General features: G+C 37.3%; 2 protein-coding genes across 11 annotated transcripts; both read right to left on the bottom strand.

The window, feature by feature from the left end:
• Positions 1-24,869: 24,869 nt before the first annotated feature.
• Positions 24,870-33,541, bottom strand: LOC112710723 (protein SEMI-ROLLED LEAF 2). Its single transcript, XM_025763112.3, has 20 exons — positions 32,905-33,541; positions 32,173-32,311; positions 31,853-31,927; positions 31,611-31,732; positions 31,322-31,436; positions 30,950-31,078; positions 30,772-30,819; positions 29,792-29,994; positions 29,481-29,677; positions 29,011-29,297; positions 28,758-28,904; positions 28,061-28,468; positions 27,819-27,968; positions 27,340-27,424; positions 27,115-27,239; positions 26,461-26,652; positions 26,239-26,373; positions 25,915-26,052; positions 25,528-25,737; positions 24,870-25,344 (listed from the first exon to the last, which is right to left on the bottom strand). The coding sequence occupies exons 2-20, from the start codon at positions 32,305-32,307 to the stop codon at positions 25,225-25,227; spliced, it is 3,021 nt and encodes a 1,006-aa protein (XP_025618897.1). The 5' UTR covers positions 32,308-32,311; positions 32,905-33,541; the 3' UTR covers positions 24,870-25,224.
• Positions 33,542-52,860: 19,319 nt separating this feature from the next.
• LOC112710721 (uncharacterized) lies at positions 52,861-59,729 on the bottom strand. 10 transcript variants are annotated; one of them, XR_011865572.1, is made up of 9 exons: positions 59,322-59,694; positions 58,603-58,780; positions 56,145-56,921; positions 55,830-56,062; positions 55,328-55,453; positions 54,961-55,146; positions 54,607-54,744; positions 54,133-54,521; positions 52,861-53,084 (listed from the first exon to the last, which is right to left on the bottom strand). XR_011865572.1 is itself a non-coding variant. In XM_025763110.3 (8 exons), exons 3-8 carry the CDS (start codon positions 56,836-56,838, stop codon positions 54,198-54,200), a joined length of 1,701 nt encoding a protein of 566 aa, XP_025618895.1. In that variant the 5' UTR covers positions 56,839-56,921; positions 58,603-58,780; positions 59,322-59,705; the 3' UTR covers positions 53,411-54,197. The 10 variants fall into 10 exon arrangements, 4 of the variants coding, with proteins under 4 accessions (XP_025618895.1, XP_072058871.1, XP_025618894.1 ...); XR_011865573.1 differs by lacking the exon at positions 52,861-53,084 and adding an exon at positions 53,411-54,053 and having other exon boundaries at positions 59,322-59,697; XR_003156972.3 differs by lacking the exon at positions 58,603-58,780 and having other exon boundaries at positions 59,322-59,701.
• Positions 59,730-72,089: the final 12,360 nt, after the last annotated feature.

Genomic DNA, 72,089 nt, shown 5'->3' with positions numbered 1-72,089 from the left:
GTTGGCTTTCTTTTTCAATATGTCCTTATACAAATCGATCTGAATTAGAATAATTGTGTAAATTCACAGTAAATTATTTTAAACAAGAACGATTGACGACTAAAACTGCATACATATATTAATATGGTTCTAAACCGTTGATTTATTAGGACTGCATACATATATATAATATGATTTAGGCTAAATCGTTTTACTAGAAAAAAGAAAATGCTATATAAATCGAATTTTCTCAAGATAATTTACCTTTCTTGTATAAGATTATGATAAACTGGTTTTAACTAAACCGATTTAGTTCGAATATCTGAGCACTCTTTCTAGTGTTCTTACATTTACATATGCAAGACTGTATTTAATTTTGAGAACACAATATAACAAAATTTTGAAAATAAGACTCAAAAAATAAAAATATAAAAATTAGTATTTTTATATTTTGTTTGATAATAACTTTTTTTTATTCAAAAGATTTAAAAAAATATAATTATAAAAAATTAATAAAAAAATAAAAAAATAAAAAATAAATTATATTTTGATAATATTTTAATATTTTTTATGTCAAAATAAACACAAAATATATTAATTTAATATTTTTAAATATAATATTTTTATTTATATTTTATTTATTAAATATAATTTTATATTTTTATATCTCTATTTCAATGTTCTATCTTTCTAAACAAATACAAATAAATACAGTACAACTGTCAAAGACACACGGACACAAACAACACAAGATAATGCTATACAAGAAATCGAAGAAAACAAGATGATGCACTAAATTTTTTTTCATTATATTGATATATACACCACATTCTCATATGCTTATATCATTGTCATCGTTATCATCCATGCATGTGTATATCAATTTATTTTTTTTAACTTGTTTAGTTTATTTGATAAAAAAAACTATATTAGGATTTATAATAGTTTAAAAATATTTAAATTGGTTGAGTGATTAGCTCATTTGTATACTTAAACAAGTGTCAAGAGTTTAAATTCAATCTTATATATGCAACAACTCATTATTAGCTAGCAACAAATCTGTAAATGGAGCTTAGATCTATAATAAATTAGTCTTTAACCTATCAGAATAAGAGATATCGTGGGTAACCAAAAAAATTATTTATGTGAATATAATAAAATTTAAAATTAAATTTTTCTAAACTCATAAATATATTAAAGAGTAAATTTTCTTAACATGATTAGATATCAATGATATCGCAAATAGTTTTTTCAATTGATAACCAGTCCTTATTAATAGTTGCAATGAATTTTTTATTGTCACATAATAGTTCCAAAAAATAGAAAGTATCTTAGAAATTAGGATATGTAATATCATTAACGGTCCTAATAAACTCATATGTTATGCAACCTTTTTGAATAATTAACAAAATTCTCATATAGTAGATATCACATATACTCGGTGAAACATAGTTTAACTTTCCGATAGAATACTCTCTCTTGCGTGGATATCATTCCCTTTCTTCTCTATCATAAAAAAATTGATTTGGAAACTTAGCATACATTAAAGTTTGACATGTTTCAAATTCTTTGTGGGCCTCCATCCATGCTAAGAACATCATACCTTTCCCTTTCTCTTAATCCATTATTTTCTCAAGATTGTCATCGTCTTTAAAGAGATATTTTGCTTTCCAGGTAAATAAAAGGTCAATCTCATCACTGAAGGCCTTCTCCGATGAATATCATAAGTCAAAGTTCTCCACACAGCCTCCTGGTGCACATTTTCTATATCCACAAACTAACTGGCAAGTGCACCAGGTCATACTAAGTAATATCTCAGATGCGTGAGGGTCGAATCTCACGAGAATTGATTGACTGAGCAACAATAGTCGAATGAATCACTTAGTCAGGCAAGTAGAAAGTGGTATTTTGGGGTTCAAAAGTATTAAATAGAAATTTAAAGAATAGAAATCGCAAACAGTAAGAGTAGTTTGAAATGTATGAGAGAAAACAGTTAAGGTTTCAGAGTTATTTATTCTTCCGGATTAAGTTTTTTTACCGACTATTTTAAGCATGCAAAATTCATTTCATGGCATACTTTAACTAACTAACCCCTAATATCTTAGTGATTTAATCTCCTCTAACCCAAATCAACTACCAATATCTTGGTCACTTAATATAGATTAGAGGGTTAAGTTCAATTCTAGTTTATGGTCAGAAAAATCCTAATTACCCAAAGCTAAAAAATTATATGTCACATATCCCGATTAGTTCAAGTAATTAGCAATTTAGGAGAAATTTGCTTTTAAGCTGTTGTTCAAGCGAGATAACTCTGTCGAGAATTACAAGAACACGTATAGAATAAGGGTTATACTGTCGTTCAACCCAGATTCATAAGTTGAAGAAGGGAAGAAATCCTTGAAACTGAATCGATACATTAATTAAAATAGAAAAGTAGTAGTCTTAATCTATAGAAATAAACAGAGCTCCTAACCTTAACCGAGGAGGTTTAGTGGCTCATGACTTATAGAGAAAACAAGGGTTCCAAAAAGTGAAACGTGCGGAAGTGAGAAGATCCCTCTAAAGGGTGAATCTTTTCCCTTTTATATCTAACCTAATAAGATTTGAAAATAAAATAAAATAATAAATTCTAAACCTAAAAGATTTTGTTTGTGAATAAAAATAACAAAAATAAAAGATAGAATACTAACTAAAAGCTAAATCCACTAAAGATGCTCCAAGAGTGGGGATTTGGTTTGGATTGCCTGGCGCTAAACGCTAGGTTGGCGTTTAGTGCCCAAAGGGGGCAGAAGCGCTTCTGACTTTGTTGGGTTGCTGGCGCTAAATGTCAGCTTGGCGTTTAGCGCCCTAGTAGGCAACTTCTAAACTTTTTTTTTCTCAAAACTGCAAAAAAGATCCGAATTTCACCTGAAATGAATAAAACACTAAAACAACTCAAAGTAGCATCTAAAGAGGATTTCAGCATTAAAATATAATTAAAAATTCAACTAGAAAGTAAGCAGAAAATGGGTATAACATGCTCACGCATCACAACTCCAAACTTGAATTGTTGCTTATCCTTAAGCAACTAAAACAATATAAGATTGAGAAGAGAAGAGAAAATGCCTAATACTTGAGTGTTCATTTAAGCTCATGTCCAATTACTGAGCGGGGCTTATGGTACTCTAATTCTGAATAGGTTTGACATCTCACTATCCTTTGAAGCTTAGAATTGTTGATATCTCTCAGAACTAGAACCTGGATGATATTATAAACTCTTTTCCTCTTGAAGCTCTGATTGATCCTTGAAGACAACTTTTTCTTATTTTTTTTCTTGGTGCTTTGCACCTTGAGCCTAGTCATGACTCTAATTGTTTTGTCTTAAACTTTGCTCGACACAAGGACACCACAAGCATTTAACTGAGGAACTCCTTGAGTTCTAATTTTTCTTTTAATTTCTCTTAGTCAGTAGTGCTTAAAGTCTTTGGCATACTCTGTTAATTGCCTCCGGTCATGACTCTTAGTTCTCTGTCTCAATGATTACTTGACACATTCATGCCACAAGCATATGATTAGGAAAACAACTCTTTTGAGCTTTTAATCATTTTAGACCTTCCTAACCATTGATGCTCAGAGCCTTGGACCTTTATTTTTTCTATTATTTATTTTCTTTTTGCTATTTATTTTGCTTCAAGGATCAATGTCTTACTTAATTTAGAAAATCCATAATATTTTTCTAAGTTCCTGTACCTCAAGAACCAACATTCTCAACTTCAATCAGTTCATGCATTCAGAATCAGAGATAATGCCACTACATTAAAGTAATCAGAACAACTCATAGTATATAACTCAAGTCTCATGTATTTTGCTACTTCTTTTCTTTTTCTTTTGATTTTTCAAGTTAAGTGAGCAATCCATGAGACAATTTTCAAAATAAATATGAAATAGTAAAATAAATAACTAAACTAAAAAGCAATGAAATACTGCTAATGATCATGAAAAGGCTTTCAAATTGAAAACCAAAAATATGATAAAATACTGAAAAAAATAGAAAATAAAAAAGCAAAGGATAATGAAACTCAATCATCTCAGTCATGGCAGCTGCTGCTCCCAATCGGGAATCCTCTCTGGCACTTAAGCTCATCCAAGTCACGCCTCTGCCTCAGCTGTTCTTTCACTAACTGACGGAGGAAGGCTAAGCTGTCCTGATTCTCAATCCTCAGCTGATCAACAGATGATGTCATCTCCCCAATGGATGTGGTCAACTAATCCTAGTAGTCGCAATAAGGGAAATAGAATCCCTGAGGCATCTCCGGCTACTCCTGATGAGGAGGAACTGGCTCCTGAAGCGGTGCATACCTATGCTCTCTAGCATGCTCCATACCCCTCCTAGTGATATGCCTATCAACAGCTATGTGGGTATCTCCATCAATATGGACTCGGGCATCCTCACACAGGCGGCGGATGAGATAGAGGAAGGCCAATCTAGCAGTGGTGGAGGCCTTATCGGCTAGTCTGTATATCTCCTGTGGGATCACTCGATGTACCTTCACCTCATTACCGAGCATGATGCAGTGAATCATCACAACTCAGTCGATAGCAACCTCAGACCGGTTACTTGTAGGAATGATGGAGTGCTGAATAAACTCCAACCACCTCCGAGCAACTGGCCTCAGATTGTGCCTGCCTAGTTGTTACTGCTAACCTTTGGCATCCCTCCTCCACTGTGCTCCGGGGAGGCAAATCTCATCAAGGGCCTGGTTTAGTTTCTGATTCATGTTGATCCTCTGAGTGAGAGTGAGGGTCGTCTCTGGCAGGTGAAGTATCTCCGTCACCTTCTCTGGACCAAACTCTAGGATGCCCCTTCGAACCAAAGTGCGCCAGTTCTTCGGGTCCGGGTTCACACCTTGGACATGCTTGTAAGTCACCCAAGTATTAACGTAGAACTCTCTAACCATTAGCATGCACACATCCGTCACAGTGTTGGTTAGAACTTTCCAACCCCTTCTCTGAATTTGTTTCTGGATTTTCGAATACTTCTCTGGCTGAAGATCAAAGCGGACCTCAAGGGTCACTTTCTTTTTGCTCACTATCTCAAAAGTGATCCTCGTAGGTCTTAGAGAAGAACCGTGTGAAATCACAAAGACCGGATGCAGGGGCCTTCTCTTTTCTCTTCCTTGAAGAGGATTCTCCAATTTTCGGTACCATATGGATGGTGAAAATAAAGAAAAGTAGAGCGCCCAACACCAAACTTAAAGTTTTGCTCATTCCTGATCAAAGAAAAATAGATATAATAGTGAAAAGAAATAAAAGAGGTGAGGGATAGTGAAAATAAAATGATGAAAGAAGAAGATGTATGGAGGGAGGGGTGTTGGGTTACGGCTATAAGGGTTCAAGGAAGGAGAGGGATGGGAAGGAAAATGAAGAATATGGGAATTAGAAGTGAGAAGAAGGAGATGTAGAAGAAGTAGGTAATAGTGTGGTGAAAGTGAAAAGTGAGTGGGGTATTTATAGGTGGGGAAGGGGGAGGGTTCGGTTATAGGGGAAGAGGATGTGGGGGAAATGAATTTGAATTTAGGTAAATGTGAAAGGGGTAGGTGAATATAGGGATGGAGAATATGGAGAGATTGATGGGATTTGATTGAGTGATGGAAAGGTTGATAGGTGTATGGGGAAGTGCGGGATGTATGTGGATGGAATAATGAATAGGGGGTGAGAAGGAGTATGGTTGAATAGTCAAAGAGGAGGGGATAAGGGGAGGGACCATTGGGAACGTTAAGATCCTTCTCCAAGTGTTAAAGCTTACATTGCTAGCACTAAATGCCAGCCTCAGTGTTTAGCACCAGAATTGGCACTTTTTTTAGGGGATGAGGCCTGGCACTAAATGCCCACCTAGAGTTTAGCACCCTTGGGGGTATGGCCCTTGTTGAAGTGACGCCCTTTGTGGGTGTTAAACGCCCTCCTGGTGTTTAACGCTGGCTTCCTATTTTCATCCCTAGCGTTAAACACCTAGCCTAGCGTTTAGCACCAGAGCACTTCGAGTGTTTTGCCCCTAGAGTGTTCTGTTTCTCCTCCAGAGTCCTCCTGTCCCTATTCTAAACATTTTGCATGACCACAAATATAATTAAACCAAGAAAAACTACAAAAAAATGAAAAAGGATAAATGAGAATTAAACTGAAAGAAAAACTAAAGGATACTCATGGTTCGGTTGCCTCCCAACAAGCGCTTCTTTACTGTCACTAGTTTGACGGCCAGATCCCTTAAGGAGGGGGTGGTCATAGGCCCTTATCTCTTCACCTCTCATTGTGAACTTCTTTCCTATGCTATCATGGATTAACTCAATGTGCTCAAGAGATATGATCATATTCACTGTATAAGGTAGGATTGGGCTTGTAGTAAATACCACCTTCATTCCTAGAGAGAAGTCTTTAGTGGGAATCTTCTTGTTCCTCCATCTCCTTGATACTTTCTTCTTGGCACCTGCCTCTTTGGTGGGTGATGAACACCCAACACAAAAGTTAGGTTTGATGTCAGGGAAAATTTTATTGGTTCCCACCAAAGGAGGCTTGAGTAGTGAATTCTGCCTTGCATCAGTCAAGGGTCCTGAAAGACTGGGGTTAGTGAGTTCACCCTTCATACAAGTGCCTCCTTCACCAGAGTGATGTAAAGGTTTGAAAACTTTGAATACCAAGTAGTCCTCACGCATCCTCAGAACCAATTTACTTTTTTCAATATCAATCAAGGCTCTTCCAGTGGCCAGAAATGGTCTTCCAAGGATCAGAGATTCATCTGCGTCCTCTCCCATGTCAAGGATCACGAAATTTGCAGGGAGAAAAAGTTCTCCAACCTTTACCAAGACATTATCTACTATTCTATATGCCTGTTTCAGAGATTTGTCTGCCATTTGTAGTGCTATCCTTGTTGGTTGTGCCTCTTGAATTCGAAGCTTCTTCATCACAAACAAGGGCATAAGTTTGATGCCTGCTCCAAGATCACACAGGGCCTTGTCAAAATTGATGTTCGCAATAGTGCATGGAATTTGAAAGCTTCTTGGATCTGGCATCTTCCTTGGTAATTTACTCTGAATTCATGCACTACACTCCTCAGTCAGGACCACTGTTTCATCTCCCTTTAAGGTCTTCTTTTCAGAGAGTAAACCCTTTATGAACTCTAAATATTGAGGCATATGTTCCATCACCTCAGCAAAAGGAATATTGATCTGTAACATTTTTAAGACATTCAAGAACTGTGAGAATTGCCTGTCTTGGTCTCCTTTTGTAGCTTCTGAGGGTACGGTGACTTCGGCTTATGCTCAGACGCTTTGGATAGGGCGTGTGCTCTGGCCCCCTCAGCCTTCTCTAGAGCCTCTATTTCTTCTGATCTCTCAGCAATCTGCACTTCCTCTGGCACAGATTCACCAGCCACTGTAATGGCCTTGCATTCTTCTTTTGGATTTACCATTGTGTCACCAGAAAGAGTGTTAGGAGGCCTCTCAGATATTTGCTTGCTCAATCGACCCACTTGTACTTCCAAGTTCTGAATTGAAGCTCTGGTCTCCTGCATGAAACTCTGAGTGTTCTTAGAGAGTTCTGCCACTATAAAAGCTAGGTCAGGAGTGTTTTGAGGCTGAGAAGTCGCTTGTTGCTGCTGAGAGGGTTAGAACTGATAGTTGTTGAATTGATTCTAATTGAAACCTCCTTGAGAGTTGTTGTTGAAATTCGGTTGAGGCTTTTGGGGTTGCTCTCTCCACCCAAAATTTGGGTGATTCCTCCATTCCTGATTAAATGTGTTAGAATAAGGATCATAATTAGGATTTCTAGAGGAATTTTCAACATAGTTAACCATAAGTCTCTCATTGGTTGAGGCCACTACTCATGTCATAAGATGCATCTTGAGTATTAATAGTTGAAACTTGCATCTGACTTAAATGTTGAGTAATCATATTAATATATTGAGATATGGCCTTGTTTTGAGTAAGAATAGCATCCAAGGTATCCAACTCTATGACTCATTTCTCACAAGATTCCTCTCATAAGTGTATAGGTATTGGTTGTTGGCAACCATCTCAAACAAATCATTAGCCTCTTCAGGGATCTTCTTCATATGCAGAGAGCCACCTGCAGAATTGTCCAGAGATATTTTGGCCATCTCTGAGAGTCCATAATAGAAGATTTACAGCCTGATCCAGTCTGAGAACATGACAGGACAGCACTTCCTGATCATTGACTTGAACCTCTTCCAGGCTTCATAGAGGGACTCACCATCTCTCTGCCTGAAAGTTTGAACATCTGTCCTCGGCTTAATCAGCTTCTAAGGAGGGAAGAACTTGGTCAAGAACTTGTTGACTACCTTGTCTCAAGTGTCTAAGCTCTTCTTAGGCTGAGTATCAAGCCACTGCTTTGCTCTATCCCTCACAGCAAATGGGAAGAGCATCAGCTTATAGACATCCGGATTCACTCCATTAGTCTTTACAGTATCACAGATCTATAGGAAATTAGAGATGAACAAATTTGGGTCTTCCTGAGGGAATCCATGAAACTGACAGTTTTGTTGCACCAGAGTGATCAACTATAGCTTCAGCTCAAAGTTGTTTTCACCTATAGGGGGTACCACAATACTGTGCCCATAGAAATCAGGGGTGGGAGCAGTGTATGAGCCAAGCATCTTTCTAGGCTGCTCGTTACCATTCGAATTCTCAACATTAGCATTGGGATCCATGGTGAGCTCTCCAGCTTCCTTCTTAAAAGTGTCCCTAAGATTCTTACCGGCTTTGTAAGCTCTAGCTTGTTGCAAACGCCGCCTCAAGGTCCTCTTAGGTTTAGCGTCAAAATTAAGAAGGGGTTCTTTGTTCCTATTCCTGCTCATAAACAAACAGAAACAAAGGAAAGGTGGAAATCTCTACGTTAGAGTGTAGAGAATTTCCAGTGAGGTATCTTATGTAAAAGAAATAAATTAAAACAAACTAGATAAATAAAGCAATAGAATTTGAAAACTATTAAGCAAATAACTAGGGAGAATTCGAAACCAATTAATAAGATAAGCTAAATGATTCAAAAATTAAACAAGACAGACACTACTTATTTTCGAAGATTTTGAAAATAAAATAAGCAGGGGACACCAAACTTAGTTTCAAAATTTAAGGCAAAAATTTTAAATGAGAGAAAACTTAATTTTCCAAAATAAAAAGAAAGAAAAGAAAATTGAAAACAATAAAAAACTAAAAATGCCTAATCTAAGCAATCAGACAATTGGTAGTTGTCAATCACAGTCAATCCCTAGCAACGGTGCCAATAATAGTCGAATGAATCACTTAGTCAGACAAGTAGAAAGTGGTATTTTAAGGTTCAAAAGAATTAAACAGAAAATTAAAGAATAGAAAACATAGACAGTAAGAGTAGTATAAAATGTATGAGAGAAAACAGTTAAGGTTTCAGAGTTATTTATTCTTCCGGATTAAGTTTTCTTACCGACTATTTTAATCATGCAAGATTCATTTCATGGCAAACTTTAATTGACTAAACCCTAATGTCTTATTGATTTAGGCTCCTCTAACCCAAATCAACAACCAATGCATTGGTCACTTAATGTAGAATAAAGGTTTAAGTTCAATTCTAGTTTATGGTCACAAAATCCTAATTACCCAAAGCTAGAGGATTATATGTCACGTATCCTAACTAGTTCAAGTAATTAGCAATTTAGGAGAAATTTGCTTTCAAGCTGTTGTTCAAGTGAGATAGCTCTATCGAGAATCATAAGAACACATATAGAATAAGGGTTATAATGTCGTTCTACCCAGATTCATAAGATAAAGAACGAAAGCAATCCTTGAAACTGATTCGATACATTAATTAAAATAAGCAATAGTTGTAATCCATTGAAATAAACAGAGTTCCTAACCTCAATCGAGGAGGTTTAATGGCTCATGGCTTACAGAAAAAACAAGGGTTCCAAAAAGTGAAATGCGCGGAAGTGAATATTTTCCCTTCTAAAGGGTGAATATTTTTCCTTTTATATCTAACCTAATTTGATTTGAAAATAAAATAAAATAATAAATCCTAAACCTAAAAGATTTTGTTTGTAAATAAAAATAACAAAAATAAAAGATAGAATACTAATTAAAAGCTAAATCCACTAAAGATGCTCAAAGAGTGGGGATTTGGTTCAAATTGCCTGGCGCGCTCAAACCCTAAACCCTAGTAGGCAGCTTCAAAACTTCTCTCTTTTTGCTCAAAATTCAGCCAAAAAGATCCAAATTTCACCTGAAATGACTAAAACAACTCAAAGTAACACCTAAAGAGGATTATAGCAGTAAAATATAATTAAACTCACTAAATTCTAACTAAATTCAACTAGAAAATAAGCAGAAAATGGGTATAAGATGCTCACGCATCACCTCCCGTGTAGACAAATATTCACAATCATAAAATTATTTGATCTCATAATACATTTTTTTTAAGTATGCTTTATCTTTTATATTTTAATACTAACTGATGAACGGATAATTTATACGCTTTTTGGCATTGTTTTTACATAGTTTTTAGTATGATTTAGTTAGTTTTTAGTACATTTTTATTCGTTTTTAAGCAAAATTCACATTTCTGGAATTTACTATGAGTTTGTATGTTTTTCTATGATTTCAGGTATTTTCTGGCTGAAATTGAGGGACCTGAGCAAAAATCTGATTCAGAGGCTGAAGGACTGCAGATGTTGTTGGATTCTGACCTCCCTGCACTCAAAATAGATTTTTTGGAGCTACAGAAATCCAAATGGGGCGCTCTTAATTGCGTTGAAAATTAGACATCCATGGCTTTCCAGCAATATATAATACTCCATACTTTGCCCGAGTTTAGACGATGCAAACTGGCATTCAACGCCATCTTTCTGCCCTATTCTAGCGTTAAACGCCAGAAACAGGTTACAAGCTAGAGTTAAATGCCCAAAACAGGCTGCAAACTGGCGTTTAACTCCAAGAGAATTTTCTACATGTGAAAGCTTCAATGCTCAGCCCAAGCACACACCAAGTGGGCCCCGGAAGTGGATTTCTACATCATTTACTTATTTCTGTAAACCCTAGGTTACTAGTTCATTATAAATAGGACTTTTTACTATTGTATTAGTCATCTTGGTTATTCTGGCTCTCTCTCTGAGGCCGAAGCCAATGAACACCATTATCACTTATGTATTTTCAACGGTGGAGATTATACACACCATAGATTAAAGTGTGGAGCTCTGCTGTTCCTCGAGTATTAATGCAAAGTACTATTATTCTTCTATTCAATTCATGCTTATTCTTATTCTAAGATATTCATTCGCACATAAGAACCTGTTGAATGTGATGATTATGTGACACTCATCACCATTCTCACTTATGAACGCGTGATTGACAACCACTTCCGTTCTACATGAAAACAAGCTTGAATGTATATCTCTTGGGTTTCTAATCAACGATTCACATCGACTCCCCTCTGAGAATGGGGCATCTGAATCTGAGATTAGAATCTTCGTGTATAGGCTAGAATCCATTGGCAGCATTCCTGAGATCCAGAAAGTCTAAACCTTGTCTGTGGTATTCCGAGTAGGATCTAGGATGGGATGACTATGGCGAGCTTCAAACTCGCGACTGTAGGATGTGGTGACAGACGCAAAAGGATAGTAAATCCTATTCCTACACGATCGAGAACCAACAGCTGATTAGTCATACGATATCTGTGCATGGTATTTTTCATCCGAGATGAGCAATCCGACAGTTGATTAGCCGTACAGAAACCGTAGAGGACCATTTTCACTGAGAGGACGAGAAGTAGCCATTGACAATGGTGACACCCAACATACAGCTTGCCATAGAAAGGAGTATGAAGGATTGGATGAAGGCAGTAGGAAAGCAGAGATTCAGAAGGAATAACGCATCTCCATACGCTTATCTGAAATTTCCACCAATGAATTACATAAGTATCTCTATCCTTATTTTATGTTTATTTATCTTTTAATTATTAAAACTCCATAAACCATTTGAATCCGCTTGACTGAGATTTACAAGATGACCATAGCTTGCTCCAAGCCGACAATCTCTGTGGGATCGACCCTTACTCACGTAAGGTTTATTACTTGGACGACCCAGTGCACTTGCTGGTTAGTTGTGCAAAATTGTGAAAAAGAGTTGAGATTACAATTGAGCGAACCAAGTTGTTGGCGTCGTTGAGATCACAATTTCGTGCACCACTAACATACCAATAATAACATTTTAAATAAAAATATAAAAAAATATTTATTTACCGAAAATATTTTTTTCAACAAATTAAAATCTTTCAAGCACAAAAAAGTTTAATATTACAAAAGATATTTATAACAAAATAAAGTTAAAATAACAATCTAAATAGAAAATACTAAACTAAATAAATTTAAATTTATAGAATAAAATCTTGAAACAAATCTAAATAAATAAATTTACATTAAAGTCAATATTAAAATTCTTAGATTTCGTTTTACTTATCTAATATGTATAAGTGTTTATATTAAAAAAAAACTAATTACAACTTACAAAATAACAACAACAAAAAATTGTACCAAACTAGATACGTATATATTTTTTTAAAATTTAAAAATTAACAAATTTATAAAATTTTAAACCCAATTTATCAATTATTTTATTAAAGAAATAGTTGCAATTTAAAAATTAATAATTAATTATTTATTTAAATTTTATAAAGATCAAACGACGTAAAGTATTTTTTTAAAGTATGTTTAATTTTTATATTTTTAATATTAACATATTAATAATAATATTTTAAATAAAAAATAGAATAAATATTTATTTTTAGCAAAAATAAATTTTTTTAATAAATTAAAATTTTTCAAGTACAAAAAAATAATATTATAAAAATTTTTGTAACAAAATAAAATTAAAATAACAATTTAAATACAAAATACTAAAACAAATAAATTCAAATATATAGAATGAAATCTTGAAACAAATTTAAATAAATAAATTTATATTAAAGTTAATTTTAAAATTTTAAAATTTTGTTTTACTTATTTATTATGTGTAAGTGTTTATATTTAAAAAATAATAATTAATTATTTATTATCGAGTAAATTTCATAAATCGAATCTTCTTAATAATTGAAATATGTATTTTTTTCTCTTAGTAAAGCGGTTTAGACTAAACCGTATTATATATATGTATGCAGTTCGATCCTAGTTAATCGTTATATATATATATATATATATATATATAAAGGATGGATTGGCTTAAATAATAGACGCCCTTATTTTATGAAATATTAAATCTCTCATTATTTGTACACAATATTTATTTATTTTCGTTTTTACACCTTTCCACTTCTAAGTTCAACAACAGTTCCCTGATTGAAAAACTCACAAGGACCAAATTGGAAATTTTTTTATTTAAATAAATTAAAAAATATTTTATTTAATGAAATAAATAATTTATAAAATAATTACAAAATACGTAGCATGTTTTATTCCGTTTACACAGTGAATAAAATAAGTTTATACGTATCTTGTTTATATATCTTGTTTACACTGTAAACAAAATAAGAGTGGGTGCGGCCTATATGTACATGTCGTTCACAGTGACATTTCCGAGCCCCATTTCCAACCTTTCGATTACTTTCTCCTCTCTTTTATCCTTTTGTGACCATATTATTGAGTAACACTAAGATGGTGCGCGCAGATACATGTGATCCAAACATCAATCGACAGAACGCGACATGGCACGTCGCCGAAACAATCGACTTCACGGTTAGTTTTGTTATCTTCACATTTATGTTAATGCATATATGTATAGCCATGATTAGGATACTTGCCAAGAATTAAAATACAATTTATGGTTTAGGTGGCTGAATATATCGTTAGCAAGGTTGACTAATATCGTACAATTTTAGAAATATGGTTTTGATTTTTGTTGTAATGAAGTTATTAAGCACATAGATGTTAGAAACAAGAGAGTAATCTGAAGAAATTGATTGTGTATTATTTTGTGTATCTAAAAATACAATCTACAAGGGGTATATATAGGTGCTAGAAGAATCAAAATAATAAAAGCCTACAATCCTACAATTAATATACAGATATGCTATATAAATATAAATGATACTAATTGATCCAAACTCAAGTGGGAGCTAAGGATACTATCTTGAGTTTGGATACAAGAGTTCAGAAAATGAGTCGGGTGATGAGCCTTCGTGAAGATATCAGTAGTCTGATCCAGTGTTCCAACAGTAATGAGACGAATTGCATCAATAAGGATACTTTGCCAAACAAAGTGACAATCAATCTCAATGTGTTTGTTACGTTCATGAAACATATCATTATGAAAAATCTGAATAGCAATGCAGTTGTCACAAAAAAGATCAGTCGGGGATGACGGAGGAGCACCCAAGTCTTCGAGAATCCAACGAATCGAGACAACCTTAGCAGTTGTGTCAGTAATAGCACGGTATTCAGCTTCTATGCTGGATCGAGCAGTGAACGTTTACTTCTTAGCCCACCAGAAAATGAGAGAGACGCCAAAAAACAAACAATAACCAAAAGTGAAACTGAAACGACGATCAATGAGATCACCAGCCCAATCAGCATCTGAGTACGCCTGAAAGGATAAGGATGAATGGGTAGAAAAATAAAGGCCATGAAATAGGGTGCCTTTGATGTAGTGAAGAATGCGAAGAACTACCGTATAGTGAGTAGTACGAGGAGCTGACAAGAACTGGCTAAGAACATGAACCGGATAGGCGATGTCTGGTCGGGTCACAGTTAAGTAGATGAATCCTCTAACTAACTGTCGATAAAGAGTAGGATTATCTAAAATAGTGCCATCCATAGGAGTAAATCAAACATTAGGCTCAAGGGGAGTTGACTCAATGCGACTATCTGTAATCCCGACACGAGCAAGAAGATCTGAAGCATACTTAGCCTGAGAGAGATAGATGTCATCATCTGTGATATGACCTCTAAACCAAGAAAATAACTGAGAGAACCAAGATTTTTCATCTCAAAAATACGGTGAACGAGGCTTTGAGATTAGAGATACCATCAACATCTTCTCCAATAATGATCATGTCATCAACATACAAAAGTAGAAGAACAACTCCACATTCACATTTACGAGTAAAGAGAGCATTCTCATGAGGGTTGCAAGTGAAACTGAGATTGCACATAGTGGTGATAAACTTGTCAAACCATTCACGAGGGGCTTGCTTAAGACCATAAAGTGTCTTGCGAAGGAGACAAACTTTGCCAGAAGGACAAGGATAATTCGGAGGTGGTTTCATATAGACCTTCTTTTTCAAATCCTCATTAAGGAAAGCATTCTTCACATCCATCTGATTGAGAGACCATTTTTTTACTACAGTAATGGCAAGGAGAGCTTGAACAGATGTGAGACGAGAAACAGGAGCAAAAGTTTCTTCATAATCAATACCATACTCTTGCATACAACCCTGAGCAACCAATCGTGCCTTATAACGATCAATAGAACCATCAGAGTGAGTCTTGATCTTGTATACCCATCTACTACCTACAACTTTCTCATCAGAAGGAGGATCAACCAAGTCCCAAGTGTGTGCTTTTTCAACTGCTTGATTTTCTTCCTGTATTGCTTGCTGCCAACTTGGATTTGTAGAGGCTTCTCTGAATGACTTAGGTTCATGGTGATGAAGAATAGTAGAAAAACAATGATAATTAAGAAGATGAAGAGGTGAATTTCTTACCCTAGAAAGACGAGTGGAAAGAAGAGGCATGACAATAGAAGCAGGATCATTGTCCGATCTAGAATCATCGGGAGATGGAGAAGGCAGAAGACTAGGAGACTATAGAGGTTGACTTGAGATAGAACCTGTAGAATCATCACTAGGGAAAAGATCAATATTGGGGTTAGTGAAAAATGGTGACTGAGTAGGAAGAATGGACTCAAATGAGGAGAACCTAGAAAACATGTGATGCTCCCAGAATACAACATGACGAGATATACAAATACGTCTAGAGAGAGGATCCCAACAATGATAACCCTTGTGTTCATTGCCATAACCAAGGAAACAACACATGCGAGCCTGAAGTTCAAGTTTACTATGTTCATGAGGTTGAAGAAGAACAAAGCAAACACAACCAAAAACTCAAAGAGAACTATAATCTGGAAAGGAACAATAAAGACGCTCAAAAGGAGTAATGTTACCAATGACAGAAGAAGAAAGTCTATTGAAAACATGAATAGCAGTAAGAACAGCTTCACCCTAAGTATGCTCAGAACACGAAAAGGAAATAAGCAATGCATGAACAAAGCCAAGAATGTGACGGTGTTTACATTCAGCTCGGCCATTTTGTTAAGACGTACAGGGGCAAAAAAACTCAGACAAAGTACCCTATTCTGCTAGAAAGTTTAAAAGTTTGAAGTCACGGTATTCCATAGCATTATCGTGTCAGAAAACTTTAATGACCTTGGAAAACTGAGTTTTGATCGTAGTGCCAAAATTAATATAAATCGAAGGTAGCTCATGGCGATTAGTCATCAAATAAAGCCAAGTAAAACAGCAATAATCATCAATGAAAATGACAAAATACCGAGCCATTCCCATAGAAGTGGTGGGAGCGAGGACCCCAAACATCAAAGTGGATAAGATCAAAAGGAGAGCAAGAGATGAATTATTGAAAAAAGATAAAGTAGGCTATTTGCCAGTTTGACAAGAAATACAATAAAAAAAAGACTCATTATTAACCTGATCCAAAACACCCTAAGACACAATTTTCCTAAGGAGCTATGGGCAAGACTGTGATGCCACAAGTGAAGGGTAGATGGAGAAGAAGCAGCACAGAGATTGTCTCAGGAGGAATATGAAGATTCTCAAGTTCAAACAACCTTCCAACCTTATGTCCAGTCCCGATGATTTGTCCCATCCGACGATCTTGTACACGACAACCAGAAATTCAAAAATTGACATCAAACTGAGATCAACAAGTTGACCAACAAAAAGAAGATTAAAGTTTAATTTTGGAATATAATAAGTATTAAGGAGAGTAAGACTTGACTGCGAAATAGAACCCTTGTGTGTCGCATGCAAGAAGGAACCATCAGCAGTATTGACGGGAGGTGCATTTGTAGTGGGAGACAAAGACGAGAAAAGATGACGCAAAGGAAATGTGATTAAAACCACCAAAATCAAAATACCATTTAGAATTACTTGGAAGAGTCGAAAAAGCAGTAGGAGTATTACCAGAAAAGGAGAGAAGATGCTGAAGAAGAGAGGCAATATCAGATAGAGAGACAGGAGACGAATTGAGAGGAGCAGAAGTGGTAGATTTAGTATTAACAGTAATAGTAGAAACAGGCACAATTTTGGAGAAGTTGGGACAAGAATGATACTTGAGTTGATCAGGACGTGACAGGCGAGTAGGCCAGGTAGTAATCAAATGTCCTGAGAGCTTGCAATAGTGGCAGAATAGGTGTAGAAAATTGTAGCTAATGTCACCCTTTTATTGGCATTTGCGACAGTCAATAGAAGGACAGTCTGAGAAGAAGTGTCCAGAACGGTTAAATTTCGACAGAATTTACTCTTTCTGTCTCTAATAGCAAAAACATCTGATTTGTCCATAATAGTAGATACAGAGATCAAAGAGAGGATAAAAAACTGCAAATTTGGACAAAAAATGAGAAAATAGAGGGTAGAATCGGAAAGAGCTCACCCAAAAACTTTAGAGAGGGTCCTACTGTCAGCCACGTCAGCAGAAACAGACATGTGGCATCACATGAGAGGAGGAGAGAATCACGCTGGTGCTGACGAGGCCAAGTGAGGTGACACGCAGGTCAGGGGCTGGCTGGGTCGGAAGAGACGCGAGTCAAGGGAGGCCGTAGGTCCTCTAAACCGTTGAACTTGGATGCAAATCAACGGTTCTGGAGTGTTTTGGGAGGAAGAAAATTTGATGGCGGCAGAGAGTTTTTGGCGGCGCATGGCGGCGCGTGAACAAGTTTCCAGTGACGTGGTTGGATACGTTCGACTCAAAACGACGAAACGAAGAGGATAGTGTGGTTACTGGAAGAAGAAAACATCGGAAATGTGATCGAAAAGAGGAACAAAGAGATCGCTGGAAAAACAAAACATGAAAAGGCTATGAACTATTTTCTTTCCGAAAAAAAAAAACAACTTAAGCTCTTGATACCATGTTAGAAATAAGTGAATAATCTGAAGAAAAATGATTGTGTATTATTTTGTGTGCCTGAAAGTACAATGTACAAGGGGTATATATAGGTGAATCAAAGTAATAAAAGCATACAATCCTATAATTAATATACAAATATGATATATAAAATGATACTAATTGATCTAAATTGATTCTAATTATTCTCTAACAATAGATATTAAATGTTGTGGTAGATGTTTAATAATTTAATTATTAACTATCCAAATAAAATTTATTTTTTAAGTAAATAATTATATAATTTTGTTTTTACCTAAATTAATATATTGAGTACAAGTTTATTAATTAGATTATTAATTACTTTAAAAAAAAATTTACTTTAATTAACGTATTGAGGAGATGTTTATTAGTTAACTTAGTAATTATTAACGTAAAAAGTTTTATTTAAATAAATTCAGTTAGTATATATTTGTAAATTCCTGTTTAATAAATGTATGTAATAGTTAAATCAGTTTGTTATGTCAATTCTCATTGGAAGTTTATTTTTCTAATTGGATTATTTGTTTTTTGTTAGAGATCTCACCTACTTTTTTCTCGACAAATGAGTCACACACTTCTACCACCAAACGTTATCGTCCCATATTTGAGAGAGGATGGCTTCGGCAATATGGTGCCTCTCAAGGACTTCGTCTTTGACAACTCCCTGATCACGATATTCGTGGAGCGCTGGTATCTGGAGACCTACACATTCCACCTACCATGGGGTGAGTGCACCATCCCCCTGCAGAACATTGCTACCACCTTGGGCTACGTTTGCACAGAGATCCATTAGAGGGATGCCTCCGTGATTTCCATAGATGGTATGACATCGAGACTCTAGGGACATCCAGTTGCAGCTTGGCGGCAATGCACATGGTACTTTAATCGTTCCGATTCGATCACTCGATACTCAACACTTCTACAAATGCTGTAGTTTTTCACACCCTATATTACTGCATTTCTGCTTTTGAATCTGTGGCTGATCCGAAACTCCACCCCACCATCTAGGTTGTAATCATATTTCCCGGTGTTGGAAAATAGAGCTTTCACATGCATCGTGTCCAGATCCAATGCATAATAATGACTTGGTACATTTGATAGCGCCAGAATCGAGTGCGGGAGGCAAAATATAGCGCACTGCTGCCTCGGCCGGCGTCTCTGGTTCAGACTCCTCCTCATCATCTTTAGAAAAATCACTATCGTTGCTATCCGCAACATACTTCTCGTCGGAGTTTTCATCATCTACATCCATATTTTTCACTGGACTAGCAACATAAATTGGTGGTGGTGCGAGAGGTGGGTCATTCCGCACAAAGGTTGAGTGGACGAATCCACCGCTACCAACATCACCAACCTCCACGAAAAGCTCCATTACTTGTTCCGCCATGATTCTCCCATGGATGTTAAAACATGAGGCGTACATGCTCGTTGCCATGGAGCCGAAACAAACGAAACCGAGAAACTCTGTTTCCCAACGGTGCTAGCAACCTATACCCCACCCTTTCAATCTTCTTTCTCCCTAAACCACCAAGATTACTCAATATTAGACTCTTTAACTCGGACAATGAACTTACTTGCCGAGTGCGCAACAATAACGAATTATCACACTCAAATATCACCTCATTTCACTGTTTCTCATACGATAATTAGGATGCACACAGACAACCACATATCTGCTACTATGGGATATTTTTGCCTATTTTTTAGAAGAAAAACAGAGAGAAGAAGATATGAAATGTATGTGGAGAATATTAAGGATTGCACATCCTTTTATAAATATTGAAAATTTGTCTTACGGTATCTCATTTACACTGTAAACGAGATAAGTTTGCACGTATTTTATTTGCACTGTAAACGAGATATACACGTGTTATTTAGCCTGTCTTATCTCGTTTAAAGTATAAACGAGATACGTATAACTTATCTCGTTCACACTATAAACGAGATAAGACATACTTCATATTTTTGTAATTATTTTATAAATTATTTATTTTAATAAATAAAATATTTTTTAATTTATAAATAAAAAAGTCGACCAAATTGTACCAATTTAAACTTAAAAATCGAATTGAACTTATCTCAAGGTAAAATTATTTTAAACAAAAAAATGGTGAAATATGACCAAATTATATTTTGGTTGCCCAAAATTTTAAGGATTATTACTATATTTTAAATTCGTTAAACATAAATCATGCAACAACTATATGAATATTTAAGTCAATAATTTGAATATTGGAGTATTATGAAAACTTCATAATAGTCTAACAAAGGACGGATTTTAGTAATATATTATTATGGTGTCATTTTCATTAATCACTTGTAGAATGTAACCCACAATAACTAATCATACACTTAATTGGCACGTGCGTGGCAGCCCACAAAAGACATAGTAGGAAGCTTGGAATTATGATAAGCATGAAAGTAATCCCGGATCATGAACAGTAAACCCCCTAATAATGGAGATATTTGTACTTTATAAATTGTGGTCAATTATTAGGTCTAGGGCTGGCATCCCTTATGTATGCCTCATGGGTCATAGGTGGCCCCCAGGCTCCACCACTAATAAAGGTCCTTTTTCTTAAAAAAATAAAGTATTGCTATTTGAACGATGATAAACGAGTTAATAGTCAAAATCGTCTCTAAAAGATATCTTGATTTTTATTTTGGTCTTCGAAAGATAAAATTAATCGAAATCGTCTCTGAAAGATACACAATTTGGTCACGTTAGTCTTTCCGTCAGTTGGATGATGACGTGTCATATTAAGTGCCACATGACACATGCTGACGTGGTGGGTTAATGCCTCGTGACACAAGATGATTGTTGACATGTCAGATCAGTGACACGTGGCATGCCACGTGTCACTTGACATGTAAAAAAGTTATTTATAATCAAAATAGTCCTTGAAAGTTCAGACGTAAGTCATTTTCGTCCCTAAAATTTTAAAAATTAATCAAATTAGTCCTTATATAATTTTTTTATTTCTTCTTGATAATATTAAATTTGAAATATTTTTTGATACTACTCATTTTAATAGAAATGTAATTGACAAACAAAAAAATTAGTAATTGTATCTTTTTTTCTTAAAAATTTTTCAATAAAATTATCTCTCTCCTTTAATTCTTCTCAAAATCTCTCTTATTTTTTTCTATACTAAAATTTTTTTTTATATTATTACATTTTGTTGGAATATATATATACTCAAAATTAAAATATATGTATTTGTTAACCTAAACAAAGTTATATGCTCAAAATCAAAATTTATGTATGTTAACCTAAACAAAGTTATACCACTTTTTTTTTCTACTATATATTTTTTCTCCATTACGGTATTACTTACATATAGGATGTAATGGTAGTAATATTAAAAGTCAAAAATCAAGAAGATCCACAAATTTTGTTTCAATTTCAAACTTTACAAAATATTAAAAATTTGTTGTTTAATTATTATTATTATTATTATTATTATTATTATTATTATTATTATTATTATATGCTAAACGAATTGCTTTTTAAGCGTACTACATGCAAAGATCATAATAAATTTTTGTGTGTTTCATATGTTTGAGAAAGATTATATAATTTTTCTTTTAATATATATATATATATATATATATATATATATATATATATATTTCTGGAAAATGTAATAATGTAAGAAAAAAATTTTAGAATAGAAAAGAATAAGAGAAATTTTGAGAAGAATTAAAGGAGAGAGATAATTTTATTGAAAAAGTTTTTAAGAAAAGATACAATTACTAATTTTTTGTTTGTTAATTACATTTCTATTAAAATTAGTAGTATCAAAAAAATTTCAAATTTAATATTATTAAGAAAAAATAAAAAATAATATATAAGGACTAATTTGATTAATTTTTAAAATTTTAGGAACGAAAATAACTTACGTCTGAACTTTCAAGGAGTATTTTGATTATAAATAACTTTTTTACATATCAGTGACACCAGGATATGACACGTGGCATTAACCCACCACGTCATCATCCAACTGACGGAAGGACTAACGTAACCAAGTCATGTATCTTTTAAAGACGATTTCAATTAATTTTATTTTTTGAGGACCAAAATAAAAATCGAGATATCTTTCATAGACGATTTTCACTATTAACTCAATGACAAATATTATTAACAGCTACGATCTAGAATCATAAAATCATACTTCTTCAAATTATATTAAACTAACCGGTTCGATTGGGTTAACCAAAAATTAATACAAATACGATCGCTTCATAATAAAAATTAGTTTTTAATGAATCCGTTAAAAAAAACGATCAACAAATCAGTAAATTAGTTGAATCAGCCTAATTTTTAATAATAAATCAATTTAAAATTATAAAAATATTTTTAAAAAATTATATATATAATTAATATATAAAATATTATTTTGTTATATCAAATTTGGATCAACTCTCGTTGAGTTTTGAATTTAGACTTTTAAACTATTAAACTTCTAATTTTATTGATTCGATATTCGATTGAGTTTTTAAAATCTTAGATAAAATACTGAGAAAGAGAAATGAATAATGAGAGTATTTTATAAACTGAAACAAGATTATTAATTTATGCATGCTACACAATGTCAGAACTTTAAGTAAACTATATAATTTTGGCCAGCCAGAGAAAAGAATTTGGATGGGTGTGGGACAAGAAAAAAAATGCAAGTCAAACATTAGATGAAACAAAAAAAGTTATGGAGAAGATGATTTGGGATAACAATTAAAATAAAATAAAAATTGTCCCTCTTTTATAATCAATTTTGTTAACTAATAAGAAATGTAACTAATTTCAATCAACTCTTATTTGGACGTATTTTAAGATTCATGGAGAAAAATTTACAATATATTAAAAAAATATTTAAATTATATAAAAAAATTTAAATTATATTAAATTTATTCTTAATGTTGTGGATGTTTTTTTTAAAAAAAAACATTCACATTCTAAACCTCAATAAACTTTTTATTAAAGGATGAAAAAACATTCATAATATACCAAAAAATCTAAATTATGTCAAAAAATACATCCAAATTTTATAGAAAAAATATTCACTTTACATGAAAAAACATCCACAATATACTAAAAAAACATCCAAATTATACCAAAAAACATTCGAATTACTTGAAAAAACATTCAAATCACATCGAAAAAATCCAAATCACAAAAAACCGACGGTGGTGGAGGGCACAACAGCGACGACGCAATGGAGGACGACGACACGAGGACAAGGGTATGAGCGTAGGTTCGTGAGTGGCAGTGGGGGCGGCGGCTACTGGTTTTGTGACGGAGGAGGGGCTAGTGATCTCTAGAAGACTAAGCGGTGGTGCGACGATGAAGTGACGACGTTGTAGTGTGTTGATTTGCGTCGCAAGGCATGCACCGTGAGTGGAGGCTGTGACGGTATGCAACAACAATGGAGTCGCGCGAACTCTTGTCGATGTTGCGGCAGTGCGGTGGAGGCGCCACGATGAAACCGTGATAGTGTGGGATATTGGAAAAAGAAAAACACAACATTGATTATTGGAAGAGAGCGACTAGAGTTTGTGATTTTATGTGGTGAGTAGGAGTAAATTGAAATTAAGATAATTTGTGTATGAATTTTTCAAAAAAAAATAAAAATTATAGAAAAATTGATTGAGTTGGGTTATAACATAGTTGCTCGGTACTTTCTCTTTTTCAATGGTTACAATAGCAATACCCTTATTTTAATTTATATGTTCTTCATTTTTGCTCATTAGTGTATTCTCTTTGTATGACATGGTGCTTAATAAGGTTAATGTTTTCTCGTCATTCTACTTTTTTTTCCTTTCCATCCTCCTTTCTACAAATAAAGATCTCATTTTACTTTCTTAAAAACTTTTAACCAAAATTATATATAAACAACTCTTATTTATAATACTTTACATATATGAAAAACTCATTTAAACACCTTTTAGAATGGGGACAAAAATAGCTAGTAGAAATGGTAACTTTTTTCGACAGGACGAGTATTTTGATAAATTTATCTATCAAAAAATGAATATGGGGAGATTTTTCCACCCGCAACGGCACGAAAAGAGATCCCATCCCGTGAGTATCTAATACCCATTAATATGCAATTACTAAAATATCACGCATATATATAATTTGAAAACCCCTTATTTTTCTATACTCTCTCTTTTTCTCTCTTTCCCTTTCTCCCTCTCAAACACTGAGTCTCACACACGTTCACTCAATCAGTCAGCTAGTACCTGTATTACATAACACAAGTGTAGACCCAGCCCATAAATTTTTACATGGCGTAGTCTTGTTCTTGGACTCAGTCTTTGCTCCCCATCCAAAATTTATTATTAATTTATCAATTATATCCTTAATTCATTGAATTACTGAATTAATACACTAGTTTTTCTTATTAATTAAGAATTGTTTATTAATATTCAAATTACACTCAATTTCACATTTATCAGTAACTGTTTTGCCAACCTTGTTAACTTAAATAAATCAATGCAAGTCTAAACACTTGATTATATTATGTATTGATTTCTGCTCAATGGTATTTATTAGAAAAGGAGAAAAAAAAATAATGATGCCTTTTTTTCTCTTCGGAGTGTGCAATTGTTTTGTTCAGCTTAGAAAAATGTTATTTAAACAACAAAAATCATTGACATTTAACCACCGCCTTGCCCATTAAATATGATGGTAGGAGTGGTAACCCTACTCTAACAATCATCACCATAATTAAAAACAGCTGTTTAAATTACACAATCCTTGATAGCAGATATGGTCTTATGGATCCGTACATGTGCCATCATATAGTGCTACTAATTGTAATTAATAATTGAAGAAACCCTATCCAGTTGACTTCATAACAGGACGTGTCTTAGATAAGAATAAGAAAGAGTGACATATAAAACACTCTTTCCCCACCTAAACAGTACCATTCCATAGACAATAATGCAGTTAGAATTGATAATTGAGTAACCCTTACAAGGAGCATTCACCCTTCAATTCAAGTTTAGCGTGTTAGTTAGTGCCCTATACAAAATGTTAGCACACTTAATTAGAAAGAAACAAGATTTAACATAATATGTTAACAGCCAGCGGCCTTGAGGAAATTGTCAAAGGGACTAGCAGGAGGCAGCTTCATTGCCAGCCATGGCTCCCTCGGCGACGCTGCCGCTACTTGCCTATTCTCTCCACTCTTCACTTCCTGCACCCAATATACACTTTTAACAAATTATAATATAATCGTAAACTTTAGGTTAAAAAATAGTTTATAAGTACAACAACATTTCGAAATTCCATGATTATATGCAAAAAGTAATTATTTCATATCTGCAGTGATTTTATTAAATTGACAGTAGAACACATTAGAATTAGATACAGAACAAACCTTTTCAAGTGCTGATTTCCAGTTATCACATATTGGAGGAAGATATTTATCAGCAGCTGGACTGCAATGATGATTCTCAAAAGTCAGCCAATTCGAAAGCTTCTTCCTTGCATATGTCCCGAGCTTCTCGCACTGGCTGGCCATGGCGTTGTATGGAAGGGGTGAGGTCGAGACGGTCGACCCTGCCACTTGACCAGCTACCTCTAGTGCCTGAAAAGCAGTGGATGTGCTTATTTATTGAGCTACTATAGGAACATTGGTGAGTCACATTCAACAAATGCATCATTAAGAAAACTAAGTCCACTTATAAATAAATGCAAAACTAAGCGAGTTTACGTGTAGAAGGAGCTTCTTTCATGATAAATACACAAACATGAGAGAGAGTACCGATTCCATAAGCTGTCCAATGCTTATAACATGAGGCATAGAAGGGGATGGAGGCATCTTCGGAACAAATCGAGAAAGGTCTGAGACAGATGCTTCGCTTATTGTGTCATCCTCAACTCCTGAGCCAGAAGGAAAATCCTACCAAGAAAGGACAACTATCACCAACAGATTCATAACTGACTCAGTAGTGTAAAGACCCTAATACCCCTGTGTATCCCCCTAAATATTCTCAAATACTGATCATAATCAGAATAACAATATCCACTATCTCTAGATTCTCCAAATTCTAGTGAACTTGAGGCAAACAGAGATGAGAAAACGTACCCCATCAAACGACAGTGAATCCTGGGGATGAATATTCATCTTATTATGATCAAGAATTGACTGAGGACCATAAACAAATTCCTCATCCGGCTTAAATGCCTCCGAGAGTAGCGTTGTCAGGATATCTCTATGCAGCTTGAGAAACAGAAACCACAGAGATAAAGTAAATACAAAGGGTTATGATTCACGGACAAATAGTGTATCAGGATAAAATAAGAGTACCTCCGTGATATTAGCTAAATTTTGAGCCAAGTGATCCTTTATGATCTCATCACATTTGCATATTCTGCTCCGTAGATCAGATAATACTGACATGGCCACCTGATTATCCGCAGCAGTACCATATTCTCTCAAATCCACATGGACCTTAGCATATACTTGATGATCGTCATTGATACCCAAAAATGGATCAACCTGATTATATAGAAGCAGGAAGTTATTAAGACATTCTGGAGGTAATAAAGTTCGGTGTTTTATGACCAATCTCAATTAGGTTGTGCACTTAAGACAAAAAAGTTGTCTCTGTACTTTGTCCCACTTTTTAGGCTTACAACAAATTGAGTAAATTTTGTTCCAGGACAGTAACATTGTCCATTGCGCTAACTGTATCTATTTCCCCTCCCAAACAAGTTTGTGGCTCAGTTTTCTCTAATCCTATCTTGAGATAGCTACCAAATAATGTGTATGACTGTGTTTGAAGACTATTTCAAGATAGGTATAAGAGACATCCGGACACACGCCTGTTTAGAAATGGAGACAAGTGCAGAAACAGGACGAGCCAAAATATTTTACATGGTCCAGGATAACTACAAGACGAGCCAAACAGAACTATTAAGAGAACACTAGCAAAGTATCAAAATGAGATCAGCCACTCACTTCAGACATTGCTAACGATGTGAACACATCATTCAGATCATGAATCTGGTACACTTTACAGGCAGACATCAACATGCCAGTAGATAATACAAAAACGGACCTCTGATGTGATGGCGGCAACATTCCTGCCACAACATAAGTACATAATTTTAAATTTTTCCTTGAAATCAAAGATCCAGTTCCATTGAAATCAGATATGCATCGTAAACACTCAATAGGTCACACCATTACTGGAGTCCAGCAACATAGTCCAGAGAGACAGAGGAAGCTGGAAGAAGCGGATCAACAGGTTGTCTTTGTCTTTCAGGTTCTGCAACAATAAATTTTAAAAGCCAAGGCAACAAAATAGAATTCATGAAGGTATATATCATGCACTCAAAATTGTTGATCCAGATTCATAACAAATTGAAGGATCAAAGCTTACAAAGTATAAAATCATATATTTGGTAAGCATGCTAGTCAATATGACTGTAACTAAGTCAAATGCAACCAGACCAAAGTCAAACAAAAAATAATTCTTAAGTGTAATTGATGAGATCAGCAAAGTTACATTTTCGCTTCATAGCTAAGCTTACTGTAGAATTTTAGGCAAAATTTCATTTATTTCAGTGAACTGTGGTGTCGTGCTATTTTGAAGATTCAGTTCTATTAATTCGAAATGAATTAAATTGAAATAGCAGGCAGCATGAGACATACAAACCTACCTTTGCACGTAAAACAAGTAGTGTTGATATGAATGAGTGAGATATAGCCTCAAAATTTGCAGGTAAATTATCAGGAAGATTGGCTTGAATCCAAAAGGAAGAAAGCAACTGTCCTATTTGATCCTCATTTAACTTCATAATACCTAATTCCTGAAGGAAAGTTCAATACAAAAACTGGGTAAATAACAGTTTTTCATTGTTTTCTTGACTAAAAAGGCACCAAAATCAATTCAAGTACTTACAGTGTCAGTCAAACTCGGTGATCCCATTGCCCTATCAATGATGGAGCTGAGTTTGCAAAAGTTAGGAGAATTCTTTAAGCCATACCCTGGCTTGTAGTCTTCAGCAGTAATATCTTTTTCCTTGCAACCATCATGAATGGCACTTCCATGACCTTCAGTTTTAATGCCATCTTGATCTTTGCGGAGCTTTTCAAGTAAGGCCGTAATAGAGGCAGATGTAGATGCAGTCTGAAAACTCTTTTTACTGTGTCGATCCGTATATACAGACCGCATAGAGGAATCATCATGTGTTTGGAAGGAACTTGGGAAAAGAAGCCCAGAAAATATTACGTGTGCTCCAACGCGAGCCTCCAAATCTGGATGCAACATTACTTTTAGAAGTTGCACGAGAAGAACTTCAGGAAATCCCTGGGTGGAAGCGTAAAAAGAATTATTAGATGTATCCTCTGAAATGATGGGTATCATTCACTCTTAATTACTGAAAAGAATGAAAAACAAAACATCACCACCAACAACAAAAACCACCACCAAGCCTTAACCTATTAGGTAAGGTTAACTACATGGATCAAACGACACCATAGTGCCTTGTCAAGATCACAAAAAGTAGTTTACTAAGTGCATCACTTAATATTCTAGCTTCTGTTTGCACTATTCATCCTTTACTTTAGACAATGCTGGATGGAAACGTGCTCCTCACCTGCTGCGAATTTAAACGAGACAACGCTAGGGTGACCACACGAGCAAGGACTATCACTGATCCGATTGTTGCCCTAGCAAGAGGACCAGATGGTAAACTTTCCAGGGTTATTGCCATCAAGTCAAATAGCGGTTGGGTTTCAGTGACCTGTAAATGAAGAAAAGGAATGCAGTAATTTAGTAACTAAATAGCTTGCAGCAACTTAGTTATTAGAAAACCATAATGGGGGGGAAGAATGAAAACACAAACCTACCCCGTTGGCGATTTCTAATAAGCAGTCCTCAATAGAATTTTGGAGAGAGATATTCACATTGAACTCTTGCTCGCCGACAAATTCGCTGCCAGAGGATTGAAGGCTTTTCCTTAGATGCCTGCAGAGGTCACCAACAAAACCGATCTCTTTCAACCCTGCCCCTGATCTAATTTGCATAGACAATGATGTGGCAACTTGAACAATATATGTCTTAAGTTTTGGATCATTCATAACATTTTTGTGATCCAAATGATGTACCACACAAGTTAGAATTAACTGTTGATTCCCTGTAGAAAAAGCCGAACAGAAAGGAAAACAATATTATGGGAAAAGAATAAAAATATTTACAGAAGCACCTAACATAGCATTGATCATAGCTGTTTAAAATCCTAAATTTATTACATATTTGAATAAAGAATGATTTATTTATGAAAATTCATAGAACCGGAATGTGTCAGAGATAATAATACCAGAGTTCTCCATGAAGTAGGCCATGCTGGATAAGACTTTTGCTGCTAGCCCTTGCTGAGGAGCCCAATGCTGCCTAGAATCGAAGTAAACAAACATCGGATCCATTACACGGCGCATAGTAGATCTTTCCTTTGCTAACTCAACCATTCTTTGAATGCATATCTGAGCCCATATTTCTGGTGTTTCACTTTCTTCTCTGTACCAATGATTAAAAATAAAAACAAAATACAGTTTTAGAAGCAGCCACTATTAAAGGCAAAATCACCACAGCTACAAAACATTCTTGTAAGTTGTTGAATATCAGGAATACCTGGTCAATCGAGAAGGATCCTTTTTTTCTGGTTCTGGCTGGATGATGGAGCAGCTAGAGTGAATGCCATCACTGACAACTGAACCACCGCGACCTTCACGTCGGACAACCTCATCCACCCAATTATGATGAGGCTCTGCCCTCACTCCACCATCTTCAATTGGTGTACCGCATTTGTAGTTATCTAAAACGGCATCAATGATCTGCATTTTGCTAATGTCAATTTAAAACCAGCTATTGATTAAAGAACATGACAGAATGATGGATAGAAATGTTCACTGTAAATTTGCTCCCTCTCGTTCACAATATTTGTTACTTTAGAGAAACTTTCTTGAGTTAGTTGTCTATCATTCTCACATTTTAATATAAAATAAAATTGATCAAGTATTTTCAACTAATGTTAAGCACAATAAACAATGAAGCATTTACACAATAAAATAGTTCAAAACCCTGACCAACCAGAAACACTCACACCCTAAGCGCATGTTACCACTCACTCTCACTCTCGTGCTCTTCATCTTCTTCATCAAAATGGTTACGCAAAAACTCTGAATCTCACTCTCGTATCCTCTCACTCAGTCTTAATCTTCCGATTTCTTCATGTTCTTCCTCATCACTCACTCTCATTCTCTCAATTTCTCTCTTGCTAAACATAGAAACCTTCCTAGTAATGTGTTGACTCTTAATATTCTTCTCCTTTCTATTTGAGTTTATTGGTAGCAAAACCTGCTTGTTTAGCATAATCTATATAATTTTTCTGTTTTGTCAAGTGTGTTGAAAGAGAATTTGAAGATTGATAATGATGAATAAGAATAAAATCCTACGACAAATTCTGGTTTCAAAAAACTACTAGAATAATGGCATGCAAAAAACATAAGGATATTTTGGTAAAAGTCCTTGATTTTGGGTTTCTTAATTGATATGGAAACAAAGGGAGTATTTCATTACAATGTCACTTCCAACAATGATGAATAACTTACCTCATCAAGATCCACGAAAATGTGTGAAAATTCAGCCATGAACCAAATCTGCCAAGGAAATCAACACGCATATACCATGAAACTTTAAAAGAAAATAGTAGGAATGGAAATAAACCAACCTCCATGCACTGAAACACAACATAATAGCACACAGAATTGGATCGAACACTCTACTTACCATCGCGGAAAGGCATTGCAAGCTTGATGCCCTCAAGCAGCGCTTTTCAAGTGCTCCGACATGCTCCCGCGATAGCATGCATACTTTCCTCACCAACTTCTCCATGTTATGAGTATAAGTTGCATCAACCTGTTCTTTCATTGTGTCAAATATATAAGTAGAGATAATCTAAAAGCAATAGCCAAGGCAAAACCTATAACTACAAAAAAAAAAAAACTGCTTCAGATTATCACTACTATGTACTAGTAGTATTCATTAACTTTTTCCTGTTTCTTGGTAGATACATCCAAGTAAATACTAATTGAATGAAATTACACTTATGCATAAGCAAACATCGAAAGTAGCTTAGGCCTTCTCGATTGCATTTTTCACCTGAGAGTATATGAAAGTTGTTAAGACTTGGCAACCAAGTGTTTGGATGGTCTCATCCTTAGAACAACCCAGGAGCTCCGACATCACATCGAGCACATTAACCGCAAAGTATGCTCTGCAATAAAAAGGACACATCATTATTATTTAACTTTTAATTTGTATTTTAGAAAAATAGACTATCAAGATGAATCGGGCGCTGTGTGGTAGAGACGATTAATAGTTTGATATCAGAGAGCCGTCAACAGAATGTGGAAACAAAAGCTAACTATTAATCAGATAGGAAACTTACATCTGCACCTTACAAACGGAAATCAACTTATTGAAAGTTTCTGCGACAATCTTGACAGGTTTGATTTTGATGTGCTCAGATCTGAGCTCTTTGTAGCACCTTTCCTCAAGATGTTTCGCAATCTATCAGGGGAAGAAAAAGGATATCATCATGAACTTCGAAAATAGACTCGTGTAAACCAAGCATGCCCAATTTTCTTTTACCAGCATTGCCAATAAACATTCAAGACAAAGAATAAATACCTTTGGAATCCGGAAAGGATTTCTTGCTGCATATTCACATAACTTGATAATCTTCCTTTCACTTGGAAACTCATCCTATTAAGTATTTGAAAAGAAAATAAGAGTCTGATAATCTTCCTTTCACATAGATAGCTGCATAATCATTCATATCTTAAGTCCTTTTTCTTAGTATATACAATAGTCACCACTAAAATTTGTCACAATGGTAAAATAAGGGGCATCACCTAAAACTAGCAACAATGTAGCTAAAAAAAAATGAGATCAATGGGGTAACTAATCAAATTTTCAATGGAAAAGAGTTTGATATATAAGAGACTAACAGGGGATTTGGGGAAGATATCAGCAAGAAGCTTCCGGTAACGCTTGACCGGTTGTCGTGATCTCGACCTCAATGCAGGACAGCAAACACACATGCTTCCACATGCAGGAAAGATCTTCCTTGAAATGATTCCCATTTACCTGCATTTCCCAAAATCCAGAGAAATATTCAACAAAATTTAGGGCATACCACCTAGTTAAATTATAACACAACCATAATCTGAAAAGGAAAAAGAAACACAAGCAAAACCAAGACCAAAACACACAAAAAAAGGCTTAACATTAACAAAACCAAAGAACTGAAGAAGGTTGAAAGAATGTCATGATCCAAAGAACATGAACAGATTTCGAAACAACTGAACAAATAGATAAAATGAGGAGGGGGGGTAAGGTTGAATGTTAACACATTGAAACTGGAGGTTATCATAATTTACAAACAGTTACAAGTATGTCATGTTCATTGTTCAGTTTCAAACTGAAAAGCACCAAAAGATAAAAAAAAAATAAAAAGAATAAAAGAGAGAAAACCAGCTACCCAGAAAAGAATATAAAAAGCAGAAACTACATAAAACGGTAAAAGTAGAAACTTGACAAGTAAGTATCGATCAACTGCATCCCAAAACAAAATGTAAATCGTAACACCAACCAAAATTGAAAAAGACCAAATGTTTGGATAACAGAGAAACCAATCCAAAAAATGAAAAATAGGTTTAAAAAAAATGAGCTCACACTACCTAAGCTTGAGGAAGAAGAAGAAGAAGATCCGGGAGTGAAAAATTGAATCCCTTGAGCTTCATACAAAGTAAACGCAAGCAACAACAACAGCAACAGCAACCTCCATTAGAATGCCATAATAACAGTGGAGAGAGGGGGGGAGAGAGAAAGAAGAAAAATGGCGCGTGGGCTAAAGGTACTGTTTGTTTTAAGACAGCACGAAACCAATGTCGTGAGTGCTAGATCACGTGATAGTGTCAGATAACCCAAATCCAGTTACCTTTTTCTAACTCTTTATTATTATTATTATTATTATTATTATTTAAATATTTGATATTATTTTGGGTGTGAAAGGAAAAGGTAAAGCTATGGGAGTAGTGTTCAAACTTTGGTGTCAGGATTCAGAACGTTCAAGACACAACTCAGACTTTGATCGGTTATTTTCAAAGCTCGAGACAACCTCAATCGTTGTCACCAACTTGCACGCTTATTGTTATGGAAACCGATGCTGCAAAAATCCTTTATTTTGAAGTCAATATACCGTATATAGTAGGAGCAGAAAAGACAAGCTTTATTTAAAAATTTAAAAGAAAAAAAAAAAGGTAATGACCGAAGAAAAAGCTTTAAGTTTGAACTCTCGAGTTCAGGTTTAAGAACAGCGAATACCGCATCGTGTACGAGCTTCTCGTATGTTCATTGTTCTTCAATTACTAGATTTATTTCTAATCTACTTAAGAGAAAAATTGACACTAGTTTAGTGAATAACAAGTGTATTAACTTGCGTCAAGCATGAAATGTATAAATTTCAACCATTGATTGTATAAATAAATTAACGGAAATACTGAGGATAATATAGTCTATCATCAAGTACCGTTCATTATTAGGCTAAAAAAATTGATAGAAATCAATAACTTTTTTGAATAATATGAACAACTATCAATTAAATTAAAATCAATCATACTTTTAGATTATTTACCTAAATTTTAAAATTAGAATAATTATTTGCACATCTAGTAAAATGAACATCCGATATATCCATTATTCATATTGTTTAATATTTTCATTGTCTACCTATACTCTTTTTTTATATTTAATATAGACTAGAATGTGTGAATTTCATTGATATTGGTGTTTTTGTATGTTTTTTTCTTCCAAAATACCGAATTATATGACAAATTAAGAAGTTGTTGGGTTCAATTTTCTATTTCCAATTTTTTTTTTTGACAAAAAAAATCAAAAATTATCTTTCTTATAAAAAGTTTGTTGGTGTTTTGGCTGAATATTGGGGAGTGGGGTGTTTTGCCGATCGGTGGAGGTCACAGTCAACACGCAGGAGGAATAGTAACCCGACTCGTCAGAAGCGTGTCAACACCCCAACAACACGGGGTGGCCGTGTTGGAAGCTGTCTGCATGCAGGAGACAACTCTTCCACCCCAGTAAACAGCAAGCGTTGGTCATAGCCTTATATAAAGAGTCTTCCCACTCCCAGTTATATACATTAGTGAGAGTGTGTTAGTGAGATTGGAAGATACACACAACCTCCCCCGCAAGGAGCAAAGGACATTCCACTGGACCAGCATTGCATCGCTCTTCGCGGAGTGCAGTTTCATGACTGGACAATTTTGCATGGAGCATGGATAGCGGAGTGGGGCAACAGGCAAAACACTCGACTGCGGGATCTGCACCTCCTTCCGACCTGGGACTTTATACCGACCATGGAGTATCGGGATTGGTACGTGGGCTCGTTCGGGCATATGCTGAGATTGTTGGAGTGTGTTCCTCAGCATCTACAGTGACCTGCACCTCAGGGCCCACCTCAGCATGCAGTGTTTGAGCCGTTTTCTTATTATGTACCATAGCCACCGAACCACAGTCATAGTAGCTATCACACTCATCACAGTGAGTCCAGCCACCACAGACGTCGTAGTCAGCACAACCAGCACTCTCAGGGCAGCCACCACTCTCAGCACAGCCAGCACCATTAGCACAGCCACCCGGGCCAGTCCGGCTAGTTGCATCAGCCCATACCGATGATTGCAGCCGGTCATGATTGGTTTGACTTTTTTATCGACGGTCACGAAGATCAGCAACTACAGAATTTGGCCAACGCTAGTTTGGGTGCTTGGTCATATTTCAGTGCTATGCATTCACCGTCAAGGTCGGCTAATTCACATGGGACATCAGTAGGTATGGGCCATGGTTTGCGAGGTCCTACTTCTGACCACACGTCAGGGGGTGCGTCGTGTGATAGTGGTTTCCTTCAGCGGGCATACACAGTTATTGACGAGTACAACTCCGGTGCAGCTGCTCTGGCAGAGGCAGGTGGGTCGGCTGCTCCGGCTATGGATGACTCAGTTCCAGGTCACCCATATGACCTACGGACGGAGTGAAATCCGCCTGATAGGTATACTCCGTCACGGTTCGGTCAGGGCATAATGGGTAAAGGACTGAACTGGTTGGCTTGAAAGAAGTAAGCATAGGGTTTAGGGTTTTTAGATTCAATCCTAAAAATTAAGTTAATATACTTCGTATTTAATGTTCTGTATGTTGACCTATGTAATTCGTAGTTAATCTTTTGTATATTTACTTCACGAAGGCAGTAAATGATAATATTCACCTGACATTAAACATCAATAGATAAACTCAATTTTAAAAATACAAACACGACTAACATAAAAAATATCAACTGACAAAATACAAATTTAAAAATACAAATACGACAAAAATAAAAATCATTCACCCGCACCACTCGGTCCAGCATGCTGAAGACATCGACTCCGACTATGACCCTAGCACCACAGAGACGGCATATCCGAGGACCACACATGTCGCGTGAGTCCATCCCATTCAAGTATCATGTCAATTTGGGGCGACCTTTCGACGTTCACCTCAAGGCGGGATTAGCGACCAATGTGGGTCCCTTATATGCAGGCCATGTCTCGGGATCACCTAACGGTGTGAACTCAAATCTATATACCTTACGAACCTCTGTCATCTTGTACACGTCATACACATACAGCTGAATGGACAACATAGAGGAGATAAATATTTATGGTTCTTGTGATTCCTAGTTCCAAACGTTAATGTTAGGGTTCTAACATACGAATTATATGTGGCAGTTTGAGTCGCGGCCGTACGAAGGAATGATCATACCCGGCGAATTACATGGACATCTTGATGTGTGTGATACCATTTCTTTGTTGTTGTCGTTCGAGTGTATCGAATGGCACCCTACGGACCGAGTGATGCGTCAGTTTGGGTATGCACATCCTCCCCCGTGAGAAGCAAGAGACATTTCACTGGACCAGCATTGCATCGCTCTTCGCATAGTGCAGCTTCATGACTGGACAGTTTTGCATGGGACATAGATAGCGGAGTGGGGCAACAGGCGAATTACTCGACTGCGGGATCTGCACCCCCTTTCGACCTGGGACTTTATACCGACCATGGAGTATTGGGATTGGTACGTGGACTCGTTTGGACATATGCTGAGATTGTTGGAGTATGTTCCTTAGTATTTACAACCACCTGCACCTCAAGGCCCACCTCAGCATGCAGTGTTTGAGCCGTTTCTTTATTATGTACCATAGCTACCGGACCACAGTTATGGTAGCTATCACACTCATCACAGTGATTCCAACCACCACAGACGTCGTAGACAGCACAACCAACACTCTTAGGGCAGCCACCACTTTCAACACAGCTAACACCTGTAGCACAGCCACCCGGGTCAGTCTGGCTAGTTGCATCAGCCCATACCGACGATTCCAGCTGGTCATGATTGTTTTGACTTTTCTGTCAGCGGTCACGGAGATCAGCAACTACAGAAATGGGCCAATGCTAGTTTGGGTGGTTGGTCAGATTTCAATGCTATGCATTCACCGTCAAGGTCGACTGATTCACATGGGCATCAGTAGGTGTGGGCCATGGTTTGCGGGGTCCTGCTTCCGACCACACGTCAGGGGGTGCGTTGTGTGATAGTGGTTTCCTTCAGGGGGCATACACAGTTGTTGATGAGTACAACCCCGGTGCATCTGCTCCAGCAGAGGCAGGTGGGTCTGACGCTCCGTCAGATGCAGGTGGGTCGGCTGCTCTGGGTATGGATGACTCAGTTCTAGGTCACCCATATGACCTACGGATGGAGCGAAATCTGCCTGATAGGTATACTTCGTCGTGGTTCGGTCAGGGCATGATGGGTAAGGGACTAAACTGGTTGGCTCGAAAGAAGTAAGCATAGGGTTTAGGGTTTTTAGATTTAATCCTAAGAATTAAGTTAATGTAATTCGTATTTAATGTTCTGTATGTTGACCTCTGTAATTCATAGTTAATCTTTTGTATATTTACTTCATGAAGGCAGTAAATGATAATATAACCTGACATTAAACATCAATGCATAAACTCAAATTTAAAAATACAAACACGACGAAAATAAAAATCATTCACCCGCACCACAGGGTCCAGCATGCTGAAGACATCGACTCCGACTATGACCCTGAGCACCACAGAGACGGCATATCTAAGGACCACTCATGTCGTGTGAGTCCATCTTATTCAAGTATTGGGTCAATTTGGGACGACTTTTCGACGTTCGCCTCAAGGCGGGATTAGTGACCAATAAGGGTCCCTCATATGCAGGCCATGTCTCGGGATCACCTAACGGTGTGAACTCAAATCTATATACCTTACGAACATCTGTCATCTTGTACACCTCATGCACATACAGCTTATTTATACTACATAAAGGAGGTAAATATATATGGTTCTTGTGATTCCTAATTCCAAACGTTAACGTTAAAGTTCTAACATATGAATTATATGTGGCAGTTTGAGTGGCGACCGTACGAAAGAATGATCATATCCGGCGAGTTACATTGTCATCTTGATGTGTGTGATACCATTGCTTTGTTGTTGTCGTTCGAGTGTATCGAATGGCACCCTGCAGACTGCGTGATGCGCCAGTTTGGATACGCACAACCTCCCCCGCAAGGAGCAAGGGACATTCCACTGGACCAGCGTTGCATCGCTCTTCGCGGAGTGCAGCTTCATGACTGGAATGTTTTGCATGGGGCATGGATAGCGGAGTGGGGCAACAGGCGAAACACTCGACTGCGGGATCTGCACCCCCTTCCGACCTAGGACTTTATACCGACCATGGAGTATCAAGATTGGTACGTGGACTCGTTCGGACATATGCTGAGATTGTTGGAGTATGTTCCTCAGCATCTATAGCCTCATGTACCTCAGGGTCCACCTCAGCATGCACTATTTAAGCCTTTTCCTTATTATAAATCACAGCCATCGGACCACAGTCATGGTAGCTATCACACTCATCACAGTGATTCCAGCCACCACAGACGTCGTAGTCAGCACAACCAGCACTCTCAAGGCAGCCACCACTTTTAGCACAGCCAGCACCCTTAGCCCAACCACCTAGGCCGGTCCAGCTAGTTGCATCAGCCCATACCGATGATTCCAGCCGATCATGATTGGTTTGACTTTTTCGTCGGCTATCACAAAGATCAACAACTACAGAATTGGGCCAATGCTAGTTTGGGTGGTTAGTCAGATTTCAGTGCTATGCATTCACCGTCAGGGTCGGCTGACTCACATAAGGCATCAACAGGTATGGGCCATGGTTTGCGGGGTCCTGCTTCCGACCACACGTTAGGGGTTGCGTCGTGTGATAGTGGTTTCCTTCAGCAGGCATACACAGTTGTTGACAAGTACAACCTCGGTGCATCTGCTTCGGCAGAGGCAGGTGGGTCTGACGCTCCAACAGATGCAGATGGGTCCGCTGCTCCGGGTATGGATGATTCAGTTCCATGTCACCCATATGACCTACGAATGGAGCGAAATCCGCCTGATAGGTATACTCCGTCGCGGTTCGGTCAGGGCATGATGGGTTAGGGATTGAACTTGTTGGCTCGAAACAAGTAAGCATATGGTTTAGGGTTTTTAGATTTAATCCTAAGAATTAAGTTAATGTAATTTGTATTTAATGTTCTGTATATTGACCTATGTAATTCGTAGTTAATCTTTTGTATATTTACTTCACGAAGGCAGTAAATGATAATATTAACCTGACATTAAATATCAATGGATAAACTCAAATTTAAAAATACAAATACGACTAACATAAAAAACATCAACTGACAAAATGCAAATTTAAAAATACAATCACGACGAAAATAAAAAAAACATTCACCCGCCCCCACTCGGTCCATCATGCTGAAGACATCGACTCTGACTATGACCGTGAGCACCACAGAGACGGCATATCCGAGGATCACGCATGTCGCGTGAGTCCATCTCATTTAAGTATCGGGTCAATTTGGGGCGACCTTTCGATGTTCGCCTCAAGGCGGGATTAGCGACCAATGTGGGTCCCTCATATGCAGGCCATGTCTCGGGATCACCTAACGGTGTGAACTCAAATCTATATACCTTAGGAACCTCTGTCATCTTGTACGCGTCATGCACATACAGCTGCCAATCGAGACGCTGGTTAGCACAGCAAACAATAACATGACAACATGGTAGTCGTTCCACCTGAAAGTGCCCACAGTCACATGTTCGTCGCGTAAGATCAACAACTGACACCATCCCGCTAGTCATTTTGCGCACCTCAAACACCTCATTTCGTCTGTCAAACTGGTGCACAACTATATTCCCAACCTGTTGCATATTTGCCTCTATCCGCTGTTGTGAAAATACGGAGTAAGTAAATCCAGCACGCTTGTATTCGTGAGTCTCGGGACGCTTCCGCGTAAAAGGTTCATTTAACCTCGATAATATGTTGCTCGAACCAGCGCCAACACAGGTAGATTACAGGCACCCTTCAACATTGAGTTAATGCACTCGACAAGGTTCGTCGTCATATGGCCCCATCGATGTCCCTCGTCGAATGCCAATACCCAATGTATGAGTCCAATGGCATCGCACCACCTGGCAGATGCCTCGCCTCGCTCTTCTAACCTCTTATAGTTGATGTTGTACACCTCCACCGTTCTTGAATACCCAATATTGACAACAAGCTTTTGCAAGGAATGGACTTTGAATGCTCTTAGGAAGTTGTGACGATTGAATTTTTGCCGGTATAGAAATTATCAAGTAATCAATCGTAGTATAGTCTAAACCGACGCAAAATCCATTATCAAACAAATCTACAATCTATAACCGAGAGTATTAGTCCCGAGTCGTTCTTCCCTAGGAATGCTACAAGGATGCATGTATTGGTTAAGTGATCTTTTTGTGGCTTGAAGAATGTGGCATAAAAGCGTGAATAAAAGAAAACAACAATCAATCAATATTAAAAGTCTTGGCCAAGGTTGAACATTGGAAGTTCCATCACTATAATTTCCTTCAATTGTGATAACAAAGGAGTGTTGCTTCACTTAGTCAACCCCTAATTATAGAGGAAAGTCAAGTAAAAGTAACTAACTCAAGTCACAAGTCCTAGTCTTACCCTAGGGAAGTCTAGCTTTAGTGCACTCTAAGTCAATTAGCAATTCTCAATTCTTAATCAACAATTGACATCCATTATTCAAGTGTTTCCAATGACTCAACCACTAGGCCAAGTGAGGGAATACTACTCCATATCTAAAGTTGGCATTTTCTCAAACACTTGGAGAGCAAGGATGAAAGACATAGTAAAAATGGAGAGAAAAGAATAAGAATCAAAACAATTCAACACAAGAGATCAACAACAATCAACAATGAACAACAATGAAAATGAAATCTTCAATGAATCAATAGAATCCAAAACAACAAAGTCAAATCTAAGATTTACAAGAATTGAACAATTACAAAACACTAATGAGATTAGAGAAGAGGATCTACAACATGAGCAAAGTAAATTGAGTGTTGTAATAGATCTCACCAAAGAATGGTTGAGAATTGAGAAGATGAAGATGAATCCTAGAGAGAAGTTGGAGTTTCTCTCTCTACAAATGTAACTAACTAAAAATATCTACCTAATGATCTAAAATTAGTCTATGGATGTGAATGTGTGTGAATGTGTGAATGAATGTCAATCCCCTTCAATCCTTGGCTCTTATATGCATTTTGGCGCCAAAGTTGGTTGCTGAAACCTTCCAAAATCGCCAGGCACGTGTTGTAATAAAAGAATCACGTGCGGACTACGACGCGTGCGCGCACGGTACGCGTGCGCGTCCTCGGCCAATTCTGCGATGTGCGCGCGAGCGCCTTGTGCGCGCGAGCGCCTTGTGCGCGTACGCGTGCTCGGCTGAGATCAACTCTTTGGCTTTTCGTGCTTCTCTCCACTTGCATGCTTCCTTCCTTGCTTCCTTTGATCCATGCCTAGCCTATTTCATCCTGAGATTACTAGCAAACACATTAAGGCATCTTATGGAATCAAAGAGAAATTAGAAGTCATCAAAATAAGGCTTACAAAGCATGTTCTTACACTTAAGCACAAATATGGGAGAGATAACAAAACCATGCTAATTCATAGGCTAAATGTGACAAAAGGTTATCAAGATGCTCTGAATTCAATACAAAACAAACCGTCAAATTGGGGTTTGTCAACCTCCCCACACTTAAACCTTAGCATGTCCTCATGCTAAAATAGGAAGGAACTAAGGGTTATGACATTTATTTGAATGCAACTAAACTATGTGAGTCCTATCTAAATGCAACTACCCTAAAATAAATGCAAATGCTTAATTCAAACACATCAAATTGCCAAGAGAGTATGTGTAAGCACAAGGGCTAGGTAATAGGAATTAATTCCAACCACAATTGTATTGAATTATCAACAAGAATTTAAACTTGCAAGAATATAGATAATATGGGTGAACACATGTGATTGAACTTTTGAACCCTCACCGGATATGTATATCCGCTCTATTCACTCAAGTGTTTAAGGGTCAATTCACTCAATTCTCTTCTAATCAAGCTTTCCAAAATTTGATTTTCTTCTAACAATCAACATTTATTCAATGCATGCATACATTCATCATGAGATCTTTCATTTAGGTTGTAATGGGGTTAGGGTCAAGGTAGGATCATTTATGGTTAAGTGGACTAGGATTTGAATCTTTGATTAGCATAGACTTTCCCACCTAACTATATGATGACCTATACAAATTCAAACTATTCTAACTACCCATTCTTCACTTTTTCTTACATATTCATGCATCCTTATTTGATTTATAACACTTATGCATTGATTCCTTTTTATTGACTTCACTTTGGGGCATTTTGTCCCCTTTTTATTATTTTCCTTCTTTTTCTTCTTTTTCTTTCTTTTTTTTTTCTTTTGTTTTTCTCAAATTCACTTTTATTTCTCTTTTTTTTCTTTTTTTTTTCTTTTCATTTCTTTTTCTTTTGTCAAGCTATATACAAGAACATCAATGCACAAGGTCTATTCATTTAATCAATACAAGAATATGTACCCAATTCCTAAACATGAAGGTGTACTACCCCTTTTATCCCATCCAATGTTCCCAAGCCTCACCAACCTGAATAATAAACACCTCTCACTAGCCTAGGCTAATCAAAGATCCAAACAAGGACTTTTCATTGGTTTTCCGCCTTGGGCTTGTAATGTGCTAAAATGAGAATAAGTTGGTTAAGCATAAGCTCAAAATTGGCTAACAATGGAGAATAAAGGGTTGGCTATTTGGGTAAGTGGCTAATGAAGTAATGGCCTCAATCATATAAATGCATAAATACAAGAAATAAATGGACATATAGAATCAAGCAAATCAAGGATTACAATCATAGAAAGAGAATAAATTCACACAAGAATGGAAAATAAATGGTTATAAAGTGTAACCACATCAATAGGCTCAAGTCTCACAAGCTTGTGTTCTCAATTCAATACATGCTTCACAAAGTATGAAATTCAAGCAAGTTCCATTAAAAACTTTCTTTCAATCAATTGGGTTGATGCCCTATATTTGAACTTCTTGAAAACTTTCAATATTTGAATAAGCATTGTTGTGATTGAAAAATTCAAAAATTTTCTTAGTTCACCCTTTCCCTTTTTCACTTAAAATCAATTTCTTATACAAAAAGGGTGACTAAATATTTACAATTCAAGTATGATTTCTAATCACAACCACGAATTAAAAAGAAAAATATGCAAAAACGTATAAAGAAAGATTCAACTAAAAGTAAAAGTATGAAATCTATCATCTAAAACATCTAAAGATATCCATAAGCATCAAAGTATCTAAAATCCAAAATAAATCTAAAATAAGCAGTAGAAGTATCAAGCAGTAAAAGTATCCAAAATAAACTCAAAATACATCAAATGTATACAAAAAGTGTGCAAAGTAAGATAGCTAGCAAAGTGTTCACCGGTATCTAATGATGCCACCGGCTGCCTCCCCACACTTAAGATTAAGCATCGTCCTCGATGCTAATCCTGAGGATCAGGGATAGGTACACCGGTAGGCTCTGGCTGTGGCTGAGGTGGTGCATCCATATGTGCTGGCTCATCTATTCGAAACGACGCGGGCGCGCACCTTGCGCGTCCGCGTGCATTGAAGAATCTAGGGGCCTACGCGTACGCGTACAGCGCGCTTAGGCGCGGAAGATCGAAATGGGTAAAGACGCGTGCGCGTACCGTGCGCGCACGCGTGAAAGGAGTTGGGCTGTAGGCTTAAGGTTGGCCCATAGGAGGCCTAACTCTCTGGTCAATGGCCTGGTGGTTGCACTACCTATACCTGCGCGTACGCGGCATGTACGCGGCCGCGCGAGCTGAATTGGGCCAGGGGCTTAAGGATGGCCCAGAGCTGGCCTAACTCTCTGGGGCTTGGCGCAAGATTTTGCAGCAGCAATTCGACGCGTACGCGGAAGTTGCGCGCACGCGTGCTACTCCCTATGTTTGTATGGCGCGCACGCACGTAGTGCGCGTAAGCGTGAAGTGAGTTGGGCTCGAGGCACAACGCTGGCCTAGGAGAGGCCCAACTCTCTGGAATATGGGTGGTGATGCATCCGCTCATGGACGCGTGCGCGTGCAGTGTGCGCGCGCGTCCACCCCCCCTTTTTTTTGTGAAAAGGATAATGCCTAAAAGCTCTGCTTGCCCAAAAACTCCCTATGGTGCCTACAACTCCTTATTTAGTCAAAAACCTACACTTTCTAAAATGCAAGTTGGTTTTGAGATTTATTCTATTTCTACTAATCACAACATATATGTCAATATTCTAGCTACTAATATATACAAACAAGCTAATTATGATATGCAGACCTACCTACAATGGCAACTCAAATCACTTATTAAACAAGGTTAGAAGAGAGTGGAAAGAGTTTACCATGGTGGGGTGTCTCCCACCTAGCACTTTTAGTTAAAGTCCTTAAGTTGGACATTTGGTGGAGTCCTTGCTAGGGTGGCTTATGCTTAAACTCTTCCTCGAATCCCCACCAATGTTTGCACTTCCAATAGCCTCCGGGATCCCAATTTAAACGTACAAGGCCTTCAAGGGGGCCTAAGCAAGTAACAAGGCCCTTAAGTTGATAGTGGTCTATGTATGTTCCGGGGTCCCATACTTTATTTGTTAACTCCTTTTCTTCTTGATCTTCATGCTTCCTATAGGGTGACAAACTTATTGAATTCTCCTTGTGACTCATACTCATCATCCTAATCCCATTGAATTTGGCTTCACTCCACCTTTGAGATTTAAAGTTTGATATTCCATCCTTTATGCACCTTGATTCAATTTGTCCACCGACATCTAATCCGTTCTTACTCTCTAGCCCACAAAGAGCTCTAAGTTGGCCGTCCGTTTCTAACAATGCATATTGGCATGGGGCAAGAAAATTAAAGGATGAGATGATTACCCACTCAATTTGTGATTGGGACGGCGACTTAGCAAGGAAGGTGTCCAATGGTCTTGACATTGTAGGTTCCACTTCCTTTGGCTCCTCCATGATGATTTCCATTCTTTGATAACTCATTTTGAATTCTTCTTGTTTGCTAACTTCCTTCAAACCTTTATCATTGATCAAGTCATGTGTCGGAGGTTGCGCACCCTCTTTAACATTGATTTCACATTCGATGGGGGAAGCTTCAACAAGATCACCATTGTAACTTGATGTAGAGTTATTTTCGTTGATGGAACTTCCTTCTTGTTCAACCTCCTCTAGGTCTTCTTCCACTTCTTTATTTTCAACAATCTTCATTTCCTCCGCTTGTTGCAACATACGCTCCATTTCCTTGTACTCAACTTGAGACTTTAAAGTCTCCCTCATACCTCCCTCTTTGGTTGCTTTCTCACAATCATCCGTGAACTCATTTCGGTTGTGATATGAATCCCAAGAATCTATCTTTTGACGGATGGTCGCCTGAAGTCGGTCCATTTCTTCCTTGAAACGATCCCTCAATTCTTATTCCGCTTTACTAACATAAGTAGGATCATTCCTTGAAGAATGATACCAAGTGTATCATTTATGGGGGCTTGGGTGGGAGGGTAAAAATGTTGGAGTGGTGGTGATTCAAGGGTTGCTTGTTCATAATCGTCATAAGGATATGCATAGGGGGAATATAGATTTGGATCATATGTAGGCAATTGGTGGAAATAAGGTGTGGGTTGAGAATATGGTGTATAGAATGGTGGTGGTTGAGAGGTATAACCATGATACGTATCATCATATCCATAGGAATGATATGCATTATAGGAAGGATTACCATCATAGTAACTTGAAGGGGAAGGTTGCCATGGTGATTGCTCATATGGATACGGCTCCCCTCCTGAGAATTCGTCTATCCCATAATGTGAGCCATCATTCAAGTTTTCATCGCCTATAAAGTAGTCATAGTCATATCCAAAACCACAAGGACGAGAGTTCATAGTGGCAAATAGAAACAAAACCAATAGAGATCTAAAACTAACAAAAACTAACAAACAAACAAAAGACAAACATATTCACAATATTCACATATTTACATTAACCAAAAACATGGCACTCATGCGCATTCCCCGGCAACGGCGCCATTTTGACGATTGAATTTTTGCCGGTATAGAAATTATCAAGTAATCAATCGTAGTATAGTCTAAACCGACGCAAAATCCATCATCAAACAAATCTACAATCTATAACCGAGAGTATTAGTCCCGAGTCGTTCTTCCCTAGGAATGCTACAAGGATGCATGTATTGGTTAAGTGATCTTTTTGTGGCTTGAAGAATGTGGCATAAAAGCGTGAATAAAAGAAAACAACAATCAATCAATATTAAAAGTCTTGGCCAAGGTTGAACATTGGAAGTTCCATCACTATAATTTCCTTCAATTGTGATAACAAAGGAGTGTTGCTTCACTTAGTCAACCCCTAATTATAGAGGAAAGTCAAGTAAAAGTAACTAACTCAAGTCACAAGTCCTAGTCTTACCCTAGGGAAGTCTAGCTTTAGTGCACTCTAAGTCAATTAGCAATTCTCAATTCTTAATCAACAATTGACATCCATTATTCAAGTGTTTCCAATGACTCAACCACTAGGCCAAGTGAGGGAATACTACTCCATATCTAAAGTTGGCATTTTCTCAAACACTTGGAGAGCAAGGATGAAAGACATAGTAAAAATGGAGAGAAAAGAATAAGAATCAAAACAATTCAACACAAGAGATCAACAACAATCAACAATGAACAACAATGAAAATGAAATCTTCAATGAATCAATAGAATCCAAAACAACAAAGTCAAATCTAAGATTTACAAGAATTGAACAATTACAAAACACTAATGAGATTAGAGAAGAGGATCTACAACATGAGCAAAGTAAATTGAGTGTTGTAATAGATCTCACCAAAGAATGGTTGAGAATTGAGAAGATGAAGATGAATCCTAGAGAGAAGTTGGAGTTTCTCTCTCTACAAATGTAACTAACTAAAAATATCTACCTAATGATCTAAAATTAGTCTATGGATGTGAATGTGTGTGAATGTGTGAATGAATGTCAATCCCCTTCAATCCTTGGCTCTTATATGCATTTTGGCGCCAAAGTTGGTTGCTGAAACCTTCCAAAATCGCCAGGCACGTGTTGTAATAAAAGAATCACGTGCGGACTACGACGCGTGCGCGCACGGTACGCGTGCGCGTCCTCGGCCAATTCTGCGATGTGCGCGCGAGCGCCTTGTGCGCGCGAGCGCCTTGTGCGCGTACGCGTGCTCGGCTGAGATCAACTCTTTGGCTTTTCGTGCTTCTCTCCACTTGCATGCTTCCTTCCTTGCTTCCTTTGATCCATGCCTAGCCTATTTCATCCTGAGATTACTAGCAAACACATCAAGGCATCTTATGGAATCAAAGAGAAATTAGAAGTCATCAAAATAAGGCTTACAAAGCATGTTTTTACACTTAAGCACAAATATGGGAGAGATAACAAAACCATGCTAATTCATAGGCTAAATGTGACAAAAGGTTATCAAGATGCTCTGAATTCAATACAAAACAAACCGTCAAATTGGGGTTTGTCAAGTTGCTGCCGATGTACCTTATACAAAACATCCATGATGCTCTTGGAGGTTGCCAGTCACCTCCGGAACGATTTACTGCTGCCCAAATTAACTCATGCCGGTCTGAGATTATACCCACACCGTCTTTTCTGACAACATGCATTCGCAGATTCCTGAGAAAGAAATGCCACGGATCAGTTGTCTCCCCTTCCACCGGCACAAAAGCAATAGGCACAATGTTCTGGTTCCCGTCTTGTGCAACAACAACCATAAGTGTATCTTTGTATTTTCCGTATAGGTGTGTGTCGTCAACCTGAACTATGGGCTTGCAATGCCTGAATGCCCTAATACATGGATTGAAACTCCAAAATACGCGATGAAGTATTTTTACACCGTGCACCTCTTCATTCCCGTTGTACAGTGGGCGTGTGTCTATTTGGACAACTGACCCAGGCATCTTCTGAACCATAACCGAGAGCCACCATGGCAAGGTTTGGTAAGAATCCTACCAACCACCAAAAAATTTTGCTATGGACTTCTGCTTTGCCTACCAAGCCTTTCGGTAACTGATGGTATAGTTGAACCTTGACTGGACTTCCGCTATTATAGATTTCACCTTGATGGACGGATCAGTCTCGACCAACGGTGTTATAGCCTCAGCAACGGTATCCGAGTCCAACTTGGAATGATCTTGTGAAATCGTTCCCATTGAGCACGTGTGCCTACCATTCTATCTGCGTATCTCCCAACAACCTTTTTTCCGTATCAAGCTGGCTCAGATAAGCCAGTCGCACCTACACCCATATATTTTACATTTTGCATAGAACGTCTGTGGCTCAGACTCATACACATTGTAGTCAACTCCTCTAGAGATAGTGTAACTTCTAATTGCTGCCACGACTGACTTTCTTGATCTGTATTCCATTCCAATTCGGAACTCTCTGTCCTCAGGATCAGCAACGCCTATAAAAAGCAGAAATCATCATTCATTAATCAATCCAAAGTATAAATTAACAAAAACATATTATCCAGTCATCACATACCTATGTTTGCATATTCCAGAAATTCCGGTGCATGCATGGCGTCGAGATCTAACTCATGCACGAAAGGTAGCACGTTCATCGGTTGACTGATCGAGGGATGAACCACTATATTCTCCGCTGCTGTCTTAACTCCCACATCACATTCCTCATCTTCGTCGCCGGCTTCATAAGTGGCTTTAAAGTCCTCTTCGCTCTCACTATTCATTCCCTCGTACACTGCATCTCTATCATCCTCTATATCTAAATCATTTTGAATCCCTTCTGCCTCTACGGTTTCAAACTCAACATACAGCTCAATCTGTGACTGTCGTATCTGAGTCTGTCGGTGAGTTTGAAACATATTCTGCATACTTTCTTCGTCAGTGATTGGCATGGTATCAAACTGTATTAGACCACCAAAAACTACAATCGAATTCTGGTATAGAATTTCGCTCACTCTCATTAACGTACCGTTCTCCAGGCTTTGACAGAGACCATTCTAAAGCTCCATTAACGTCTTGGTGCATGGAACCACAAACGAAAATGAATTCTGGCACACAAACCTCACTCCCTCATGAGTATTACGTATTATCTCACTGTTACGATACACCACCAAGTTTGTGATACCCTCCATTACACTACCAACACACTCAAAGAACACTCACACACTCTTACTCAGAATGAAAATGGTATCGAGCTCTGCCTTATATAGAGGGGAGCATTCACCACACCCCCCACGTGCTGACTGCCTCAGCCAACCACACTTTGCCACGTGTCAGCACGCCCCCACGTGCTGTTTGAGTGAGCCAACCACGCTTTGCCACGTCGACACTCCCCCTCGTGATGACTCAACACGCCCCCCACGTACTACTTGAGTGAGCCAATCACGCTTTGTCACGTCATCACGCCCCCCGGCGTGTTGAGTAAGCACGCCCCCCACGTGATTCCTACTCCGATCAACCAGATCGTGCCACGTCTCTTCACGCCCCCCACATGTAGCAAGTAATACGTCCCCTGCGTGTTGACCTTCCATCTAACACGTCCACCTAGGAGTAATACACAATGTTCCTCCATTTTCAGCCAAAACATCACCATCTATTCCATATTCAAATTTTTGAGCCAAAAAAATATTGGAGGCGATTTTAATTTTTTTTTTTTACATTTTAAAAATAGAAATTGTTGGATCCGATCTGAATAAATTCAAAAATCACTTACTGCAATTTAACTCGCCTTGAAATTGCTGGGGTGATTTTTCTTTCTCTTCCTAATCTGTGAATGAGTGTATTACACTTTCTTATCTCATATGTGTGTATTTATTTTAACAAAGTCTTTCCCATATAAAAGTTATAAAAGAGTAATTTTGTTATTTTAAAAATTAATAATATTATTTTTGTATTGTGTATTAAAAATAAATTTTAAATATATCAATACACTAATATTTCAATAATTTTTAATTTTTAATTTTAACTTTAAAAATTATATGTAATATATATAATTAAAATTAATAGTTAAAATTAACTAAAATCCAATATACCGATATACTTAAAAGCTTTTCAATATATACTACAATGCTATACATATTGTTGCAAAAGATTTATTTATTCATTTGATCTCAACTTTTATTACGATTTAATGATAATCCTTAAGAGCATTTCTAACAATACTATAGAGAGTGCCAATTAGCTGTTTTGTCAAAAGTAAATGAATTTTTTTTTTTTTTTGGTAACCGGGACTAAACCAAGAAAGGAAAATTACGTTAGAACAACATCATGGAGCATGGTAACTCCCTCACTATCTATAGTCAAAAGCTGTTTCAGCTCTAATGGTGTGACATATCTAAAAGTAAATGAAATTTATCCGTTGGAAAAGAGAGCAATTGGACAGGAGCATCCTCAGAGGGACTTGGTTATGGAGAAAGGTGGCCAATATATGCTCCTCATATATCATGAAATTTGGAGAAAAATTTAAAATAAATGTGAATCGGATAAAGTAAGCATTGGAGCAATCACATGATATTATACTAATTACACATACTTTTAGTCTCACAATTTTCAGAAATTAATTTATGAATGAATTAAAAAATGGTGATATATTGGTATATTGATACATAACGTGTTATACACAAATGTGGAGCTGTTATATTCAGATCTGCAAAACGCAAGCTACATTTTGTAAAAAACGAAAAAAAAATTGTTATAAAAAAAAAACAAAAGCTGCGGGAGAAAGAATCATGTCCCGAAACATGGACCTTTATCTTCTGTATGCAGACATCTTCAGCAGGTTGACCACCTTAAAAAACTCCAAATGCAGACACATACTTTTAGGATAATAATAATAAATAATATTATTTAATAATGTTTTATTTTTTATTATTTTATAATAATTTATTATTATGATAAATAATAATAATATTGTTAGGTAAATGAATTATCATTATCTTGTTCTTATTGAATTTTTAATATAATAATAACCGTTATTATTAATATATTATTAACATAGTATAATTTTTAGAAACTTATTATTAGGGTTAAGTACTGAAATCGTTTTTAAGGTCTGAGGTCAAAATCAAAATCGTCTCCGACCTTTTTTCGTTATTAAAATCATCCTCAACGTTCAAAAACGCTTTAAAATCATTCTTTTTACCAATTTTATTTTTTTATTACCAAACTACCTCTCAACCCCTCATTAAAAAAATTATAAAATAAATAAATAAAAGTAAAGAAAGGGATAGATACAGAGAAGGGGGTGGGGAGAGAAAGAAAAGGGGGGGGGGCGAGAAAAAGGGGGCAGGGGGAGAGAAGGGGACCGCCGCACCACCGCCCGCCGCCTTGCCACCCTGCCACACTGCACCACCACCACCACCTCCATCTTCTTCTTCTTCTTCTTCTTCTCTCCTCACCGCCGCCACCGGTCTTCATTACCGTCGCCGCTCTTCGCTGCCGCTGCCGCTCTTCGCTATCGCCGGTTTTTCGTTTTTGGTTTCTTGTGGTTTCTGGTTTCTTGTGGTTTTTGGTTTCTGGTTTCTTGTGGTTTCTTCTTTTCTTCTTCTTCTGTGAACTGGATTTTTGTTATGGAATATCTATAATTTAATTTTTTGTGATTTGGCTTAAATTTGAAATATTGTTGTTGCTGAATTTGTTAATTATTGTTCAAAGTGAATTTGTTGATTATTCTGAGTTATGATTTTCTGAGGTGGGAGTGGTGGTGGTTTCTGGTGTTGATGATGATAGTGGGGGTGGTGGTGGATTCTGTTTTGAGTTTTGTTATTCTTCTTCTTCTTCTTCTTCTTCTTCTTCTTCTTCTTCTTCTTCTTCTGATGATGATGATGACCATGATGATAATGGTGGTGGTGGTGGTGGGTTCTTGTTCATCTTGTACTTCCTTTTTAAATTTTTTAATTTATGTTGCTAATTTTGGATCTGAAATTATAGTTGATGATTGCTGAATTGTTTAATTTGAAATTTTTGCTGATTTGATTTTGATTGTTGCTGTTGGTGTTGCTGGATTGTTGGTGGTTATGGTGTAGCGATGGTGATGGTGATGATAATGCAGAGGGTTGATGATAATATAGAGGGTAGTGGTGAAGGGGGAGAGACTTTTTAATTTTTGTTTAAGGGCAAAATTGTTGATTTGATTTTGATTGTTGTTGTTGGTGTTGCTGGATTGTTGGTGGTTATGGTGTAGCGATGGTGATGGTGATGATAATGCAGAGGGTTGATGATAATACAGAAGGTAGTGGTGAAGGGGGAGAGACTTTTTAATTTTTGTTTAAGGGCAAAATTGTCCGAAAAATTTTATTTATGGACAAAAGGACGATTTTATAACGTTTTGTAACGTTTGGGAATGATTTTAATAACAAAAAAAGGTCAGGGACGATTTTGATTTTCACCCAAAACCTTAGGGACAATTTCAGTATTTAACCCTTATTATTATTAGTAACCTTATTATAATTATTATTGTGAGTAACGCTATTATTATTGTTATTGTTGTTGTGATAATTATAGTTGTTGCTAGTTATTAAAAAAAATATTAATAATTATGATGTAATATAATTTTTTTTTTGCAGACGATTGGAAATTTGTTGTCTAGAAAATTTGATCCGCCAGAGACCTTTAATGAAAGAGCTACGACGACACTAGCATTTACTAGGTTTCGACACATTTCATGAGTAGGCAAAATGAGAGGCCATTCTACACTCTTGAGTGCCTTGGGGAACAATGGAGGCCAAAACCCACACGTTTCACCTTCGAGTAGGCGAAACGATAGTGACGCTGGAAGACGTGATACATATACTTAGCCTTCCGATTAACGGGTAAATTGGATAGCAGTCACCAGTTTTTTGTGGATAACGGCATCGCTTGTTTTGGTCAGCAGCTGGGTCGAACGATCACGTATTGGGCAAGATAAATCTTGCATGAGTTCAACGATGCAGAGACACTGAACCGTGTAACACACAAAAGTCTATTGAGCGGTACGTCAGGACGCACATTTTCTGCGTGCTTGGTACAGTGGTGTTTCCAGATAAGTCTACCACATCTTTAAACTCAAAGATTTTGTCTCTACTTTGAAATTTTCATCGAATTCCAGTGTACAGTTGGGAGACAGCTAGTCTAGCACATCTATACAGATCATTGTGTCGTGCATCACAGTACAATTGTAAAAAAATGAATGGGCCACTGATTCTGTCTTTTGTTTGGACATGGGAACGTATGCCATCCATGGCCCCAATTCCGCACAATGAAACGCAACCTGCGTTTTTCGCTGTCCAAAAAAATTTAAATAAGCCCATCTCAGAAACGCAACCTGTGTTTTACTTTCAAAAGAGAAAATTTAAAAAATCCCATCTAACAAACGCAACCTGCGTTTCTTGCTTTTCTCAAATACCTAAAAATTTTCAAACGCTGCATGCTGAAAAACGCAAGTTGCGTTTTGTTTACTTCCAAAAACAAAAAATAGAAAGTAGTGGAAAATGAAAAACGTAAGTTGCGTTTTTTGACTGACACCCATTGCAGTTAAAAAACTTGCTACACGTCCATTTCATTACATAACACCATAATGATTTTCATATAAAAAAAATCAGCCCACAATTTCTTCCAATCTTTTCTAATATTTTTCAAATTTCTCCAACAAAAATTTTTCTAATATTTTTGTTCAAAAAATAATCCAAAAAAGATACCCAACATGAGCATCATCAAAATATAATTCATTATTCATGTAATATAAATATACACACAATGTGGCATCTTTTTTTTGGGTAAAGTATATTTTTGATCCGTGAAATTTGGCAAAAGTTTCAAAAATACCCCTAAGTTTTATTTTGTTTCAATTTTGTCTTAAAAGTTTTCGATTTGCATCAAATATATCTCCGACAGCTAAATTTTCAAAAAATTTAAGACCAATCCAACAACAATGCATGACAATTATGTTCAATTTACTTGTGTTGAAAGTTGTTCCTATAAAATTGTTTGGTCCTAAATTTTTTAAAAAAGTAGCCGTCAGGGATATATTTGATACAAATCGAAAACTTGTGGGACAAAATGAAAACAAAATAAAAATTAGAGGTATTTTTAAAATTCTTGCAAAGCTTTAAGGACAAAAAACATATTTTACCTTTTTTTTAGAGTTACCCAAGTTAAATAAATTTATAAAAAAATAGAGAGAAAATAAAAAACAGGCAAGCAAAAAGAAAAGAGAGCCCAACTGCCCAAGCAAGACCATCCAAGGCTCCAACTGCAGCAGAGAGTGCACCTCAGAAGGGAGAGTAACTACTAATTATAGCATTACATGTTAAATAACTCTACATTCTTACCGCAATGTTGAAATTTCTTGGAGAATGAGGTGTTGCTACCATCCTTCCATTCAAAGTCAAAATTGTCATTCAACTAAGACGCTTCTCTTGTCAGACACCACCCTTTCAGCTCTAGAAACCGGATGGCTACTCTTGCTGCTACTACTACTACTACTACTACTACCAGTTGCATCTTTCTTACCGACGGAACGTTGCATGATTCTTATGGGAATTCCACCCAAATCGAAATCTTCCTTCAAGGATTTTGTTAAGAACCTGATGTCTGTGTCTGAGAGCTGAGTCTTCCCACGCACAAATGCAACAAACGTAGGTGGCCGAGCCTTGACCTGAGTGAAATACTTTATCTTTGGCTGTGCTGCCTGGTCTTTCCATGAATGCCGACTCATAACCTGATCAACAAACGAGAGAGGAGAACCAAAGTAAGAAAAAGAAAATTACTGCCAGATTCAAGTGATTTTAGATGAAGTTTATTGCCTTTTGCAACCAACGGTTAAGGCGAGCGGTAGGTAATCTTGAACACCATTTTTCGTATGTGTCAATGACCCGGTTCAAGACAGCAGTTCGGCCCCTTCCCTCCAGAGCTGAAATGAATACGACTGGGATTCCTGTTATCTGTTGACAATTGCCAAAAATCAATGCTGAATCACAGAACAGAGGACAAGTCTTGTTTATTGTTCAGTGTTCATCCTCAATTTTCTTCTGTTTGGAAATCATTGCCAATTATAGCATCATGTCCAAATACCTAATTCTGACATCTAGAACACTTCAAAGCCTGATGTCAAACACAACAATCTAGAATTGATGTCAAGCTTTGTCAAAAAGACAAACCTGGGGTATAACTGTTTGAATTTCTTTAAGAACAGCCTCCATAACCTTCTCATAGGATGATGTTTTGTCTTTGCCTCTAAGAAGGTCCATCTTGTTCACAATCACAACCAAGCCGCGCCCCTCTTCCACTGCCCTTCGGGCTATAACCACTTCAGCATGCGTCATACTTCGCCTAGCATTTACAATCTGATATACAGACATGAGACAACTAAGAAAAATAAGACTCCCTAGTTCTCAATCACAAAAATGTCTTTTTAGCTTAAACTTCTGGTTTGTGAACACTGAACAGAAGCAAATGAAGTAAATTACAACAATAGGGTTTATGAAAAAATGCAGTTGTTCAAAATGTGCAATATGTACACCATACCTCTTCTGCATCTAGCACCAAAGCAATTATATGAGCTCGGAGTAGACTCTTTCTTGATTGCATAATGCTCAAGGATGCTGCTCCTTTCTCCTGTTTTGTCCTGTGCAACCACCCAGCAGTATCAACCTGAATGGCAGAAAACCAAGACAAAATTCAAACATTTTTACAATACTAGATGTTCACTTAGGAGCTATTTATTACCCCTAAGGCAAACCATGTCAGCCTGACTATCAACCATCTTTTGTCAAAATATAGGTACCAATGCTGACAATTTATACTCATTCCAGCTTACAGATTCTGTTATGTTCAATGATTAAACATATAACTGATGTACCAAGAAAATATATGAAAAGAAAATTGAAATTATTGCAAGTTGGGAATGATTTTATCATGAAGGCCAGGCAATATATTACAACCAACATCCTGCTTTTCTCTGTTATTGATCTTCAATTCTATTGATAGTCCTAACATAAGTCCATAACCAAGTATCTAGGGAACGTACCAGATAAATTGTTCTTCCTTGAAATTCAAACTCTGTCCTGATTGAGTCTCTTGTGAGACCAGCTTCAGGACCCACAAGAACACGATCTTCTTGTAACAACGTATTGAGTAAGGTTGATTTCCCAACGTTTGGGCGCCCTACAATTGCCAACTGCAATGGAAGCTTACTTTCTTCAATCTCAGGGGTGCTACCATCCCCAATGCAGCTATTGTCGTGATCACCGTCATCTAGGTCTATATTAACAAGCATGAATGCAAAATTAGATGGCAACAAACAATGATGGAATGCAATGCAGCGAGATTAGCATTGAGTTACCATTGAGGAGACGAAGCATATGTTGGTGGAGCAGAGGTCTAAGACAGTGATAAAGGTCCGGCATACCAAGGCCAGTCTCGGCAGATATAGCAATAGGATCCCCGAATCCTAACCGGTACAATTCATTGGCAGCAGAGGCTAGCGAGCCATCAGAATCAAAGAGTGATTCGGATTTATTCATGGCAACGATGGGTTTGATTTGAGGAGCATGCCTGCGGAGCCACTTGGCAACCTCCAGATCAAGAGGATGAAGTCCAGCTCTTGCATCAGTGATGAAGAGAGCCAAGTGAGAGTTGTGTAAGACATTAGCAGTAATAGAAGCAGTTCGGTGGAGGATGGTGCCGGAACATGCTTGGGCTTCAAGGCCTGCAGAGTCCAACACTCTGAAGCGAAGGTCACCCAACTTGGCAAGTCCCTCTCGGATGTCACGTGTGACATGGTCCTCCGGGGTATTGTATACCAGAGCCTCCCTCCTCCGAATTAAACGGTTAAACAATGCAGACTTTCCTACGTTGGGACATCCTATAATCAGCACCCTTGGGAGGTGCTGCACTTCAATTCGAGTAAAATCCAGAGAAGACTTCTTTTCATGGGTGCAGAAGCACCTGGGAATCACATGAAGGGAGGTGAAGGAAGGTGTAAGGTTGCGGCTGCGAGTGCCAGTCCTAACTCTCAGAAGCACTAGGCGAAGCATTCTATCAACCAGGTGGTGCACGTCACCTAAATAACTCTATCATTCATATATCCATTCTGAGAGCATATGGCAATACTATCTTCCTATCACACAGCCAAAAACATAAATTAGCAAATAATCTTTCAATCTTATACTAAAATATTCAAATTTCAATGATAATCCTAAATTAGTTTAAAGCTTCAATCAGACCAAAACCATAATCGGCAAAATTTATGTTCATTTTCATAGATGGATTCACTTTCAATCCCAAGGAGGCACATATTATAAAGAGAGCCATAAATAAACAAATAAATAATGTAATAAACTCACAAAGTTAATAAACAGAGTGGCAGTATAAATAGATGTAATAAACAGTAGTGGCAGCGAAAGCAAAGCGGCCAGGGAGACGAGAACAAAGAGCACGCAAGTAACGGGATAGGAAGAGAAGGAGAGCAAGGCATTGGGGGAAATTGCGTGGGGAGAACAGAGGCAGTGAAGGTGAGAGCAGAGCAGTGGCAGCGACAGCACAGCAGCGGCGCTGAGACTAGCTGGCGTGGGTGCTGACGCGGACAGTGGGTATTAGAGATAGAAACTTATAAAGTGAGTGAGGCTTATGAGCAAGGTTCTGAAAACCAAATCGGTCATCGAACCGTTCTAACTACTGATTTACTGATTTATTGGTTTGACCGTAATTCAACCGAAATAATCGTTTCATAATAAAATAATAATAAAATATATAAATAAATCCAAAAAACATAATCATAATTTAATGTAAACCTTAAAATGTCATCTAAATTAAAAAGTATTACATCAAACAAAATGTTATAAGCTCATTCAAGTACAAATTCAAAAGTCAAATAACAAAATTATAACAAATGTTTTTTAATTGATACTATCGTTTATAACTAAAACAAATATAAGTTATCAATCAGACACAAATTATACAAGGACAAGAACAATTATAAGTTTATAACACAGCAACCCAAGAAGGCAACAAATTATAGCAAATTATAAGATAGAAACAATTAAAAAGTTATAGCAAATTATAATAAAACAAGAACACGAACATGAACTAAAAATCACAATAACAACAAGAACAATTAAAACACAGTAACATCACACCACCACCAATAGGAACAACTAAAACACAGCAACAAAGTGAGAATAACTTGATAAGTGTATCCTCAAAGAATCAAAGGCTAAGCTTCCATACACATAGTGGTAGCTACTATCACTGGGAAAGTGAATAACACCCAAACGAAGGAACCTTCAATCACAGCTTAAAACAAAATTCACAATTCCCTCAAATTGAAGCAGCAAGCAACTTGAAAAGGAAAGCACCAAAAACCAACTTCCAAGTAAAAGATTCACATCACCCGTCCCAACCAGAAATAAAACCAAATCTCAAGAACAAAGAGATCTAAAACAGTGATCATTGAAGGGGAAAAACCAAGGTTCTGAGAACTGGTTCGGTCATCGAGCCGTTCTAGTCACTGGTTCACTGATCCAACCGGTTCAACCGTGGTTCAACTGAAGAAATCATTTTATAATAAAATAATAAATAAATTATAAACACAACCCTAAAAAGGAAATGCAATGTGATCAACTTTACTCTCGTCATGTTTGCATCACTTTTATCTACTCTTTAGCTGATATATCATGTAAAACTTGCAAATTTTCCTAATCATATCACCATTCCTTACAAGTAGAAAAGTTGCTACAACTATTTTTGTTATAACACACTTCAAGAAAAACCTGGAATACAGTTTAGCAGTCAACTCTTACGTTTTCCATTTGAACATAAGTCCCATGTTCAAGTAGCATTAAACCAGAGCTGTACAGCCATAACCAAGAGCCCTTTAATCTGGAAATTTAGAATTGATTTCCATGAAGATCTATCTATTAATGACTTGCATCTAAAGAGGCTTGAAATTGGGAAGAACACAATTGAGGTAATCCATATCTGAAATCAATAATTCGTCAAGACAATCACCATCTAAACACAATTAAGTCACCAAAACAGTTAAACACAACACAGCAGCAGATCACTACGCAAAAAAATCACAATATACAGAACAGCCAGCACATCATACGCAAAAAAATCACAACATACAGAACAGCAACACAGCCTGAGCTAATCAATAATCAAATAATCATTCAATAAAAAGTTAAACGCAGAAAACATTCAATGATCATCCAAATTTCAATAATCACAATCTAAGTACAATTAAATTTAAATCATAAAACAAAACAGTATAACCCAACACATAAAATCAGTAAAGAATCAGAGCTAATCACTAATCAGTAAAGAACCAATAATCAATGAAGAACCAGAGCTAATCACAAGACATTCACTAATCAATAAAATCACAACACACAAAACCAGAGGTAATCAGAGACCAGAGCTAATTACAGACCAGAGCTAATCACAGAAAGAGAGCATAAAAAAGAAAAAAAAAGAACAACTGAACAAGTGAAGAACAAGCGAGCACTGAGACACTGACCTTCGAAGACGACGCCGACAGACCGTTGATTGACGGACGACGCCAACCAGACGACGGCGAGAAGATGAAGACGAGGGCTGGGCCGAGCTCGCAGAAGAAGAGAGCAGGGGTTACTCCTCATGGGACCAGTGGCTACACAGACGGACGGCGGCCGAGCCCGACGGACGGAGGGCGGCAGCGGCTCGACGGACGGGCGGCGGCAGTGGCTTTAAGAGATGCTAGGGTTGGAGAAGGGGGAGTGACTGTGATTCAGAGTTATGCTTGAGGTTGAGAGGAGAGGAGAGAAGAGAGGAGACGAGAGAGAAGTGAGAGTGAGAGGCATGGTTCTAGGACTCTACATGGATTGAATAATATTTGCACATTTGTTGTAATCGATATTCGATCTGAATTTTGTGGGTATTATTTGATATGTAGAACTATCAGATTGGATGAGTGATATCTACAAATCCGAATATCCGCAAGTCTCATATAAATAACATAGTTTAAGAAAGTAAACATTAATGTGATATGAATTTTAGTGTGTTATTTTATAAATTTTGTGATATCTTGTTTTTAATTTTTTATGTTGTACTTCAACTTAGAATAATTAAACTTAAATCTTGTGTTATTATTTTTTTTGTTATTCAAGAAAACTTTTATTGATAATATTTTAGGAGTAAATGGGCTTAAACAGGTGAAAAATAAATTTTATGCTTTTTTTGTAAAAATAGTCAAATAGAATCTTAAAATAGTTCTTTTTTAAATTATGCGGATATACCCGATATCCGATCTGATCCGCAAGTATGCGGATCGGATCGGATCTGGCCTGAAAAAATGCGGATATCGTATCCGATCCGATCCGATGAGTGCAGTGCGGATCGGATAGAGTTTTAGGCTATATCCGATCCAATCCGATCTTTGTGCAGCCCTACATGGTTCAGTATTTTTGCCAAAATGACGCCGTTTCTTTCAAACTAGCCGGTTCCCGGTCCATTCTAACCTGTCAGGATTGGCCAGTTCAGTGATTCTCCATCGGTGTCTAACTGGATTGTTAATATTGTCAGTCTGGTCTGACTTTTAGAACCATAAAAAAACCTCATAAATCACCTTTCACTATTTCATAAATTCAAACGCAAATGAGGGAGACAGAGTATAGATGAGGAACTCAAACTAGGATACACAGGTGATGGAACTGGAACAGACGACAGTTGGAGCCCGACGGAACAAAAGCGACATAGCGAAAGTGGAACAAAGGTGACGTGGCTGAGACGATTCGAAGAGTTGCGATGGCAAAGGGCGACTGGAGCATATTCGAAGGCGATGCTAGGATGGTGACAGCAACATAGCTTGAAGAAGAGAGAAGAGATTGAGGCTAAGGATTTTTTGGGTCTCGGAGTGAGTATCTCACCAGGAGGAGCTAAGGGGATTTGTTTTTTTTTTTCATTTGAATAAACTTTCATTTCTGCCCTACCTATGAAGTTTCAGATCGCTAACAAATCTAACTAAAAACAAAATAAAACTGACTTCGTACCTATAAAAGATAGGTTTGGATCGATAAAACTACCCAAGTCTTAAATTTTTTTTTCAAAATTCATAAATTATCCCTCGTAATCTAAATTCTCACATTCCAAATTTTCAACCTTTAACCCTTTACCCCCACTATCCTAATTCTTAACCTTTACCAGCCCCATCCAAATTTTTTTATCGTCCAATTCTCAATGCCAACTACTATTATCGTTGTCGTCGTTGTCGTCATCGCCGCTACCGCCACTACCACTACTAATGCCACGTTAAAAATGTGTTCCACAATCTTTAGATCATTTCCCAATAAACCAACTGTTCTTGTGCGTTTTGTTGTCCTTTTAGTATTGGTGTTACTGTGTCATTTTCTAAACAAAAAAAATAAAGGAGGAGGACCTTCGTCACCTATTTTCTTAGTTCTGCTATCACTAATCATCATTCATACCATGAATTCACTTTTTCTCTTTTCCTTGACAATTTCAATGTTAGTTCTGCTTCATCAAGTAAGGAATCCAGGAAGTTTCAAATTCAGATTTTGAATATATGCTTTTGTATTCTCTCAAAAATTTGCTCATTAAATTAATAGTCCGTTCAACCAATTTGTAAAATAAAGTTGAAGGGATTTTCCTATGCTTCGTCGAACATGGCAATGGATCACGAAGAAAATGTTGCCAACAATAAAAATTATGTTTCATCATTTGAAAAATTGTCTCTCTCTTCTCTTGATTTATTAAGGGAAGGTGGATATATGCATGAAGGACTGGGTGAAGAAAGAGGAGGCAGTAGTAATGGTCATGGTGGCGACGACGGTGGCAGTTGCGGTAGTGGTAGTGATAAAGGGTTAGAGATTGTGGTAGTGGTGGATTGAGAATTGAGGGTGAGATAGGATAGGTCAAATAGGTAGTTCAGGAATTTCGGATAATTTGTTAGAATTTGGATAGTTTTATCTAATGAAATCAATCTTTTATAGCTAGAAATGGTAGTTTACTCTTCTTTTTTTTCATAAAATAGCAAAATGACGTCGTTTAGAGGGTATTAGGCAAAAATGGCCAATTCTCGATTTGGTTCAATTGGCCGATTCTGAGCCAGTTTAGTGTTTCGTCATTGATTTTTGAAGCAAGCGATTATGCATATCAACCGAACCGATGCACTCACTGATTCTCGATTTGACTAGTCCAACCGATTGGTTCGAATCGATTTTCAAAATATTGCTTATGAGTGAGATGAGCTAGCTTAATAAACAATAATGCTCAACAACCAAAAAGTGGGATTTTTTAAATAAATATAATAAAAATAAAGTATAATTATGCAATTCCTTGATAATTTTGGTTACATATACATCTATAACATCTATATCATTATATAATGTAGATTCTTAAGTTTGGTATCCAATTTTCACTCTTCCTATATTACTTTACAAATATCTTTTTTTTATAAACAATGGGATAAAAGTGCCCCAAAAAATCAAATTATACAATCATTATTTTAAAAAATATTATTCTAACCAAATTTACAAAGAAAAGAAGAGAAATATAAGAGGTATAAAAAGAAAATATATGACAACTATATTGTAAATCATGCCTATGTAAGACTAGTCTATCAAAGAATTCTCTTTTCTAAACTCATGTTGGAGGCTCCAACTCTCCAATCTGCTGCAATGATTCTTAATGACCAAGATCAAAGGACCCGAGAAATGAAGATCAATTAAATCTTGAAGACATATAGTCACAGCTACTTTTGAGTTAACTTCTATCTCCACATGAGCGAAACTCATATTCAACGCCAAATTTCACCCCTAAAGGATGCTCCAGAGCTCAATAAACGTCACTGTACAGGTGCCCAAGTTGGTAATATATGCTGCTAAGAATTCCTCTTCATGATCCCTGAGGATTCTTCTACATGCTGCCTTCCCATCCTTCATCACAGAACCATCTGAATTAAGTTTAATAGCCGAGGGTTTAAGGAGTAGCTAACATACATGTTTCTCCATGAAGTCATCCACCATCCTCCTTACCTGAGACAATTTAATTTGGACCAAATTATAGTCTTTGGCCAAATAGAGAGCTAATTCACAAATCTTTCCATCATCAAGGACTTTATCTCTTTCAAAAATAAAATTATTCATACAAAACCATGGTGAATTTATAGTGCTAGCAAAAGGAGGAGTTATAGGATCCCTTTAATGTGGGATTGAAGAGATAATTCACTAATAATCAAGGGACTAGAGATAAGGTGAAAAAGTTACTTGAGATCAGCCTTCGGTTTATGTTCTTCCACATCCTATGTGCAACTTTACAATTACATAGAACATGGAGAAAAGACTCAAATGAAGATCCACAAACTGCACAAATTATCTAAAGTCATATGTTTTCTAAAGCGAAACTCATTTGTCAACAGTGCATCCGTAGTAACTAACCAGCAAAAACTCTGAATTCTTCGGGGTGCTTCAAGCCTCCAAATCTTAGAGTAAAGTTCGACCTTATCATCCTCCAGAGGTTTAAGTATAGACTAGAGTTAAATCTCAATTTGGCCCCTGAAATTTGGCTCAAGACTCAAAATGATCCCTACAATTTCATCAGCCTCAATTAGAACCCCCCAAATTTGCAATTGTGGCTCCGGCTTGCCCTTGCTATCATCTTCGTCACCGTAAAGCTAATGTGGCACAGTGTCATGACACGGTGGACTATACTAAAACGACGGTGTATAGCTTCGTGCCCAAATCCTATTGAAACTACGTCGTTTCACTTGTTTTGGTGGTTAAAACTCTTCGTCTTCTCATTACGACGATCATATTCTTCTTCTTCTTCTTCTTCTTCTTCTTCTTCTTCTTCTTCTTCTTCTTCTTCTTCTTCGTTTTTCCTAATGCGTTGCTGTGAAATCCAAAGGAGTTCCTTCTAGTCATTCTGAAAATCTATGCAAACTTGGAGGTTTTGGCAAGAGTGGAGAAACCACAAGCACAAGTTCATACAGAGGTTAGTTACAAAACTCATTGCTACCAATGCGCTATGTTCTACTTCTTTAACTTTGGATGCTGATTTTTCCTGTATTTTGTTAATAAACTGTTGTGGTTAATGTGCACATGCAATGTAGGACTTAGGGTTTGATGCTGCTTTTTTTTTAGTTTGCTACAAAGTTAGTTTTGTTGATGAGTGACATATTAGTTGTTTGTGGGTCTAGGATTAATGTTGTAATGGAAAGATTTGACAGTGGTGCTTTTGGGATGGTTTCCTATGAATGTCGTATGCATAAAAATTAGTCTAAATTTGTTTGAAATTTCTTTGCAGATGGATGATCATATAACCATAGTATTTCATTATGGAGGTAGGTTTGTTACCAAGGAGGATGGTAATGTAGCATATGTTAGAGACAACACTGTGGTGCACAAAATTGTGATCATCAATGGCACCATCAACATGGTACGCTCAATTGCAATCTCAGCTCTTTATCACAACTTCGCACAACTAACCAGCAAGTGCACTGGGTCGTCCAAGTAATAAACCTTACGCGAGTAAGGGTCGATCCCACGGAGATTGTTGGTATGAAGCAAGCTATGGTCATCTTGTAAATCTCAGTCAGGCAGATTTAAATGGTTATAGATGATTTATGAATAAAGCATAAAATAAAGATAGAGATACTTATGTAATTCATTGGTGAGAATTTCAGATAAGCATATGGAGATGCTTTGTCCCTTCCGTCTCTTTGCTTTCCTACTGTCTTCATCCAATCCTTCTTACTCCTTTCCATGGCAAGCTGTATGTTGGGCATCACCGTTGTCAATGGCTACAGTCTCGTCCTCTCAGTGAAAATGTTCAACGCGCTCTGTCACAGCACGGCTATTCAGCTGTCAGTTCTCGATCATGTCGGAATAGAATCCAGTGATTCTTTTGCGTCTGTCACTAACGCCCCACAATCGCGAGTTTGAAGCTCGTCACAGTCATTCAATCCTTGAATCCTACTCAGAATATCACAGACAAGGTTTAGACCTTTCGGATTCTCTTGAATGCCGCCATCAATTCTAGTTTATACCACGAAGATTCCGATTAAGAAATCCAAGAGATAAACATTCAAGCCTTGTTTGCTTGTAGAACGGAAGTGGTTGTCAGGCACGCATTCATAAGTGAGAATGATGATGAGCGTCACATAATCATCACATTTATCATGTTCTTGGGTGCGAATGAATATCTTAGAATAAGAATAAGCTGAATTGAATAGAAGAACAATAGTAATTGCATTAATACTCGAGGTACAGCAGAGCTCCACACCTTAATCTATGGTGTGTAGAAACTCCACCGTTGAAAATACATAAGAACAAGGTCTAGGCATGGCCGAGAGGCCAGCCCCCATGATCTAAGAACTAGACGTCCAAAGATGATCTAAGGATTTCAAGTGATCAAAAGATTTCAAGTGATCAAAAGATGTATAATACAATAGCAAAATGTCCTATTTGTAGAGAACTAGTAGCTTAGGGTTTACAAAGATGAGTAAATGACATAAAAATCCACTTCCGGGCCCACTTGGTGTGTGCTTGGGTTGAGAATTGAAGCTTTTTCATGTAGAGACTTTTCTTGGAGTTAAACGCCAGCTTTTGTGCCAGTTTGGGCGTTTAACTCCCATTCTTGTGCCAGTTCCGGCGTTTTACGCCAAAATTCTTGAGCTGACTTGGAACGCCTGTTTGGGCCATTAAATCTCGGGCAAAGTATGGACTATTATACATTGCTGGAAAGCCCAGGATGTCTACTTTCCAACGCAGTTGAGAGCGCGCCAATTGGGCTTCTGTAGCTTCAGAAAAATCCACTTCGTGTGCAGGGAGGTCAGAATCCAACAGCATCTGCAGTCCTTTTCAGCCTCTGAATCAGATTTTTGCTCAGGTCCCTCAATTTCAGCCAGAAAATACCTGAAATCATAGAAAAACACACAAATTCATAGTAAAGTCCAGAAAAGTGAATTTTAACTAAAAACTAATAAAAATATAATAAAAACTAACTAAAACATACTAAAAACATACTAAAAACAATGTTAAAAAGCGTATAAATTATCCGCTCATCACAACACCAAACTTAAATTGTTACTTGTCCTCAAGCAACTGAAGATCAAATAAGATAAAAAGAAGAGAATATGCAATGAATTCCAAAAACATCTATGAAGATTAGTATTAATTAGATGAGCGGGGCTTTTAGCTTTTTGCCTCTGAACAGTTTTGGCATCTCACTTTATCCTTTGAAATTCAGAATGATGGGCTTCTATAGGAACTCAGAATCCAGATAGTGTTATTGATTCTCCTAGTTAAGTATGATGATTCTTGAACATAGCTACTTTATGAGTCTTGGCTGTGGCCTAAAGCACTCTGTCTTTCAGTATTACCACCGGATACATACATGCCACAGACACATAACTGGGTGAACCTTTTCAGATTGTGACCCAGCTTTGCTAGAGTCCCCAATTAGAGGTGTCCAGGGTTCTTAAGCACACTCTTTTTGCCTTGAATCACAACTTTATTTTTTTCTTTTTCCTTTCCCCTTTTTTCATTTTTTTTTGAATTCAATGCTTTTTCTTGCTTCAAGAATCATTTTTATGATTTTTCAGATCCTCAGTAACATGTCTCCTTTTTCATCATTCTTTCAAGAGCCAACATTCATGAACAACAAATTCAAAAGACATATGCACTGTTCAAGCATACATTCAGAAGTCAAAGTATTGCCACCACATCAAAATAATTAATCTGTTATAAAATTCAAAATTCATGCAATTCTTCTCTTTTTCAATTAAGAACATTTTTCTTTTAAGAAAGGTGATGGATTCATAGGACATTCATAACTTTAAGGCATAGACACTAAGACACTAATGATCATAAGACACAAACATAAATAAAACATAAAGCATAATTTTTGAAAAACAGAAAAATAAGGAACAAGGAGATTAAAGAACGGGTCCACCTTAGTGATGGTGGCTTGTTCTTCCTCTTGAAGATGTTATGGAGTGCTTGAGCTCCTCAATGTCTCTTCCTTGCCTTTGTTGCTCCTCTCTCATGGTTCTTTGATCTTCTCTAATTTCATGGAGGAGAATGGAATGTTCTTGGTGCTCCACCCTTAGTTGTCCCATGTTGGAACTCAATTCTCCTAGGGAGGTGTTGATTTGCTCCCAATAGTTTTGTGGAGGAAAGTGCATCCCTTGAGGCATCTCAGGGATTTCATGATGAGTGGGATCTCTTGTTTGCTCCATCCTTTTCTTAGTGATGGGCTTGTCCTCATCAATGAGGGTGTCTCCCTCTATGTCAATTCCGATTGAATAACAGACGTGACAAATGAGATGAGGGAAGGCTAACCTTGCCAAGGTAGAGGACTTGTCTGCCACCTTATAAAGTTCTTGGGATATAACCTCATGAACTTCTACTTTCTCTCTAATCATGATGCTATGAATCATGATAGCAAGATCTATAGTAACCTTGGACCGGTTGCTAGTGGGAATGATTGAGCGTTGGATAAACTCCAACCATCCTCTAGCCACGGGCTTGAGGTCATGCCTTCTCAGTTGAACCGGCTTTCCTCTTGAATCTCTCTTCCATTGAGCGCCCTCTTCACAAATGTCTATGAGGACTTGGTCCAACCTTTGATCAAAGTTGACCCTTCTAGTGTAAGGGTGTTCATCTCCTTGCATCATGGGCAAGTTGAATGCCAACCTTACATTTTCCGGACTAAAATCCAAGCATTTTCCCCGAACCATTGTAAGCCAATTCTTTGGGTCCGGGTTCACACTTTGATCATGGTTCTTGGTGATCCATGCATTGGCATAGAACTCTTGAACCATTAAGATTCCGACTTGTTGAATGGGGTTGGTAAGAACTTCCCAACCTCTTCTTCGGATCTCATGTCGGATCTCCAGATATTCACTCTTTTTGAGTTTGAAAGGGACCTCGGGAATCACCTTCTTCATGGCCACAACTTCATAGAAGTGGTCTTGATGCACCCTTGAGATGAATCTCTCCATCTCCCATGACTCGAAGGTGGAAGCTTTTGCCTTCCCTTTCCTCTTTTTAGAGGTTTCTCCGGCCTTAGATGCCATAAATGGTTATGGAAAAACAAAAAACAATGCTTTTACCACACCAAACTTAGAAGGTTTGCTCGTTCTCGAGCAAAAGAAGAAAGAAGAGAGTAGAAGAAGAAGAAATAGAGGAGATGGAGGTGGCTTTTTGGTTCGGCCAAGGGGGAGAAGTAGTGTTTTGATTGTGTGAAAATGAAGGAGTGAATATGGGTTTATATAGGGGTGGAGTGAGGGGTAGGGTTCAGTTATGTGAGGGTGGGTTGGGAGGGAAAGTGGTTTGAATTTGAATGGTGAGGTAGGTGAGGTTTTATGAAGGATGGATGTGAGTGGTGAGGAGAATAGTGGGATTTGATAGGTGAGGGGTTTTTGGGGAAGTGGTGTTGAGGTGATTGGTGAATGGTGAAGAAGAGAGAGAGTGGTGGGGTAGGTTGGGATCCTGTGGGATCCACAGATCCTGAGGTGTCAAGAAAAATTCATCCCTGCACCAAGTGGCAAGCAAAATTGCTCTTTATGCCAATTCTGGCGTTAAACCCGGGCTTCTTGCCCTTTCCTGGCGTTTAACGCCAGTCTGGTGCCCCTTTCTGGCGTTAAACGCCCAGAATGGTGCCAGACTGGGCATTAAACGCCCATTTGCTGCCCTTACTTGCGTTTAAACGCCAGCAAGTTTTCCTCTAGAGTGTGCTATTTTTCTTTCTGTTTTTCATACTGTTTTTGCTTTTTCAATTGATTTTGTGACTTTCCATGATCATCAACCTACAGAAAACATAAAATAACAAAGGGAATTAGATAAATATAACATTAGGTTGCCTCCCAACAAGCGCTTCTTTAATATCAGTAGCTTGACAGTAGGCTCTCATGGAGCCTCACAGATACTCAGAGCAATGTTGGAACCTCCCAACACCAAACTTAGAGTTTGAATGTGGCGGTTCAACACCAAACTTAGAATTTGGTTGAGGCCTCCCAACACCAAACTTAGAGTTTGACTGTGGGGGCTCTGTTTGACTCTGTTTTGAGAGAAGCTCTTCATGCTTCCTCTCCATGGTTGCAGAGGGATATCCTTGAGCCTTAAACACAAGGGATTCTTCATTCACTTGAATGATCAATTCTCCTCTGTCAACATCAATCACAGCCTTTGCTGTGGCTAGGAAGGGTCTGCCAAGGATGATGGATTCATCCATGCACTTCCCAGTCTCTAGGACTATGAAATCAGTAGGGATGTAATGGTCTTCAACTTTTACCAGAACATCCTCTACAAGTCCATAAGCTTGTTTTCTTGAATTGTCTGCCATCTCTAGTGAGATTCTTGCAGCTTGTACCTCAAAGATCCCTAGCTTCTCCATTACAGAGAGAGGCATGAGGTTTATGCTTGACCCTAGGTCACACAAAGCCTTCTTGAAGGTCATGGTGCCTACTGTACAAGGTATTGAGAACTTCCCAGGGTCCTGTCTCTTTTGAGGTAATCTCTGCCTAGTCAAGTCATCTTGTTCTTTGGTGAGTAAAGGGGGTTCATCCTCCCAAGTCTCATTACCGAATAACTTGTCATTTAACTTCATGATTGCTCCAAGGTATTTAGCAACTTGCTCTTCAGTGACATCTTCATCCTCTTCAGAGGAAGAATACTCATCAGAGCTCATGAATGGCAGAAGTAAATCCAATGGAATCTCTATGGTCTCAGTGTGAGCCTCAGATTCCCATGGTTGCTCATTAGGGAACTCATTGGAGGCCAGTGGACGTCCATTGAGGTCTTCCTCAGTGGCGATCACTGCCTCTTCCTCCTCTCCAAATTCGGACATGTAGGTCATGTTAATGGCCCTGCACTCTCCTTTTGGATTCTCTTCTGTATTGCTTGGAAGAGTACTAGGAGGGAGTTCAGTAACTTTCTTGCTCAGCTGACCCACTTGTGCCTCCAAGTTTCTAATGGAGGATATTGTTTCAGTCATGAAATTTTGAGTGGTTTTAATTAGATCAGAGACCATGGTTGCTAAGTCAGAGTGGCTCTGCTTAGGATTCTCTGTCTGTTGCTGAGAAGATGATGGAAAAGGCTTGCTATTGCTAAACCTGTTTCTTCCACCATCATTGTTGTTGAAACCTTGTTGAGGTCTCTGTTGATCCTTCCATGAGAGATTTGGATGATTTCTCCATGAAGGATTATAGGTGTTTCCATAGGGTTCTCCCATGTAATTCACCTCTTCCATTGAAGGGTTCTCAGGATCATAAGCTTCTTCTTCAGATGAAGCGTCCTTAGTACTGCTTGGTGCAGCTTGCATTCCTGACAGACTTTGAGAAATCATATTGACTTGCTGAGTCAATATTTTGTTCTGAGCCAATATGGCATTCAGAGTATCAATCTCAAGAACTCCTTTCTTCTGATTCGTCCCATTCTTCACAGGATTCCTTTCAGAAGTGTACATGAATTGGTTATTTGCAACCATTTCAATGAGTTCTTGAGCTTCTGCAGGCGTCTTCTTCAGATGAAGAGATCCTCCAACAGAGTTGTCCAATGACATCTTGGACAGTTTAGACAGACCATCATAGAAGATACCTATGATGCTCCATTCAGAAAGCATGTTAGAAGGACACTTTCTGATCAATTGTTTGTATCTTTTCCAAGCTTCATAGAGGGATTCACCTTTCTTTTGTCTGAAGGTTTGGACTTCCACTCTAAGCTTACTCAATTTTTGAGGTGGAAAGAACTTTGCCAAGAAGGCATTGACTAGCTTTTCCCAAGAGTTCAGGCTTTCTTTAGGTTGTGAGTCCAACCATATCCTAGCTCTGTCTCTTACAGCAAAAGGGAATAGCATAAGTCTGTAGACCTCAGGGTCGACCCCATTGGTCTTGACAGTGTCACAGATTTGCAAGAATTCAGCTAAAAACTGATGAGGATCTTCCAATGGAAGTCTATGGAACTTGCAATTCTGTTGCATTAGAGAAACTAATTGAGGCTTAAGCTGAAAGTTGTTTGCTTCAATGGCAGGGATAGAGATGCTTCTTCCATAGAAGTCGGGAGTAGGTGCAGTAAAGTCACCCAGCACCTTCCTTGCATTATTGGCATTGTTGTTGTTTTCGGCTGCCATGTCTTCTTCTTTGAAGATTTCTATTAGGTCCTCTACAGAGAGTAGTGCTTTAGCTTCTCTTAGCTTTTGCTTCAAGGTCCTTTCAAGTTTAGGGTCAGCCTCAACAAGAATGCTTTTGTCTTTGCTCCTGCTCATATGAAAGAGAAGAGAACAAGAAAATATGGAATCCTCTATGTCACAGTATAGAGATTCCTTGAGGTGTCAGAGGAATAGAAGGAGGAGGTAGAAGAATTAGGATGTGAGAAGAAGGGAAGAATTTTCGAAAAATATGATTGGGAAAGAGATAAAGTGTTTTTTTTTGAAAAAGATTTTGAAATTAGAAGTCAAAAAGATATGATTGAAAACTTATTTTGAAAAAGATGTGATTAAAAAGATATGATTGAAAATATATAGTTTTAAAAAGATATGATTGAAAAACAATTTAAAAAGATTTGATTTTTAAAATCAATGACTTGGCTAACAAGAAAAAGATATGATTCAAACATTAAACCTTTCTCAACAGAAAAGGCAACATACTTAAAATGTTGAATCAAATCATTAATTGTTAGCAAGTATTTTTGAAAATGGAAATAAATTGATTTTGAAAATATATGATTGAAAAGATATGATTTGAAAAAGATTTGATTTTGAAAAATTATGGAAACTTGAAAAAAATTTGCATTAAAAATAAAATCTTCCCTCTTGTGCCATCCTGGCGTTAAACGCCCAGAATGGTATCCATTCTGGCGTTTAATGCCCAAAATGCTACCCTTTTGGGCGTTAAACGCCCAGCCAGGCACCCTGGCTGGCGTTTAAACGCCCAGCCAGGCACCCTGGCTGGCGTTTAAACGCCCAGCCAGGCACCCTGGTTGGCGTTTAAACGCCAGTTTTCCTTCTTCACTGGGCATTTTGAACGCCCAGCTTTTTCTGTGTAATTCCTCTACTGAATGTTCTGAATCTTCAATTCTCTGTATTATTGACTTGAAAAGACACAAATTAAAATTTTTTTGGATTTTTAATGATGAGGAAAAATCAAATGCAACTAAAATCAAATAAACAATGCATGCAAGACACCAAACTTAGAAGTTTGTATACTACTGACACTAACAAATTGAGAATGCATATGAGAAACAACAAAACACATAAAACAAGAGAATTTAAAGATCAGAGCAAGTAA

This window comes from Arachis hypogaea, chromosome 9 (genome assembly GCF_003086295.3).
Source record: "Arachis hypogaea cultivar Tifrunner chromosome 9, arahy.Tifrunner.gnm2.J5K5, whole genome shotgun sequence".
In the NCBI taxonomy this organism is placed as follows: Eukaryota; Viridiplantae; Streptophyta; class Magnoliopsida; order Fabales; family Fabaceae; genus Arachis; species Arachis hypogaea.
The sequence above is the reverse complement of the archived record's forward strand: the minus strand, read 5'-3'. Positions and strand labels throughout refer to the sequence as shown.

What these genes read in the sequence shown, in the direction of transcription:
- LOC112710721 (XM_025763109.3), bottom strand. Translation starts at nt 56,838, where the DNA reads ATGCTTCGCCTAGTGCTTCTGAGAGTTAGGACTGGCACTCGCAGCCGC. An exon ending in TATGCTTCGTCTCCTCAATG is followed by an intron (nt 56,063 to 56,144) that starts GTAACTCAATGC and finishes TTGTTAATATAG; the next exon opens with ACCTAGATGACGGTGATCAC. An exon ending in TTCAAACAGTTATACCCCAG is followed by an intron (nt 54,745 to 54,960) that starts GTTTGTCTTTTT and finishes AATTGTCAACAG; the next exon opens with ATAACAGGAATCCCAGTCGT.
- LOC112710723 (XM_025763112.3), bottom strand. Translation starts at nt 32,307, where the DNA reads ATGGGAATCATTTCAAGGAAGATCTTTCCTGCATGTGGAAGCATGTGT. An exon ending in GTTGCTGGACTCCAGTAATG is followed by an intron (nt 27,240 to 27,339) that starts GTGTGACCTATT and finishes ATGTTGTGGCAG; the next exon opens with GAATGTTGCCGCCATCACAT. An exon ending in ATTTAGCTAATATCACGGAG is followed by an intron (nt 26,374 to 26,460) that starts GTACTCTTATTT and finishes CTGTTTCTCAAG; the next exon opens with CTGCATAGAGATATCCTGAC.